This window comes from Rutidosis leptorrhynchoides, chromosome 11 (genome assembly GCF_046630445.1).
Source record: "Rutidosis leptorrhynchoides isolate AG116_Rl617_1_P2 chromosome 11, CSIRO_AGI_Rlap_v1, whole genome shotgun sequence".
In the NCBI taxonomy this organism is placed as follows: Eukaryota; Viridiplantae; Streptophyta; class Magnoliopsida; order Asterales; family Asteraceae; genus Rutidosis; species Rutidosis leptorrhynchoides.
This window is the reverse complement of record NC_092343.1, coordinates 111251951-111324039: the sequence shown is the minus strand read 5'-3', so window position 1 is coordinate 111324039 and position 72089 is coordinate 111251951. Positions and strand designations below refer to the sequence as shown.

The 72089-nt window shown below is 36.1% G+C and overlaps 5 protein-coding genes across 6 annotated transcripts; all 5 read right to left on the bottom strand.

Annotated features, from left to right (window-relative positions):
- Positions 1 to 11582: 11582 nt before the first annotated feature.
- On the bottom strand, positions 11583 to 14595 carry LOC139874865 (putative disease resistance RPP13-like protein 1). The gene is made up of 6 exons (XM_071862260.1): positions 14577 to 14595; positions 13680 to 13717; positions 13338 to 13559; positions 12864 to 13253; positions 12038 to 12775; positions 11583 to 11891 (listed from the first exon to the last, which is right to left on the bottom strand). The coding sequence occupies exons 1-6, from the start codon at positions 14593 to 14595 to the stop codon at positions 11583 to 11585; spliced, it is 1716 nt and encodes a 571-aa protein (XP_071718361.1).
- Positions 14596 to 18936: 4341 nt separating this feature from the next.
- Positions 18937 to 19749, bottom strand: LOC139874864 (uncharacterized). Its single transcript, XM_071862259.1, has 2 exons — positions 19356 to 19749; positions 18937 to 19163 (listed from the first exon to the last, which is right to left on the bottom strand). The coding sequence occupies exons 1-2, from the start codon at positions 19747 to 19749 to the stop codon at positions 18937 to 18939; spliced, it is 621 nt and encodes a 206-aa protein (XP_071718360.1).
- A 21639-nt stretch (positions 19750 to 41388) lies between these two features.
- Positions 41389 to 52911, bottom strand: LOC139876435 (putative disease resistance RPP13-like protein 1). Of its 2 annotated transcripts, XM_071863744.1 has the most exons (3): positions 52150 to 52911; positions 50995 to 52104; positions 41389 to 42223 (listed from the first exon to the last, which is right to left on the bottom strand). In XM_071863744.1, the coding sequence occupies exons 1-3, from the start codon at positions 52909 to 52911 to the stop codon at positions 42068 to 42070; spliced, it is 2028 nt and encodes a 675-aa protein (XP_071719845.1). In that variant the 3' UTR covers positions 41389 to 42067. The 2 variants fall into 2 exon arrangements, with proteins under 2 accessions (XP_071719845.1, XP_071719844.1); XM_071863743.1 differs by having other exon boundaries at positions 50995 to 52911.
- Positions 52912 to 52944: 33 nt separating this feature from the next.
- On the bottom strand, positions 52945 to 54198 carry LOC139874863 (putative disease resistance protein RGA4). Its single transcript, XM_071862258.1, has 2 exons — positions 53492 to 54198; positions 52945 to 53407 (listed from the first exon to the last, which is right to left on the bottom strand). The coding sequence occupies exons 1-2, from the start codon at positions 54196 to 54198 to the stop codon at positions 52945 to 52947; spliced, it is 1170 nt and encodes a 389-aa protein (XP_071718359.1).
- A 4240-nt stretch (positions 54199 to 58438) lies between these two features.
- LOC139874862 (uncharacterized) lies at positions 58439 to 59974 on the bottom strand. Its single transcript, XM_071862257.1, has one exon. The coding sequence runs from the start codon at positions 59972 to 59974 to the stop codon at positions 58439 to 58441; it is 1536 nt and encodes a 511-aa protein (XP_071718358.1).
- Between the last annotated feature and the right edge of the window lie 12115 nt (positions 59975 to 72089).

Genomic DNA, 72089 nt, shown 5'->3' with positions numbered 1-72089 from the left:
TCATCTTCGAATGCTCCCGGACACAATAGGCACAATTCTGTGAATCGTCTTTCGTACGTGGTAATATCAAATCCTTGGGTTCGTAACCCTCTAAGTTCTGTCTTGAGCTTATTGACCTCGGTTCTGGGACGGTACTTCTCGTTCATCAAGTGCTTGAATGCTGACCACGGTAGTGCGTACGCATCATCTTGTCCCACTTGCTCTAGATAGGTATTCCACCATGTTAACGCAGAACCTGTGAAGGTATGCGTAGCGTACTTCACTTTGTCCTCTTCAGTACACTTACTTATGGCAAACACCGATTCAACCTTCTCGGTCCACCGTTTCAATCCGATCGGTCCTTCGGTTCCATCAAATTCCAAAGGTTTGCAGGCAGTGAATTCTTTGTAGGTGCATCCTACACGATTTCCTGTACTGCTAGATCCAAGGTTATTGTTGGTATGTAGCGCAGCCTGTACTGCGGCTATGTTTGAAGCTAGAAAAGTACGGAATTCCTCTTCATTCATATTCACGGTGTGTCGAGTAGTCGGTGCCATTTCCTTCAAAATAGTTAAATGGAACAAGTTAATCATACAGAATATTAAGAGTAGTTAATAGTATTTCGTAGCATAATATGAACTCATTTATAAAAGCTTTTTCTTCATATTAGCGTTTTATAAGTTTAAATTCGGGTAGTACCTACCCGTTAAGTTCATACTTAGTAGCTAATATACAATTCAACTACTACAATTCTATATGAAAAACTGATTATAATAATATTTCGCGTTCAAACTTTTATACAATATTTTACAAACTTACAATACCGCTTATTTTACATAAAGCATGAAATATAGCACACAATAACTTTGATACAAGATAGTTGTGAAGACAATTCTAGCTAGTACACAAGTCGTTCAGCAAAGGCAATAAAGACACGTAATTCATACGTCCAGAAACAAGTCATGCATTCTGGTTTTACTAGGACTACTTCCCATCCTTGGTCTTGTGCAACATAACCGTTATGGCCGTTGATAAGACAGCGTGTTGTAACGTCATCAAAGGGACGAGGGTTACGTAATGTCCAACAGTCCCGTAATAATCTAAAAACCTCATTTCTTACCCCAATTACAGACTCCGTCACTTGTGGAAACGTTTTGTTTAATAGTTGTAGCCCGATGTTCTTGTTCTCACTTTGGTGAGAAGCGAACATTACTAATCCGTAAGCATAACATGCTTCTTTATGTTGCATGTTAGCCGCTTTTTCTAAATCACGAAGTCCAATATTCGGATATATTGAGTCAAAATAATTTCTTAACCCGTTGCGTAAAATAGCATTTGGGTTCCCCGCAATATATGCGTCAAAGTAAACACATCGTAACTTATGGGTTTCCCAATGTGATATCCCCCATCTTTCAAACGAAAGTCTCTTATAAACCAAGACATTCTTGGAACGTTCTTCGAATGTCTTACAAACTGATCTCGCCTTAAATAGTTGTGCCGAAGAATTCTGGCCGACTCTAGACAAGATTTCATCAATCATGTCTCCGGGTAGGTCTCTTAAAATATTGGGTTGTCTATCCATTTTGTGTTTTTAAACTGTAAAATAGACAAGAGTTAGATTCATAAAAAAAATACTTATTAATACAAGCAATTTTTACATATATCATAAAGCATAAGAACACTATATTCCATATATTACACCACACGAATACAACTATCTTATTCCGACTCGCTCGTTTCTTCTTCTTCGGTTTTGGTTCGTTTTGCCAAGTTTCTAGGGATATATGATGTTCCCCTAATACGAGCCGTCGTTGTCCACATTGGTTTAGAAAAACCTGGTGGTTTAGAGGTTCCCGGGTCATTGTTACAACTTAAGGACTTCGGGGGTTGACGATACATATAAAGTTCATCGGGGTTGGAATTAGATTTCTCTATTTTTATGCCCTTTCCCTTATTATTTTCTTTTACCTTTTTAAATTCAGTTGGGGTAATTTCTATAACATCATCGGAATTCTCGTCGGAATCCGATTCATCGGAGAATTGGTAATCCTCCCAATATTTTGCTTCCTTGGCGGAAACACCATTGACCATAATTAACTTTGGTCGGTTGGTTGAGGATTTTCTTTTACTTAACCGTTTTATTATTTCCCCCACCGGTTCTATTTCTTCATCCGGTTCCGATTCTTCTTCCGGTTCCGATTCTTCTTCCGGTTCCGACTCTTCTTCCGGTTCCTCTTCGGGAACTTGTGAATCAGTCCACAAATCATTCCAATTTACATTTGACTCTTCATTATTATTAGGTGAGTCAATGGGACTTGTTCTAGAGGTAGACATCTATCACATAATATCAAACACGTTAAGAGATTAATATATCACATAATATTCATATGTTAAAAATATATAGTTTCCAACAAAAATGTTAAGCAATCATTTTTAAAGAAAACACGGTCGAAGTCCAGACTCACTAATGCATCCTAACAAACTCGATAAGACACACTAATGCAAATTTTCTGGTTCTCTAAGACCAACGCTCGGATACCAACTGAAATGTCCCGTTCTTATTGATTAAAAACGTTCCATATTAATTGATTTCGTTGCGAGGTTTTGACCTCTATATGAGACGTTTTTCAAAGACTGCATTCATTTTTAAAACAAACCATAACCTTTATTTCATAAATAAAGGTTTAAAAAGCTTTACGTAGATTATCAAATAATGATAATCTAAAATATCCTGTTTACACACGACCATTACATAATGGTTTACAATACAAATATGTTACATCGAAATCAGTTTCTTGAATGCAGTTTTTACACAATATCATACAAACATGGACTCCAAATCTTGTCCTTATTTTAGTATGCAACAGCGGAAGCTCTTAATATTCACCTGAGAATAAACATGCTTTAAACGTCAACAAAAATATTGGTGAGTTATAGGTTTAACCTATATATATCAAATCGTAACAATAGACCACAAGATTTCATATTTCAATACACATCCCATACATAGAGATAAAAATCATTCATATGGTGAACACCTGGTAACCGACAATAACAAGATGCATATATAAGAATATCCCCATCATTCCGGGACACCCTTCGGATATGATATAAATTTCGAAGTACTAAAGCATCCGGTACTTTGGATGGGGTTTGTTAGGCCCAATAGATCTATCTTTAGGATTCGCGTCAATTAGGGTGTCTGTTCCCTAATTCTTAGATTACCAGACTTAATAAAAAGGGGCATATTCGATTTCGATAATTCAACCATAGAATGTAGTTTCACGTACTTGTGTCTATTTTGTAAATCATTTATAAAACTTGCATGTATTCTCATCCCAAAAATATTAGATTTTAAAAGTGGGACTATAACTCACTTTCACAGACTTCGTCGGGAAGTAAGACTTGGCCACTGGTTGATTCACGAACCTATAACAATATATACATATATATCAAAGTATGTTCAAAAATATATTTACAACACTTTTAATATATTTTGATGTTTTAAGTTTATTAAGTCAGCTGTCCTCGTTAGTAACCTACAACTAGTTGTCCACAGTTAGATGTACAGAAATAAATCGATAAATATTATCTTGAATCAATCCACGACCCAGTGTATACGTATCTCAGTATTGATCACAACTCAAACTATATATATTTTGGAATCAACCTCAACCCTGTATAGCTAACTCCAACATTCACATATAGAGTGTCTATGGTTGTTCCGAAATATATATAGATGTGTCGACATGATAGGTCGAAACATTGTATACGTGTCTATGGTATCTCAAGATTACATAATATACAATACAAGTTGATTAAGTTATGGTTGGAATAGATTTGTTACCAATTTTCACGTAGCTAAAATGAGAAAAATTATCCAATCTTGTTTTACCCATAACTTCTTCATTTTAAATCCGTTTTGAGTGAATCAAATTGCTATGGTTTCATATTGAACTCTATTTTATGAATCTAAACAAAAAAAGTATAGGTTTCTAGTCGGAAAAATAAGTTACAAGTCGTTTTTGTAAAGGTAGTCATTTCAGTCGAAAGAACGACGTCTAGATGACCATTTTAGAAAACATACTTCCACTTTGAGTTTAACCATAATTTTTGGATATAGTTTCATGTTCATAATAAAAATCATTTTCTCAGAATAACAACTTTTAAATCAAAGTTTATCATAGTTTTTAATTAACTAACCCAAAACAGCCCGCGGTGTTACTACGACGGCGTAAATCCGGTTTTACGGTGTTTTTCGTGTTTCCAGGTTTTAAATCATTAAGTTAGCATATCATATAGATATAGAACATGTGTTTAGTTGATTTTAAAAGTCAAGTTAGAAGGATTAACTTTTGTTTGCGAACAAGTTTAGAATTAACTAAACTATGTTCTAGTGATTACAAGTTTAAACCTTCGAATAAGATAGCTTTATATGTATGAATCGAATGATGTTATGAACATCATTACTACCTTAAGTTCCTTGGATGAACCTACTGGAAAAGAGAAAAATGGATCTAGCTTCAATGGATCTTTGGATGGCTCAAAGTTCTTGAAGCAAAATCATGACACGAAAACAAGTTCAAGTAAGATCATCACTTGAAATAAGATTGTTATAGTTATAGAAATTGAACCAAAGTTTGAATATGATTATTACCTTGTATTAGAATGATAACCTACTGTGAGAAACAGAGATTTCTTGAGGTTGGATGATCACCTTACAAGATTGGAAGTGAGCTAGCAAACTTGAAAGTATTCTTGATTTTATGAAACTAGAACTTTTGGAATTTATGAAGAACACTTAGAACTTGAAGATAGAACTTGAGAGAGTTCAATTAGATGAAGAAAATTGAAGAATGAAAGTGTTTGTAGGTGTTTTTGGTCGTTGGTGTATGGATTAGATATAAAGGATATGTAATTTTGTTTTCATGTAAATAAGTCATGAATGATTACTCATATTTTTGTAATCTTATGAGATATTTCATGCTAGTTGCCAAATGATGGTTCCCACATGTGTTAGGTGACTCACATGGGCTGCTAAGAGCTGATCATTGGAGTGTATATACCAATAGTACATACATCTAAAAGCTGTGTATTGTACGAGTACGAATACGGGTGCATACGAGTAGAATTGTTGATGAAACTGAAAGAGAATGTAATTGTAAGCATTTTTGTTAAGTAGAAGTATTTTGATAAGTGTATTGAAGTCTTTCAAAAGTGTATAAATACATATTAAAACACTACATGTATATACATTTTAACTGAGTCGTTAAGTCATCGTTAGTCGTTACATGTAAGTGTTGTTTTGAAACCTTTAGGTTAACGATCTTGTTAAATGTTGTTAACCCAATGTTTATAATATCAAAAGAGATTTTAAATTATTATATTATCATGATATTATGATGTACGAATATCTCTTAATATGATATATATACATTAAATGTCGTTACAACGATAAACGTTACATATATGTCTCGTTTCAAAATCATTAAGTTAGTAGTCTTGTTTTTACATATGTAGTTCATTGTTAATATAATTAATGATATGTTTACTTATCATAATATCATGTTAACTATATATATAACCATATATATGTCATCATATAGTTTTTTACAAGTTTTAACGTTCGTGAATCACCGGTTAACTTGGGTGGTCAATTGTCTATATGAAACCTATTTCAATTAATCAAGTCTTAACAAGTTTGATTGCTTAACATGTTGGAAACATTTAATCATGTAAACATCAATCTCAATTAATATATATAAACATGGAAAAGTTCGGGTCACTACAGTCTTGACCTTCCAACACAATTGAGCTCAGTTCATCCTACCTTCCACGTATCAAACTTGAAGAAGTGTCTTGCTCCACCTGAACTGATCATACCATTGGAGGAACTTACTATTGACTACAAACTTCACTTTGTGGAAGAGCCTGTTGAAATTATGGAACGTGAAGTCAAGGAGTTGAAACACAATAGGATTCCGATTGTCCGAGTTCGATGGAATGCCAAACGAGGACCCGAGTTTACTTGGGAACGAGAGGACCGCATGATGCAAAAGTATCCTCACCTTTTCCCCGCTCCTCCATCACCTTCAGCTTAAAATTTCGGGACGAAATTTTCTTTAACAGGTGGGTAATGTAACGACCCTGGAATTTCCAACTTTTATTTATTAATAATTATTATTATTAATACTTGTGATTAAACGAATGTATGTTATTCCATTTACTTGTTGCCATGATTAACCGTACTTGATTCTTTAATGCCCGAAACGTCTTTGTGACATGCGTACATTACTCGAATAATATTTTAGAATATTATTTACATTCATGATTAATCTTATTAATCATTTTAATTAATTATGGCTACTAGTTAATTAATTGGGCTCTTGTTGGATTTGTTTGTTAAGTAATGGAACTTGGGCCTTATAAATGTTAGTAGACTAATGAGTCCACTCTACCTCCCATGATGGACTACTAGGAGCCCATGTTATGCTAATTGCTAGTAAATAATAAACATGGAATAATTAATTAGGTGGAAGACAATTTCTTACAAGCATGCTAGCAATATTCCCTCATGCACTTAGCTTTTCCCATTCCACACAAACACCACACTTCAATGCAAGAATAATGCATGTTGACCACCCCATGGATGGCCCCAAAAACCGTCCCCTTTGTATGGGGAGGGGGAAGATTCAATTTTTTTTTTTTTGATACTTATTACTTGCATTCATCTCACTTCTACACACACTTCACTTTGATACTTCTCTTTCTATCATTTTTCTCTCTACTTGGTAAGTAACAAGGCATATTTCCTCTCCTTTTTCTCTCCTAAAAACCACCATCATCATCACTCTTTTACTTGATTCTTTTTGTTGTTTAGTTACTTGTTCATTGTTGTTATTTTGTTACATGTTCTTAGTTAATGTTTACTTACTTGTTGCAAGAACCAAACTTCCTAGTTTGTTCTTCATATTACCTTGTTATTCAAGAACATACAAGGATCTAAATTCTCTAGTTTATGGTTCTACAATTAGTGTTTCAAAAATTTTAAGTTCATAAGTTCTAAAAATCATACATGCATTCATGTTAGTAAACTTAAAAGTTTACTTTCTAAAGATCAAGACCTAGGCTTGAATCTTTAAAAGTATGAAACTCATGAACTTGTTACTTGTTTATTTAGTTTATCACTTTCATTCTTGCACTCTAATTACACTTTACTAGTTGATAATCAAAGTTTTGTAACCTATGGTTTCACTAAAATAAAGATTCAAGGGATGGTAATTATGATTTAACTTAATGACTTTACTTAGACTTTCACTTGGGTTATGATGGTCAAGACTTGGTTAAAATGATGTAAACACATCCATGAGTTGTACACTTGAAGCTATATGCATCAAGGATGAGAACCATGATGAACATCAAGCACCAAAACCACCGGAACTCCCTTAAACTTACTGTTCTGTCCAAACTTTCTGATCAGCTGAATCCGTAACAGACCAATAGGTCTGGGCTGATCTAACCTTGATTTTTGGATAGAACTTTTCGAGTAGATAACTTTTCATATAAGACTCGTCTTCATACGAGTTACGGTTTAGAGTCTATGGCCCTCCGAGCGTCACTAAGTCCATTTACTTTTCTAGTTTTCTGTTTCTGTTTTCTGTTTACTGTTTTCTGAGTCAGACCTAAACACCTGGGCTACTGTAACTGTGATATTCAGTTAGCTCTGTTCGATTAAATAATTTTTCGTTTAGGACTCGTCTTAATACGAGTTACGGTTTAGGATTTATGGCCCTCCGATCGTCACTAGGTCCTCTAACGTTGTGCAGAAAATTCTGACCTACTCGCACTTAAACCGTCGCCACGGTCAAACTAAGACGAGTTTGCTTCTGAGATTTTTACCACGCTTAAGGGACTCATATACGGAGCCATGGCCACTGGTCTCACCTTATTTCAGTAGGTATAGAGACCGTGGTGACTGACCGAAGTCAGCCTTCGTTTTAAAACTTCCTTTATGAACAAAACATACTTATACCTTCCGTTTGATGATGACCCTTATGACCTTATTTACATACTTATAAACCTTTTAAGACAAGCTACTGACTTAGTACTTTTTGACTTAGGTTGAGGACTTTTGGACCGATTACTTGCACACTTTCCCGACTCTACATTACTACTATTTTACCGCTACTTATCATTGTGAGTTATAGCTTTCCCTTTTTACTTTAACTTATTTTGGGAACTGAGAATACATGCGCATTTTATGTTTTACATAATAGGCACGAGTACTTAAACTTTATATATGTGTGGGTTATATAATGGCAGAAACATTCCCTTTAGCTCGGTAACGTTTAGTCATTGGTTTTTGAACCGTGAACGCGAATCTTAGATATGGATCCATAGGGTGTGACATCCCCACTCGGGCTAGTCGCGCTAGCATTTAACGAGTGTTTAATACTTCGAGGTTATACGCACTTGCCAAGTGCACTTTCAGGGGGTACATAAACGTTAAGTTAGTTACCGGGTGCCCGCGGTTAAGCATATACTTTTACATACTTTTGAAACGCTCGTTGTAGCACCGAAATCTCGTGGCCTACTTACATTACTGTTATACTTAAACTATAGCTCACCAACCTTTGTGTTGACCTTTTTAAGCGTGTATTTCTCAGGTGCTTGAAGTCGCTTCCGCTATCATACTAGTCGTGCTGTAGAACCCGCTGCTTAGAGTTGTTATCGCATGACTACTTATCTTGCATTCAAACTTATATACTTTTGGAACTATGTTATGTAACGACCTTTGTGGTCACGTACACTTATTTAATGCTTCTACTTAGTGAAGCTTACTTTTGGATTGTAAAACATTCGACGTTTGTTATGACGTCACTTTTATTAATGAATGCAAACTCTGTTTTGAAAACGCATATAGTACTTAACCTTGTAATGATCCTGTTGATGATGGTCCGTACATGATGATTTAGTACGGGGCGTCACACATATAGTAGGTACCCACACTTCCCAGCGAGGCGACTACTAATTTAGAGGTGTAAACGAGCCGAGCCGATCCCGAGTTATTCGATCTCGGCTCGTTTGATTGACAGAAAGCTTGAGTTCGAATTTTTCGAGCTTTAATTTTCTAGCTCGAGCTCGGCTCGTGATATAAGTTAAAAGATCGAGCCCAAGCTCGGCTCGACTCTAGTTCTTATTTACTACTCGTTTCAAATACTCGTTCAATGCTGGTCAACAACGGGCAAGCACGCAGATTTACACTAGATCTGTTCTTATCCCTTGCAAAATTGATCAAAACAAAATCACAATTGTAAAAAGACCAATGGTCAACCACCGGTCAACGACGGTCAAAGTGTCGAAACTATTCGAAATATCACGCGGTAAACCACCAGTCATCGATGGTCAAAGTGTCTAAAGTATTCAAAATATCACCATATTAATCGAAGGTGTTAAGTACAGTGGATAATATTATTTATTATGAGAAATTGAAATGACATTATAAAAACCATAAAGCCAATTACAAAGATAAGCAACATAGCGCTTTTTGACAGTACATCTACTTAGACCATTGAACAAATCATCTATTATCTAATAATAATAATAACAGGACCAAACTTGAATTCATGACTAGGCAAATTAATAATAGAAGGGACATTACAACAACCAAACAAATGTAACCCGCATTAAAGGATTACAAGAACGGACATCACGCGAAATGAAAATTGGAAATCGTGACAACTACACATAATGGTGAAACCTTATTTAACTGATACAGTTGCGAATACTTTTTTTTTTTTTCTTTTGGCGGTTCATCAATCTACCACGTCTGCAACATTATTTATCCTTGCAGAAATTCTACACAAGATATGTAAAAAAGATCAGTTGGTAACGTAAGGCGTCACGTGTAGACACGTACATATACATAACATACAATAAATTTTGAGTAGATAGTGTGCAGATAGTATTGAGTTGAATAAATTTTTTGTTTACTTTCATTACTTTATCAAAACATAGTTTCTTGCATACTAACCTCAATATTAAAATTTTAGCAACATACTAGAGTTATACTATGAGAGCCAATAGACATGCCAGCTGACCTAAACAGGGATAAAATGTTTAATTACCCTGTAGTAATACCTTAAAACGACACATCATGATAATAAAATTTAAATAGATAGATAAGATTATGAAGTATCAACGAGCAGGTGGCATATCACATCAATTAGCCAACATTTAAAAAAAAAAATCTTAAAATCAACATGAGATGTGTGGAATCAATAAACCAGTCTATCAAGATTAGCAACTCAATGAACACAATTCAATAGACAAATAGAGAAAGATAATTCAGCGAGCTGAGAAATGACTGAGACGAGAGGCATACCTTAATGAATCATACATAAAGATCGGGGATTTCGGAAAGGATGCGGCGGTAATTTCCTTTTCTATCTTGACACTTTTCTTGCAGTTTTGGGCAAAAATGGATTTTCAAAGTATGGATTTAAGGAAGCAGTTTGTCTGGAAGATCAGTAAGCTTCCGGCATTCATAAATCACGAGTCGGTGAAGGTTGGTTAGGCGATCCAGGCCGGCTGAAACTGATTTCAGCCCCGTAAAACCGTTATTTCTAGAAATGTTAGAGATTCTGGAAGTTTAAACGATGAAAACGGAGCCTCTCCTGAATTTTTGCCATGCAGATACAAAGTAACAAGTGATGGTGGGAAATCTTGTAGGCCCCACTCGGACATGGGCTTTTTTAAGCCTCCTATTGTTAAGCTTTTCAATTTGGGAGGCCACGCCTCAAAAGGAAAACATTGGTCCATTTGTGGGCAATGACTTATCAACAGCTCTTTCATTGATTCAAGACTTTGCAAATGATGATGAGGAAAGGATTTCAGATTATAGCAATGAATGACTTCAAGATATTCAAGGGGAAGAGAAGCAAATCCATTATCAGGAATGGATTCAACGTTATTACAGCCTCTAATTTTTAATCTGGTGAGTTGAACAAAGGCTTTTTCAGGAAACGACTTCAAATTCTGCCAGCGAACCACATCGAGAGATTCAAGTGGTGACATGACCTTGTCACAAAGCCAATTTTGTTCGAGATTATCACATTGTCCAATTTTAAGAAGCTTAAGAGTGGACGTGAACTCAAGTGGTGTGTGGAATTTCAAGGATGAGAGTGAGGGACAATCCCAAATTACCAACCTTTCAATACTATTTGGACATTCATAATGAGTTAATATCTCAAAATCATGGATATTCACTTCTTTAACGGATTCCATGCTAACATCCTTATCTACAATTGTTACCAACATTTTACAAAATGACACTTCCAACTTTTGTAATCTCGGTAGAAAGTTGCACGTGTTTGGTTCTGATTTCCATAAATATATCATTTCATCACAACACTTGATGCTTAGATTTTCAACAGCCACAAGATTCTCTAAAACTTGTACAGGTAGTTGAGGCAACACTTGATGCTTAGATTTTCAACAGCCACAAGATTCTCTAAAACTTGTACAGGTAGTTGAGGCCCTTCAAATTTTTCCAGTGTCAGCATAGAAAATAATGATGATAGACCAACCATACTTCTTAACACTTATGTAGAGCATTCTTGTATATGTATAACCTCAAGTAACGGTATCAAGTGTTTTGATTCCACCTTAAGTTTAACACAATTTGATAATGAGATCTCATAGAGACAAGGATAAGATTTAGAGGACCTAGTCCCATCACTGTCGATTGACCATTTCTCCCAACCCTCCATATCTTTGAATTCCAAAACTTCAAGTTTTGGAAACACACAAAAAGTAGGAGATCCAAGTAACTCAGGACCTACAGTGGCAACATTTTTCATGCTTTCAACAAACAACTTCTTAAGTGCTTGAAGATGTCCAAGTGATGGTAGCTGCATACAACGTTCACAACCACGTAATGCGAGCTCTGTTAACTGCACAAATGACTGATCCCCGACCCAAATTGGAAATTTTGCTCCCCCATAGAACATAATCTTTAGGGTTTTCAACTAATTATGAGGGTTTAGCTTTTAAGCACTTGATATTCAGTTTTTTCATCCCTGGAATCGAAAACATCACTCCACTCCATCTCTAAATCATCAATATCTTTCTTTTGCCGTAAGCTGGCCTCATTTGCTTCTTCTACATTTGTCACCTTATGTAGACCTTCGAGGGAAACTCGACCTTGAAGTGTCGACAGGTTCTTAAGCTCGGATATTTTTAACCCATTCTTGCCTCCAATAATGACATTACTTAGGGATTGCAAATTCTTTAACTCACCAATCCCTAAGGGCAACAAACATGGAGTATCTCTAATGTCAAGATGTCGCAGGTTGATTAACTTAATTACACTATTTGGCAAGGTATGTAACTTTTCACAACCGCGAAGTAACAAGCTCTGTAAATAACAAAGGTCACCAACTTCTTCGGGTAAACAAGTGATGTCTGTATTAGAAAAGTTGAGGTACCGCATATGCACAAGGGTACCAATAGATTTTGGGACCTCTGTGATTGAATAATTGCTTAGGTTTAGCACCCTTAGGAATTGTAGATGGGGGATCAATTCTATAAGAACCTTAGGCGGTAATAAGAACTTTCGGGAACTATCAGGTTCAATTAGCGACAGACCCAAAAGAGTTCGCAAGTGTTTAATGCTGTGTAACACGTCAAACTTTTTGAACTCTCCAGAACTAAACGAAAGGTGGTGGACCTTGTTTAAAGTTTCCTTCATGGTTTCAAGATCAATCTCATTTCCCAATGTAGAAAAAAAATTCTCCTGCAACATCCACGGCCAATTCATGTACCATATTAGACATCGTGTATCGTGACTCATCCTTTGACTCCTCAAAAAAAGACCTTGACACCAGTAGGCGAAAACATTCACAACCAAAATTCTCCAAAGACATGGTTGGATGGCGATGGTACAAAAACCCTTCTGCCATCCATAGTAGCATTACTTCATCCATAACGAATATATAGGCTCTAAGGAATATGGAACAATACACAAACATCTGCTTTAGATGAGAAGGCAGATTATAATAGCTTAGTTTTAGTGCCGAAAGAATTTTATCTTGTGTCAGTACATTACATGAGTCACCATTCAACACCTCCTCCCATTCTTCAACATTTGTTTTTGTCCTGAAATGCCTCCCTAGCATTATCAAAGCTAAAGGCATTCCATCACATTTGTTGAGGATAGCATCAATAAAATTTTTTCGTTGTGGATGTGAAAACATGCTTTTATCAACCTGGGCCTGTTGAGCAAATAGGTATAGAGAAACTTGATATGACAAACCCTTCAAATGGTAAGGTTGTACAAAGTTCATGATATATGTGACCTTTGTTTTACGAGATGTCACGAGAATTTTACTTCCAGGTGCCCCCGTCAGAAAAGGATGTTCGAGGAGTTCCCATTGCTCGTAGTTTTCATTCCATACTTCATCTAGAACAATTAGAAACCTTTTATTTGAAATTTTTTTTCTAAAAGCCACTTGAAGAAAATCGAGACTAGGAAACGATTCATACTCGCCGCCCACAGATTGATAAATAGCTTTAATTTGCTAATATTGAACACATCAAAATCATCTGAAACAAAAACCCAAGCCCTTAGTTCAAAGTAAGCAATAACTTTCACGTCATTGTACAAAATCATCTGAACTTCAGAACAACTTCAAAGTAACTATCAGAAATGATATTTTGGTCCCCTCAACTGCAAAATCTGAAAAATAAGAATTCTAGAAAACACCACAAATTAGAACAAAAAATATAATGACTTATTCATTAAGCTTGAAGTCAAATATAGATTTAACAGCGTGACGGTCTGAAGACATGTTAATTCGATATTAATTACATGTTTCATCAAGCAAGGCGACTGTGTTTTTTTATTGTACAATATGCAGTAAAATACTTTGTATTAATTAACTATTGAGGGGTATGCAAGAACTGGTGAGGTGCATTAATGTGACACTATTTAATTTTAAGCAGTATGTCATTATTATAAACAAGTTGATGAGGTAAACGTGGCAGCGATGAAGTTTTTGCAATACTAATTTGGAACGGTTTATGGAGATGTATGTATTGTTTAATTATATACATTATATTAGATATTTGTACGAAATGGTGTGACGTGTTTTTTACATACATGACTGATCATTTTTGTACAAAACATAACCAATCATGTTGGCACAAAATGTTTGTTATTATTTTTTATGTCTAGTGTACAATAAACACCTTCATTAAATGTTTAATACAAATCCATATTTCATTTCAAAGAAGAAAATACAGGAGAAACAAACACAACCTGCTTTGCAGGCTAACGAAGCAATAGGAAATATTACAACACGGCTAGAAAAAAGGAAGACGAACACACGACTCAAATACAGTACAATCTAACCGGGATCATCTATTTCACTTGGAGATGAGATCCATCTCAGCCAATTAAAGGAAGACGTTTTAGATCGGTTTGCAATCCATTCAAAAGACTTTGCTTGAATATCTTAGAGAAACATTGGAGCTATTCGAGTTTTATTGTTGAAGACCTTTTCGTTTTAATTTTGCCATAACTTGTATGCACATACCCATACAGAAGCTTGCCATATTTTTAAGCTTGCGTTGTTATTTGAGAAGAAATTTCCACCTTGTAAGATAGTATTGACGTCGGTTCCGCTCGGGTATTTTAGATTCCACCATTTGAAAAATCTATCCCAAACATATTTAGCATACGAACAGTGGAGAAGAGTGTGATCGATTGAATCTAAAGCATCATCACATATTGGACACCTAACCGAGTCGAGATCTACTCCTTTTTTGTCAAATTCAAGTCTTACCGGTAATCGATTTCTTTGCGCTCTCCAAACAAATATACCTATCTTTTGAGGAAGTAGGTTATTGCTATACTTGGCAAACGGGTCGAGATGGGTCGGGTTAGGTCAAAGATCAAATGGTTTTGGGTCAAAACAGGTCATTGGTCGAAATGGTTCAGAATTAAAATGGGTTGAACGGGTTGGGTCGAGACCCAGGTCGGGTTGGGTCAAGACCCAGGTCAGTTGGGTCGGGCTAGTAAAAATTGTTCTTAATTTTCTTTTTTGATGTGTCTCTTCCGAACACGCGCCTTTTTAGGACCCCGTTTTTGATGTATTTTTTAGACCCCGTTATTGCAACGAAAAGAGGCGTCGAAAACGCGCCTCGAAAAAGGTCCATCAAAAACACACGTAAAGAACGGGCTTCGAAAAACGCGCGACGAAATCGCAGGCCGGAAACGCGCCTCGAGACCGGGCGTCGAAAACGCACGTCGAAAACGCGCGTCGTAACCGAGCGTCAAAAACCGAGTGTACAAAATGCGCGTCGAAAACGCTCCTCCAAAACGCGGTTCAAACCCAGCGAGCCGAAACCGAGCGTCGAAAATGGGCGGCGAAAAAGTGGTTCGAAACCGGAGCACCGAAATCGGGGGCCGAAACAGGCGCGCCAGACGGGCGCAAACTGGGCGACGAAAATGGGTTCCGAAACCGGGAGCTGAAAACGCGCGCTGAAAACAGGCGTCGAAAACGGGGCCTGAAACCGGGGGCCTGAAACTGCAAGCTGAAAATGGGCGCCGAAAACGAGCGCCGAAACAGGGTGTCGAAACCGGGGGCCTAAAACCAAAAACGCGCGCCGAAACCGGACGTCAAAAAATGGGGTCCAAAAACGGAGGCCGAAACCGGGCGTCGAAAACGGGGTCCAAAAACGGGGAGCCGAAACCAGGCGCCGAAAATGGCTCCAAAACCGGGCGCTAAAAACAGGCGCTGAAATGAGTGCTGAAACGGGGGCCGAAACCGGGGGCGGAAAACCGAGGGCCAAAAACGGGGTCCCAAAACTGGCGCCGAAAACGGGGGGCCGAAACCGGAGGCCGAAACCGGAGGCCGAAAATGCGCACCGAATACGGGCGCTGAAAACGCGCGCCGAAAATGAGGTGCCGAAATCGGGCGCCGAAAACGGGGGCCGAAACCGGGCGCCGAAAACGGGGTCTAAAAACGAAGGCCGAAACCGGGCGTCGAAAACGTGGTCAAAAAACGGGGACCGAAATCGGGCGCCGAAAACAGGTGCCGAAACAGGGTGCTGAAACGGGGTCCGAAACCAGGGACTGAAAACGGGGTCTCAAAACGGGCGCCGAAACCGGGCGCTGAAAACGCGCGCCGAAATTGGGGTGCCGAAATCGGGGACCGAAAACGGGCGTCGAAAACGGGCGCCGAAACCGGGTGCCGAAAACGGGGGCCGAAACCGGGCGTCGAAAACAGGGGCCGAAACCGGGCGCCTTAAACGGCCGCCGAAACCGAGGGCCGAAAACCAGGTGCTAAAAACGCGTGTCGAAAACGGGCCTCGAAATCGAGCGTCGAAAACGCGCGTCGAATAACGCGCCTCGAACTCGCGCTCTAAAATCGAATCTTTTGAATTAAACCCATTTGGACCCATTTGGGTCCTCAAGTAATTTTCTATAATGTGATTGGACCCATTTGGGTCTTGAAGTTAATTTTGATATTATGTGCTTGGACCCATTTGGGTCTTCAAGTAAACCCAATCAACCCATTTTTTAAGCTTTGGGTCTTGTTTGCCAGGTCTAGTTATTGCGCATGGTATTTTCTTGAGCTGCTGAGGATTGAAGAATTAGATCATCCAGAAGTTCCATGAGTGCATTTGTTGTGAAGACACCGTTTCCACTTAGGTTCCAAGACCATGTATCCTTCTGCCCATCTGCAAATTTAAAAGACGAAACCATAGCTTTCAACGCTTGCAATTCAGCTGCTGTTCTTCCTCTGACCATTGTGTTTACATCCCAGTTAAGGTGGCATGCTGAATCCTGTTGCACCACTTGATCCTTGATCCGAATGTCTTTGTTGTCTTATAAAATGAAAAGTCTTTTAAACATGAAACAAAGTGGTTGTTCCCCAATCCATTTATCCTTCCATAATCGGGTATCCATCCCATCACAAAAGATTTTTTCAAAAGAATTTTTCAAGTTGAAGTTAAACTTAAAAAGCTCCTTGTCAAGATTCTTAATGTCATTCCATATTGAACCATTCGATTTTTGATTACTTTCACAAGAACCAATCCCCCATCCCACCCGTGAATGCTTTTGATCACTTTTACCCAAAAACTTTCATTTTCTATTCTAAAACGCCACCACCATTTAGATAGTAGAGAAAAGTTTTTTGCTTTTAAAGAACCAATATTCAACCCCCCTTCCCATATGAATTTAGAATATGGTCCCATTTTACCCAAGCCATATTTGACTTATCACCCGACCCACCCCAAAATAAATTGCGTCTCAAACCTTCTAGCGAGTTGATGGTACTTGATGGAGCGCGGAATAGGGAGAAGGCATATAACGGAAGGCTACTAAGCACCGACTTAATGACAGTGATTCGACCACCAAAAGACATCAATTTCGCTTTCCAAATTGCCAATCTTTTCTTGAATTTTTGGTCCACAAACTCCCAATCTTTGTTTTTATTCATCTTGCAGCCGATTGGAACACCGAGGTAATTAAAGGGCATAGAACCGGATCCACATCCTATGTATGCTGCAAGGTCAGTTTGTTGCTCATTGGTTAGCCAACTCCATATAAACAACTTTTCGCGAAGTTAACTCTCAAACCCGAGATCTTTTCATAGCACTTTAAGAGTTTCATGGTATTTCGGGCATTGCTTTTACTCCATTCTCCAAAGAAGATTGTGTCGTTCGCGTATTGGAAATGGGAAACTATCACTTTATCATTGCCTACTTCGACTCCTTTGTAAAGTCCTACCTCAAGTGCTCTTTTGATTAAGAGATTTAAGCCCTCGGCCGCAATAATGAATAGGTAAGGGGATGATCTCCTTGACGAACGCCTTTCTCAAGATTACATTCCTTAGTCGGAGATCCATTGACTAGAATCGAGATTGAAGCGGATTTGAGACACTCTTTTATCCAAGCAATCCATTTTGATCCAAATCCCATAGCTTTCATTACCTCACAAAGAAAGTGTCGATTAATACTATCAAATGCTTTGGCAAAGTCGTCTTTAAAAACAAGACATTTGGCTTTTTTGGATTTTTGCTCTTCAATTGTTTCATTTGCAATGGGGATACCGTCTAGAATTTGTCGACCTTTGATGAAAGCACTTTGTTCATACCCGACAATTTTATGAATTATTTTACGGATTCGGTTTGAAAGAATCTTGGCTACTATTTTGTAGTAGCTTCCTAGAAGACTAATCGGGCGATAATCATTAAGACCGGATGGATCACTTTTTTCGGAATTAAAGTCATAAATGAAGCGTTGCATCCTTTCAAGATGGAGTTATTATTCCAAAACCAATCAATCGCCTTTTTAAGATCTTCTTTGATGAGCCACCAAAATAATTTGTAGAATTTCAAACTAAATTCGTCCGGCACGAGAGCTTTTGATTCTTCACAATTTTTTATTGCATCCCATATCTCATGTTCGACGATTGGAGATTCTAGACTTGAAGCTTCTGATGCACTATTTTTTTTTAAAATCAAGATTTTGAAGCCCATTTATTCTTGAAGGAGCATTCTGATGTTGCTCAAAGGATTTTTTGAAGTGGTTTAGGATTTCGTCTTTGATAATTTCCGGATGTTCTTGCCATACTCCGTCCACGTATAATCCTCTAATATTCGATTTGTTGTACCTCCTTTTTATGGCCATATGAAAAAGTCTCGAATTTTCATCTCCTTCTATCGCCCATTTAATTCTCGCCTTTTGTTTTAACATTTGAGTTTTTTCTTTTTCTTAGCCATATTCCTCTCGAGTTTATCCATTCTTCTTTTTCTTCATCATTTAGCTTATCTAATTCAGCCTTCTTTTCCAACTCAGTAGCTTTTTCTTTTGCCTTTTGCAACTCTGAGTCCAAGTTTCCGTATTGTGATTTGCTCCATGATCTAAGGGTATCTTTTACGTTTTTCATCTTGTTTCGAAAGATGCAGTCCCCTCTTGACCCCTTAACAGACTCCCCTTAACAGACTTGTTCCATGCTTCAATTATGACTTGTTCTACATCTTTGTTATCAAGCCATGTATCGAACACTTTGAATGGTTTCGGCCCAAAATTGATGTTTTTGTCACTAAGGAAAATTGGGCAATGATCAGATGTATTTCGGTCCAAAGTGACAACTGAAAGATCACCACAATCTTGCAAAAAAACATTCAGATACTAAAAAGCGGTCAAGCTTACTTAATTTCATCCCATTGTCACTTATTCTTGTAAATCTCTTTCCAATTAAAGGAATTTCAATTAAGCGTGTCTTTTCAATAAAATTGTTAAAGCGTTTTGCTCTTGATTCGATGAACGCACAATTTAATCTTTTCGATTCGACTACGCACAATTTAATCTTTTCGATACGACTCTAACTTCATTGAAATCGCCACATAAAACCCATTCCGCATTTTTGTATTCCATAAGCTTCTCAAGACTCTCCCACATTTCTTTTTTATCATTGCCATTATGCGGACCATAGATGTTTGTGATGATGGTGTCTTTGTCTCTTCCCATCCATTTTCCTTTGACTGCTAGAAAGAACTTGCCTTCTACTGCTTCATTTACCTCAAAAGAAGTCGTATCCCAGATTAGAAACATCCCTCCTGACTTTCCAACTTTTGGCTTTTGGATGAACTTGAAATCTGGATCACCCCATACGAACTCCATCCACGAATCTGTCACTTCATTGCACTTTGACTCTTGGATTGCCACGACATTAGGCTGCTCAGCAATTCTCATTCTTCTGAACCAGTTAATTTTACATTCTGACTAATCGTCTTTTTTTAAGCCTCGAATGTTAAAAGATAAGATCTTCATTTATACACTTTGACGTACGAGTTTAGGGTGTGATTTATTGAGGATTATCTCCCCAGCTCACCCCAAGTTTATCCCCAAACTCTTTTAACCCCACACTGCTTGTCGAGTTATCTGCTGAGTTTATTCCAGCAGCCTTTATTCTGCTTGCAGTCTTTGAACCTGTTTTCTTTGGAATCTGTCTTTGTAAATTTGTGTTTTTCCTTCTAGCAGTATTTTTCAGATTTAATATACGAGAAGACGTTTTCCACCCTAGAATCGAACTCCATTGTCTTTCATTGTTGCTTGTGGTGCCTTTTTTTTCTTTCCTATTATCGCTTTGAATCTTTTGGTTTTCCTCTACTCTTTTTTTAGAAGTCTTTTATTAATTCAAAATAAGTTAAGGGTAACATTTAAGTAGTTCATGTGAACAAATAAAAGTAAAATAGAAAATATACTTTATATAAATAAAAGAAGCTAAAGCTAGGTGCGGGTTGCTAGATAACACAACTAACTGACAAAAGAAAGTGGCTACTGCATTTCGTTGCCGACTTATGTTGGTAAGCTTTTATTTTTAACGACAATGACAGAAAACAAAAATCCTTTACCAATTTGATATGTAACTCTTATGATATATAACTAGTTATCGAACTCTCGCTTCGCGTCGGGGGTTCGATTTTCAATGTATTTTATTACTTTTAGTAAAATTATTTTGTGGCTAACGATGATGTCGTTGAAGCGCAACTCGAGTCGAACTAAAAGGTATAACCCGTGAGAGATTTAAATGTTATTTTAAATTAACAATATATGTGCATCTCCGCGTTTCGCTATGGAATTGTCGACTTTTAAAAATTTAACGCAAAATCAACGTGTATGAAAAGTACCCCAAATATTTAGCGTTTTTTAAAGGGCGTCCGTTTTGCGTATAGCTAGTGACATTGTGTTTCTAAAATTATTTCGAGTTTAACGATGGTGTCGAAAAAATTTAACTCGTTGCGAGCGAGAAGATATGACCCGTTGAATATTTGGGTGGAGTTTATTTAAGATTTTTTATGAAAATAGTTATTTGACACTTTACTCCCCTGTTTGGGGGGTTGATTTTAATTTTTCAAAAAAGTGTAGGGGCTTTGTTGGTAAAATGAAATTTAGCTAAAATTAAAAAAAAAGGTGAAAAGTCGAAAATGCCCCTGATTACTATTCATAATTTTTGTCTATTAGTTAATATGTAAATGTTTTATAAGCCTGTACAAAATCCTCACAGAAGCTCGCATGCTCTCTTTTTTCAGAGGGTGGGACTGTACTATTAGATTTTTTTTTGGTAAAAATGTCACCTTGTAAATTTAATAAATAATAAAGAGTGGAACAACAAAAAGTTCAAGGATTGCAGTAATCTAGAAACAGGGCACTATTAAAAAAGGAAGTTGATATTTTCACTTTGATTTTTAATAAATCCACTATTTTTACGCATTAGCTAGTTGTACTGTACAACTAGTTAATGCATAAATGTAGTGGATTTATCAAAAGTTAAAGTGAGTTTATCTCTACCCATTAAAAAGATCAACATCATTAGTAGGGATGAGCATTAGTACCCGAATTACCGATACCGTATTCGTACCATACCGTTACCGTACCGAACTGGTACCGTACTGCTACAATCGGTACGGTATTCGGTACTTAAATATTTGAAAATATTAAATACGGTACTTTCGGTATGGTACCGGTATTTACCGGTTTGGTACCGGTCCCAAGAGTGCAGCAAATGGTGAATTGTTAAAGGTGAAAGCAATACAATTGCGTAGTTAAAAATTATAGTTTCTTGTGTTGAGTACTCCGTATAATGTACATCTTTATGTTGCTTGTTATTTTTTTTTATTGAATGTGTTACGTTTTCGACACTCAAAATTTATAGTGCGTACCTTTTGTAGTAATTTTCATACTGTAGTACAGATTATAGTACTTTTATTAATTTCTATATTACTTTGTTAATATATAATTTTTTACATTGATTGTATACGTTCTAAATTATCAGTTTACGAGTAACTAATTTTGCCATCTTATTATTTTCCATTCGCTTTTGAGTTTTTAAGTTGTTAGTTTATGGCATAAGCAGATCCAAACTAAATTTAAACAGTATGTTTACAGTCTTTGTTATCACGTTTAATTACTATTACTATATGATTTTGATTATCCCATTTTCCATTATCATTTTCATAAGACCACAAGGCATGATCTCAACCTTTATTAGACATGAATTATTTATTATTTATGCTTTTCAAGTTTATTCCATTGTTTTTACATATTACATATGCATTGGAAAGCAACGAAATGACACTAAATACGAATTATAATAATTACCAACCATAACATGTAAATGCAAAACTTAAATCCTAAAATATAAATCGGTACTAAATGAGTATAGTACCTAATTTTACCGTACCGATACCGGAACCGTACCGGTACCGAACCGATTAAATCGGTACGGTATTCGGTGCTCACTCTAGAGTAAAAAAACATAGCGGTACCAATCGGTTCGGTACGGTTTGGTACCAGTATGGTACCACGTTCACCGCTAATCATTACCATGAATGGGACAAATTACCTTGGCCCATATTTTTTTACGGTGAAAAAGAAAATTTTATTAATAGATCCTTCATCAGAACGATGAAGAAGGACAATAAATTACATTGGAAGGGCCTTTTGAGCCTAAAAGAAATATCAAAAAAACTTGAAAGTACATCAAAAAAAAAAGCTTCTAATTGGATCCTAAATAAATAGACTTAAAAGCCCGTTTGAAACAGGCTCACAATGTAGTGACCCGAACTTTTCCATGTTTATATATATTAAATGAAATTTTTATTTACATGATTAAGTGTTTCCAACATGTTAAGCAATCAAATTTGTTAAGACTTGATTAATTGAAATAGGTTTCATATAGACAATTGACCATCCAAGTTGACCGGTAATTCACGAACGTTAAAACTTGTAAAAACTATATGATGACATATATATGGATATATATATATATATATAGTTAACATGATATTATGATAAGTAAACATATCATTAAGTATATTAACAATGAACTACATATGTAAAAACAAAACTACTAACTTAATGATTTTGAAACGAGACATATATGTAACGATTATCGTTGTAACGACATTTAATGTATATATATCATATTAAGAGATATTTATACATCATAATATCATGATAATATAATAATTTAAAATCTCATTTGATATTATAAACATTGGGTTAACAACACTTAACAAGATCGTTAACCTAAAGGTTTCAAAACAACACTTACATGTAACGACTAACGATGACTTAATGACTCAGTTAAAATGTATATACATGTAGTGTTTTAATATGTATTCATACACTTTTGAAAGACTTCAAGACACTTATCAAAATACTTCTACTTAACAAAAATGCTTACAATTACATCCTCGTTCAGTTTCATCAACAATTCTACTCGTATGCACCCGTATTCGTACTCGTACAATACACAGCTTTTAGATGTATGTACTATTGGTATATACACTCCAATGATCAGCTCTTAGCAGCCCATGTGAGTCACCTAACACATGTGGGAACCATCATTTGGCAACTAGCATGAAATATCTCATAAAATTACAAAAATATGAGTAATCATTCATGACTTATTTACATGAAAACAAAATTACATATCCTTTATATCTAATCCATACACCAACGACCAAAAATACCTACAAACACTTTCATTCTTCAATTTTCTTCATCTAATTGATCTCTCTCAAGTTCTACCTTCAAGTTCTAAGTGTTCTTCATAAATTCCAAAAGTTCTAGTTTCATAAAATCAAGAATACTTCCAAGATTGTAAGTTTACTTCCAAGTTTTCTAAATCCATTCCAAGTAATCATCCAAGATCAAGAAACCTTTGTTACTTACAATAGATTATCTTTCTAATACAAGATAATAATCATATTCAAACTTTAATTCAATTTCTATAACTATAACAATCTTATTTCAAGTAATGATCTTACTTGAACTTGTTTTCGTGTCATGATTCTGCTTCAAGAACTTCGAGCCATCCAAGGATCCGTTGAAGCTAGATCCATTTTTCTCTTTTCCAGTAGGTTTATCCAAGGAACTTAAGGTAGTAATGATGTTCATAACATCATTCGATTCATACATAAAAAGCTATCATATTCGAAGTGGTAAACTAGTAATCACTAGAACATAGTTTACTTAATTCTAAACTTGTTCGCAAATAAAGTTAATCCTTCTAACTACACTTTTAAAATCAACTATACACATGATCTATATCTATATCATATGCTAACTTAATGATTTAAAACCCGGAAACACGATAAACACCATAAAACCGGATTTACGCCGTCGTAGTTACAACCGGGGGCTGTTTTGGTTTGGATAATTAAAAACTATGAAAAACTTTGATTTAAAAGCTATACTTCTAGGAAAATGATTTTTATTATGAACATGAAACCATATCCAAAAATCATGGTTAAACTCAAAGTGAAAGTATGTTTTTCAAAACCGTCATCAAGATGTCGTTCTTTCGATGGAAATGACTACCTCTTTCAAAAACGACTTGTAACTTGTATTTCTGACTATAAACCTATAACTTTTCTGTTTACATTCATAAATTTAAGTTCAATACGAAACCGTGACCGCTTAAATCACTCAAAACGGATTAGAAACGAAGAAATGGCGAGCAAAACAAAATTGGTAAAAACTACTCATTTTAGCTACGTGAAAATTGGTAACAAATCTATTCCAACCATAACTTAATCAACTTGTATTGTATATTATGTAATCTTGAGATACCATAGACATGTATATAATGTTTCGACCTATCATGTCGACACATCTATATATATTTCGGAACAACCATAGACACTCTATATGTGAATGTTGGAGTTAGCTACACAGGGTTGAGGTTGATTCCAAAATATATATAGTTTGAGTTGTGATCAATACTGAGATATGTATACACTGGGTCGTGGATTGATTCAAGATAATATATATCGATTTATTTCTGTACATCTAACTGTGGACAACTAGTTGTAGGTTACTAACGAGGACAGCTGACTTAATAAACTTAAAACATCAAAATGTATTAAAAGTGTTGTAAATATATTTTGAACATATTTTGATATATATGTACATATTTGTTATAGGTTTGTGAATCGACCAGTGGCCAAGTCTTACTTCCCGACGAAGTAAAAAATCTGTGAAAGTGAGTTATAGTCCCACTTTTAAAATCTAATATTTTTGGGATGAGAATACATGCAGGTTTTATAAATGATTTACAAAATAGACACAAGTACGTGAAACTACATTCTATGGTTGAATTATCGAAATCGAATATGCCCCTTTTTATTAAGTCTGGTAATCTAAGAATTAGGGAACAGACACCCTAATTGACGTGAATCCTAAAGATAGATCTATTGGGCCTAACAAACCCCATCCAAAGTACCGGATGCTTTAGTACTTCGAAATTTATATAATATCCGAAGGGTGTCCCGAAATGATGGGGATATTCTTATATATGCATCTTATTAATGTCAGTTACCAGGTGTTCACCATATGAATGATTTTTATCTCTATGTATGGGATGCGTATTGAAATATGAAATCTTGTGGTCTATTGTTACGATTTGATATATATATATATATAGGTTAAACCTATAACTCACCAACATTTTTGTTGACGTTTAAAGCATGTTTATTCTCAGGTGAATACTAAGAGCTTCCGCTGTTGCATACTAAAATAAGGACAAGATTTGGAGTCCATGTTTGTATGATATTGTGTAAAAACTGCATTCAAGAAACTGATTTCGATGTAACATATTTGTGTTGTAAACCATTATGTAATGATCGTGTGTAAACAGGATATTTTAGATTATCATTATTTGATAATCTACGTAAAGCTTTTTAAACCTTTATTTATGAAATAAAGGTTATGGTTTGTTTTAAAAATGAATGCAGTCTTTGAAAAACGTCTCATATAGAGGTCAAAACCTCGCAACGAAATCAATTAATATGGAACGTTTTTAATCAATAAGAACGGGACATTTCACACAAGAAGCAGAATCACAGCCCATATCTTCAAAGTAGACCCAATGATATCGGTCCTCAGGAACCCAGCTAAAAAGAGGGAATTCGTGACAAACGACGAAGCAGAGGAAACATTAACCTCAAATTGAACCGAAATTAGCCTTAATAATAATCATGAGAAAATGCCACAATAGCGAGAAGATTCATCATTACCTTGGCCCATATAGACTCTCTAGAAAACACCACATGAATGCACTAATAACCTTGACCCACATAGACTCTCTAGAAAACGCCACATCCACTTAATGTTAAGAGCTAAATTAAATGCTCTTAACTTCCTATACCAAGCCCCCTTTAGCATGCGTAGACATATCGTAGGTACCCACACTTCCCAGCGAGGCGACTACCAATTTAGAGGTGTAAACGAGCCGAGCTGATCCCGAGTTGTTCGATCTCGGCTCGTTTGATTGACAGAAAGCTTGAGTTCGAATTTTTCGAGCTTTAATTTTCTAGGTCGAGCTCTGCTCGTGATATAAGTTAAAAGATTGAGCTCGAGCTCGGCTCGACTCTAGTTCTTATTTACTACTCGTTTCAAATACTCGTTCAATGCAGGTCAACAACGGGCAAGCACGCAGATTTACACTAGATCTGTTCTTATCCCTTGCAAAATTGATCAAAACAAAATCACAATTGAAAAGAGACCAATGGTCAACCACCGGTCAACGACAGTCAAAGTTTCGAAACTATTCGAAATATCACGCGGTAAACCACCAGTCATCGATGGTCAAAGTGTCTAAAGTATTCAAAATATCACCATATTAATCGAAGGTGTTAAGTACAGTGGGTAATATTATTTATTATGAGAAATTGAAATGACATTATAAAAACCATAAAGCCAATTACAAAGATAAGCAACATAGCACTTTTTGACAGTACATCTACTTAGACCATTGAACAAATCATCTATTATCTAATAATAATAATAACAGGACCAAACTGGAATTCATGACTAGGCAAATTAATAATAGAAGGGACATTACAACAACCAAACAAATGTAACCCGCATTAAAGGATTACAAGAACGGACATCACGCGAAATGAAAATTGGAAATCGTGACAACTACACATAATGGTGAAACCCTATTTAATGTAATCATTTGTATTATCAAGTCTAGGAGCACGATTGGCACTGCCTGATTCACTATCAGATAGTAAAATGTTTTGAACGCCGGAAGTAATTGCCATTGCCTGATCAGACATTTTAAATTTTGATTAAGGTTGAATCTGATCCTAAGTCGGTCGACTGTTGGTGACAGTCGGTCGATTAACAGATACAGTCGGTCGATGAACAACTACAGTCGGTCGACTGTCAATGATTACTTGGTCGAAGTTCTGTTTACATTTAGGCAAATGGTAGTACTTTTTCAATCGGTCGATGTTCCTTCAATCGGTCGGTTTAGTACTTAAGTCGGTTGGTTTACAACTTAAGTCGGTCGGTTTATCATATGTCGGTCGGTTTAAAGACAATCGGTCGAACTAATGACAATCGGTCGAAATACACGAAAATCGGTCGATTGTCTCCTAAGTCGGTCGACTGTACTTTCTTTCAGATCCAGAATCAAAACCGAAGGTTTAACGTAAAAGTATACAACATTCAATCCAAAACCAATTTTTTGACCCAAAAATATACCAAGAACTCGTTTAAAACAATTGATTCAGCAAGCCATCGCTCTGATACCACTTTGTAGACGCTGAGAGAGAGGATCTTAGAATCAACCTAACACGATCTAGAGGCGGAATAACAATAGAAAGAGCTTAAACGAATATCTATGGGTTTTCGGGTTCGTACAAGTCAAACCAAGACTAGATCTTGATAAACACGAAGCCTAGACTGACATTCTGTGGTATTTGGACATGAAGATTGAGAGAGAGACTCGACCCAGAAGAGTTTTTCGTGTGTGTGTAATGTGGTAAGTAGTTAGCCAAATTAATGAAGATTAATTAGGCTTAAATACCTCAGTTCCTATGTCGGTCAACAGTGAATGACAGTCGGTCGACTGACCATGTCAGTCGGCCGACTGTCGATTAATATTACGAAATATATTTAAACGTTTACAAAAATAAAGTAACACATCGACAATCAACGTTTAACAATATTACAACATGATCGAATAAAACGTTCAAGTTCATGGAACTAGGGATTACAAAATATGCACTAACAAACTCCCCCTAAGACCTAGTTCCTCATAAGTCTTCGATCTGCTTCAATCTCTGTACGGATCTGTAACCATATTGTTCAAATAGCAAACCTTTGCAACACGAATGTACTGTTGTGCTTGAACTCTATTTTCTGGCCTGTACAGCATCCGATTGTAGTACAATGTGAAGATGTCAGCTTCACAGCAATTTCTCAACCAAACGGGATCTAAAACCCGTATTGAGTCTGTCTCATCTTCCTTCAATTTGTCCAAAACGATGACTGCCTCCTCTGAGCGTTCATCGTAGTACCACCAGCGAAAACGTGGGCTAAAGTTCTGCGGCATTTTCATCACAGGAACCTTTTTCATATAATTTACTGGCTTGTATTTGACAATCTTTCTTCGTTCGCCCGTTTTCTTGTTTGTTTGATAAGTGATCGTGGGAAATTGAGGGCCGAATCCCTCAAAGTTCTTTGACAAGTACGAGTGTCTTATCTTCTTGCAGACAATATTAGGAATTCCGTCATAATCCCTATATAACATTTTGAGCCTAGCCACCTGCATAAATTCAAAGTACGGTAGAGACGTGAACTCGTATCCATGTTTGATGTAATCCACTCCGTACTCCTTCTTTATTGCGTATATATTCAACTCTTTAATGTAGGCCCACGCAATTATTTTTCCTTTAGCCAAAAGATTCGCCGGTCTATTAATGTAATTCATCCATTCAGGTTCCGGTGCTGGCTTCTCACAATATTTTCTGATCCTCAACAGGATCTTCCACTCAGCTTCTAGAACTTCTATCTTTTCTTTATTTATCTTGACCGGTAAAAACCCTGGAGGCAAATCTTCGGTCTTTTCTTTTTCTTCGCATTTACGGTTTAGAAGCACTTCATTCATTTTGAAGTAGTCTTGAAATGTAGGTAGATCTTTATCGTTATTACATTCGTACTCTGGAAAATCACCTATTGGTTCATCTTCAATAATTACTTCATCAAAATCTTTGTCGTTTTCATTACTTACGACAATTTCCTCAAAATCATCACTAGAATCGTAACGATTCTCAAAAGATGAGCTAGCAGTTGCGTCAGCTGAAGTACTTGCTTGTTGCTCTTGACGCACTAGCTCGGCCTGCTCCTCAGTGCTTAGATCCGGCGGGATCTCCCCTTCTTCTAAATCATCAAATACAACTGAGTGAGTCAGACGATCCTGCTTTGCCAAAAAATCACGTAAAGAATAATCAATATTTAGAGGAATTACTGACAGTGGGTTCTCGCTTGTGCCTTTAGCAATATCCAAACCTAGCTCATCCTCGCCTTGATCGTTAAAATTACCAAAGTCTATATCCTCCTCGAGATCAACAGCCTCAATATCGAAATTATTTTCCCACTCAAGCACCTTCGAAAGTGCCTTGTTCGCTGTAGTCTCAGCCTTTACAATCAGCAAATTCTGAGCATCAAACTTAGTTTGTAACTTCTTCAATTCAACCTGTTGATCTTCAACCTGCTTGGTCAGTTTGGCAATCTCAGCATCCTTTCTTCTCTCTCGTTCATCAGCTTTTTCTTTAAACTTTTCAAATTCAGAAGCCATATTGACAACCTTCTCACTTAATATAGAAACCGCAGCATCTTGTGTAATAGCAGTCGTGGATGCAGCGGCATGAACTCCTGTATCAGTTTCAGCACGTGTTTCTTGAGTAGCAGCAGCTGAAGGTTGTCGTTGTGGTTGTGATTGCTGTGATTGTCGCTGTTCAGTAGTGGAGGACGACTCAGTCCTTTTTGCCTTCTTAATGAATCTTATGCGCCTCTGTTTCGGCTTTGTTGTAACCGAAGGACCCTCAGATTGTTTTCGCTTTCTCAGCTCGAATTGATCAGGGTCAAGGTCATCTCCTTCATCGTCTTCATCAACCAGTATCTGTTCAATTGGAACAACTGGCGGTGGCTGATTAACCTCTTGATCGTCTTCACCAACTGCGACGATATCATCTTCATTACCAGACGTACTGTTCTCATGACGACAGGCAGCACCTGGTGGACATACATAGTTTTCATTTGCGAGGTGACCAACCAATCTCTTGAATGGTTCATCCGGACCTCTCTTTTGCTTGACTCGATTGAAAGTCAAATCGTTCAGATGATTCAGCTTAATCTCATCCTCCCAAACCTTATTCAAACCTTGCACTTGCTTTTCAATCATCACCTGCAAGAACCTAGGAAACATTAAGTGGCTCTTCTTTTTCACGTTCACCAACATGCTTCTGAAAATTACTTCGGAGAAGTTGAAGTCCGCATGAAGAACTAGTGCTGCAAACATTGAGCTATAAGTCTCATTCAGCTCATCAAAACCGCCTACCATTGGACTCATGCATCTTAACAACACCAAAGTTAGGTATTTGTATTGATGACAGAATCGAGTTCTCTTAACAGCTCCTTTCATTGGATCACCAGAGTATCCACATCTTACTAGACACCTTCGGACCTTAGTTCTATTCAGTGTGACTGGCATAGAATCATTATCTGGAAAACCTAAGTCTTCACGAACTGTCTGTGCCGAGATCTTTACAATTGTACCACCAACGCTGCTTCGTATTACCTTTCTTCCTTGTTCAGTGACGATAGAAGCATTGTTCCAGAATTCTCGTTGGTGTGAGTAGTATGCTTTGCATTCTAGAGTTATTGCAGTATGAATCCTGGACCTTTTCAAGAATTTGATAATATCAACGAAGCCTTCCTTTGCTTCAGGTCCTTCCTCGTTTAGACATGCCTCTAGATTGGCATTTTCGCTTGCCGTCAGGCCTGGAAGATTCTTGGACAGAATCACCTCTTCCTCATGTACATCTTCGTTCACTGGACTACCTAGTTGAGCCATTTATTCTGCTATACAAACATATATACAATAATCGAAAAGCGTTAAATCGAAAAATTTAAAAAAAAAATACAGGAAACAACAGTCGGTCGACATACTATGTAATTCGGTCGATTTTCAAGGACAGTCGACCGACATTTCGTACAAATCGATCGACTTATAAAGTCGTCCGACATAGGGTAAATCGGTCGACTTAGGAAGTCAATCGGTCGATTTAGGAAGTCAATCGGTCGATTTATCTAACGAAGAAAAAACGCAGATCCAAACTCAAATCCACCGATTTTATGGTGTTTTGTTTCAATCAAAGACTAATAAAGATCCAGAGAAAGCCGATATACATGATCTAGTATTCAACTAACTCTAATAGATCCTAATTCGTACTAATTTAATCGAAAATGAAAAATAAATAAGAAAACTTCAATAACTTTCGATTGAAAAAGAATTACCTTGATTGGTTAACGGCGCTGGAATCACAATTCAAAGATGTATACGAAAAACACGATCAAAAACTCTTTGTCGTAAAATTCGAATTTTTGGTAAATCAACACAATCGCACGAGATAAAGAAAATCGGCCGTCTGAGGCCTTTTTATACTCAGCTCGACAATCGGTCGACTTTGGTGTTATGTCGACCGACATATGTGACAATCGGTCGATACTCGTGACCAACGATCGACATATGTAACAAACGTCCGACATATGTAACAAGCAAGTAAGTCGGTCGATTTTTGTTCAATGTCGACCGACTTATAGTACAAATCGGTCGACTGTCTCCTCCTAATTAAAAAAAATATTTTTCGATACATAACCCCTGATAATTCCCTCTATTCACATCCACTGGCTGATTTTACACGCAAAATATTTTCGTTTTGAAGACTTTAACAAGTTTATGATTTGAGATGTGTAGTTCATTTCTTTTTGACGTCGAGACACTATTTGTAACTTCAAGGAAATATATACATATTCACATAAGCAAACAAATAAAATGTTTTTGTATTTTTCAAAATAAATATCAACACACTGAAAAATCTTTTTGTAGTTTTTAGGATTTTAAAACATTTCACAATAACAATGCAAATGAAGTACAATTCATGTAAGAAAGTCAATGATCAAGGTTAAGAAAGATCCAAGATTGTATGGCATAAAACATGTTATTTACAGGAAGCAGTTTCTGTAAGTCATAAACCTAAGGAAGCTAAATTATCAAAAAGTATACATGAATCTCACAAGTAAAAGCAAATAAAACCAGAGAAATTGATCTTAACATGGTATCTATCTTCATTAACCTTTTACAGACTTTCCTCTTAGACATTTTGATGATCAAGTTAATTAATTACATTAACATATTGCTATGTTAGATTCAATCATTGACTTAGACATCATTTGAGATCGCACGATTTATTAGGTAGTCAATTGAGCACAAGTCTATTGACGCTTTCCGTTACCACAAGCACATACGATAGGTCTAATTGAACAGGAAGATTCTCATAGTAATTTTGGAATATCCCTGTCAGCCATTAGCTTCTATCGTAACGTATACTTTTCAATTCATATGATTCTGATGGATCTCATAGTATATTCAATATTCTATCAATCGTGCAATCAACCAACTGCTATCAATCTCATTCCTTCTTTATTATTAAAGTTATTGGAGGAAACGGAATGAAAGACGTATCTTTCTTAATAAGTGAGTATTCAGAATATCTCTCTGAAGACATCTTTCGCTGTCTAGGCCTTAATGGGTACAGTCCCATATCACAGACAATGATAATAAGTCCAATAGAATGGTTTTGTTGAAGTATGAATGATTTAAGTTCTTCTTGGTAATCTTCACACTCATTTGTATTCTTGCAAAGACTTCTCTTCTCGATTTCATCATTATCTTGACCTTGATATTTTCGTCTTCCATGATTTCACTTCTGTTTTCATGATATAATAACTTGATATGCAATGTGCCATTTTTTTTTTTTTTAAACAACACATTGCAGTCTTGACTTTGATTTAGTTCTCGAATTGACTTCCTTGCGATGAAGATCTCTTTTCTTCATGGTATCTATTAACTTAAATCATTCATTCATGGACTGTCTGTAATATAGAACCACACTTTTCAACTCGTTCACAGGAAAGACACTCTTATTGAGATAAACTTACTATTTTGGAGTTTAGTTACGATTCAAGAATTAAAGTTTGATAGAAGTCGGTATGCATAGTCAAATAGAACATTTTCAACTCTTATTGATCGCTTGAATATCCCAATTAGTCGTGAGACTCAATGGTGCAGCAATTTGGAATTTGCTTGGGGATATTCTACATCATGTGTTTCTAGATTATACGTCATGATAGGGGATACCCTCACCTTTTGTTGATTTCCTCAACAATTTTCTTTAAAGTATGTACCTGTGGTAATTAAGTGACTACCCTCAACCGCTGTAAACCTTTCCATGAGTTCCTTATCAAGATATTTACATGATTGTGATTATGATCATCTCATTCTATGATTAAGTCCGTATCCCATTTTTATATAGATCAAACTCGTTTTTTTTTTTTTTTATTTTCTGAATATCTGATGTTGCATTCATTACTCCCCCTAAAATACTAAAAATCTAAAATCTTTTTGGTTTTTGGATTTTAAACACACAGAAACAATCAGAAAGAAAAGAAATATAACCACACAGTATATACAGCTATGCAAGCAGAACACATAAAATGAAGTTACTCGTTGGTCTCTTCGTCAGAAATGACATCTGACAATATTTTGACACTTAACTCAGTTAACAAGAAATCAAAACGCGGTTTATCAAAAGCTTTTGTGAAAAGATCAGCTCTTTGCGTAGTTGTGCCAATTTGTAAAACATCAATTAGCCTTTTCTCATAACAGTCTCGAATAAAATGATATTTAATCCCTATGTGTTTGGTCTTAGAGTGATTCACAGGATTTTTCGTAACAGCTATGGCAGCAGTATTATCAACAAAAATAGGAGTGTTAGAAATATGCAAACCGTAGTCACGAAGCTGCTGTTGTATCCACACAACCTGAGATGCACAGCTTGCTGCAGCAATGTATTCAGCTTCACAAGTGGACAAAGCCACTGCTGTCTGCTTCTTGCACTGCCATGTAACTAGTCTGATTCCAAGGAATTGACAACCTCCTGATGTTGACTTAAAATCTTTCTTGCATCCACCATAGTCGGAATCACTATAAGCCGTCAGTACAAAATCATTATCACAGGGATACCATAGGCCCAAATTCGGAGTTTGCTTTAAATAACGCATAATCTTTTTCACCACAAGCAAATGATGTACATTCGGATTTGCTTGATAGCGAGCACATAAACAAACTGCGAACATGATATCAGGGCGAGACGCTGTTAGATACATCAACGAACCAATGATGGCTCTATATAAGGTTTGATCAACCTTATCACCTTCCTTATCCGGTGTAATCCCGTGATTCACCGATAGCGGCGTCCTTGCAGGACGCTCATCTTCCATTTTGAATCTTTTCAGAATATCTGATACATATTTTGTCTGATGTAAAAAGATACCCTGATTTGTTTGTACAACCTGAATACCAAGGAAGAATTTGATAGTTCCCATTGAACTCATCTTGAACCGTTTCTGCATTACCTCCTCAAAATCATCCACCATCGTCTTATCTGTAGATCCAAAGATAATATCATCCACGTACACATGTACTAGCATTATATGCTTGCCCTTTTCTTTGATGAAAAGTGTCTGATCGATGACACCTCTTCTGAAACCATTATCAATCATATAGTTGGACAACGTACCATACCATGCTCTTGGAGCTTGATGAAGCCCATACAGTGCTTTTTCTAGACGATATACCTTTTCTGGAGAGTGTGGATCTGTAAAACCTGGTGGTTGTTTAACAAACACGGTCTCATTGAGAGTCCCGTACAAGAAGGCGCTTTTGACATCCATTTGATAGACCTTGAAGCCTTTAAAAGATGCGAATGCCAAAAATATTCGAATTGCCTCAAGTCTAGCCACTGGTGCAAATACTTCATCATAATCTATATCAGGGATCTGCTGATATCCCTTCACAACCAATCTAGCTTTATTTCGAATTACAATACCTTGCTCGTCCTTTTTATTCTTCCATACCCATCTAAGCCCATAAGGTTTGCAACCATGCGGCGGAGTCACTAGTTTCCATACTCCTAAATGCTTGAATTGCAAAAGCTCTTCTTGCATGGCATTTACCCAATCATCATAAAGAAGAGCTTCCTCAACAGAATTTGGTTCAATTTGACTCACAAAGCATGAATATGCATGTAAGAAGAGTTTGCCTGACCTATTTAGTGAAGAATAGAAAGCTTGCATAACATTCTCAGTTGAAGCTTTCTGATTTTCAGACGTTGAGGCATCATTTGATGGTGCTCCAGAAACTCCTTTCGAATCAACAATAAAATCATCTAAGTGTCGAGGTAGGACAACTGTTCGTGATGATCTACGAACACCTTCAGGTCCTGGTTGTTCTTCCTGAACTTCTACATTTTGTGGCAGATTATGAACACTTTCGCCACTGTCTATAGGTTGTGACTCCTCTTCAGAATCAGATCCATCATAAGATGGATCATCTTGATAATCACCGGATTCTTCATCATCTTGAACAAGTTGTTGTTGCGGCACTGGGTGATGTTGTGGTGCCGTTTGAGATTTCGGAACCATTTGTGATGGAGACGTCTGCATTTCATTCAGTAATCTTGCAATAACTTCATCATCAGTAGCAACAGACGGAAGACCAAAAGAATCAAACAAATTTTCATAATCAAACTGCCATGAAAAACCTTTCCCAGCAGGAATAGCAGCATTTCTTTGAACATCTACTTCAAAATGTTCTTCAACACGTTTAGATACAGTGTTGAAAACTCTTTTGTTTGGATTCCCATAACCAAGAAATATACCAGGAACAGCCTTAGGATTAAATTTTCCTCCAGTATCTCGTATCATGATTGAACACGGTGCACCAAAGGGTTCGAAATGTTTAATGTTAGGCTTCCTTTTATGTAGCAATTCATAGCAAGTCTTTCCATGTCTCTTGACTACTAACAATCGGTTCATTGTATAACATGCTGTAGCCACAGCTTCACTCCAGAAGTTAACCGGTAAACTTGAGTCGGCTAACATAGTTCTCGCAGTTTCAATTAACGTTCTGTTACGTCTTTCAGCAACACCATTTGATTGCGGAGTATAAGTTGGACTGAACTGTTGTTGAATGCCTTTCTCATTGCAGAAACTCTCCATCTGCTGATTCTTGAATTCAGTACCATTATCTGTTCGAGTCTTCCTAACCTTTAACTTGTACAAAGATTCCAGCTTCAAAAACAACAACTTTATATTGTCAAACGTGTCAGACTTCCTTTTTAACATCACTACCCAAGAGTATCGTGAGTATTCATCAGTCACTACCAAACAATATGAATCTCCAGAGATGCTTGTTCGATTAATCGGACCAAAGAGATCCATATGTAACAACTCCAGAGGAACAACAATTGAATGATGTTTCTTTGTTGCATGTGACTTTTTAGTCTGTTTCCCTTTCTTACACGGAAGACATCCTTCAGGAATTTGAAAACTCTTAACATTTACTCCCTCAATCATATTATTATGAACAAGATTGTTCATCTTTCTCAAACTCAAATGACCCATACGCTTGTGCCATGAAATTGATTCTTGTTCTGTAGCTTTGGATATGAAAGCTTGATGACCTGTTGCAGCTTTAACATGGGCTGTTGACATATCCAAAATATACAAATCTTTATTTCTGGGAGCTGTCATAAGAATCATCTCTTCCGGTATTACATACTCTTTCTTCAAAATGTTGCATCTTTGATCATCAAAGGCAACCTTATGCTTTTTATCTGCTACTTGCGAAACTGACAGCAGATTATTTGACATCTGCTTCACAAAATTCACTTTATCAAAACTAACATTAGCATTAGCAATCACACCCTGAGCTGTAATAAAACCTCCTTCATCTCCTGCAAAAGAAACAGATCCTCCATTTACTGATTTGACATTAGAAAGTAAGGACATATTTCCTGTCATGTGCCGGGACGCCCCACTATCAACAATCCATGTATTTCTACTCGGATCGTAGGCGACCTGCACAACAAGAAAAGAAGTTAGTTTGAGATGGACACCCATGCCCGAATGGCAGTGGGTTTCCCATCGACACCAATAACTTGCACATCCATCCATTGACCCTTTGATCCCGATGGATCATTGGACTTGTCAACAACCTTTGTCTCGGTTTTAGGCTTCCAAACGGTACGTTTACCAACAGATTTCTCATAATAGTCATTCGTTTGAAAAATTTTATTCACACCTGACTGTACCCTTGTGGATGAATTAGCAATAGAATTTGACTTTGGTTTATAAAAACCTTTTGAACTATTACTTGAAGTACCTATGGAACTGGAACTAGAAGCATAGTGTGTAGTTTTCTTTTCAGTGTCAGATTTTCTTTTTGGTGTTTTCCAACGCTGTTGACAGTTAACAGCACAGTGACCCTTTTTCCCACATTTATTACAGTTTTGAGTTTCTTTTGTATGCTTATTGGGAAAAGACTGTTTCATGGGTGGCATAGGCTTCTCAACATGATGTTTCAAGCCTGGTCGACGGTTAGGATGCACATATTTAGGCACATTGTTAGTATTAGGGCTCCTTTTATTAAATAGTTCTTCAGGTGCTTGTGTAAGAACATATTCTTTATCTAGGTTGAGTCCCTGCTGATACTTGACAGGTGTCTGAAATATTTTCTTTCCATTAGCGTTCCTAGAGTTTACTTGTTTTCTAGGTGTGGGTTGTCCGCTTTCACTAGCCTTACTAGCATTCAATGGATTTTTCAGGATAGTAATTGGTTTGGATTTTGGTGTCACAAACTCTAAAACTTTTTCATACACTGAATCAGATTTACTGTCCTCAGCTAAGTAGTCAACAATCGGCTTAGTGCTGTCTGATTTTTCATTCTCTACAGGCTTAACACTTAGGATTTCACTAAGGCAAGAATCAGAAGGTTTATTAATGTACTCATTCCTAAGAGGAGGAGGACACTCTTTATAACCTAAACCCTTTTTACCATCATTCTTGTTATAGACAGTATAGTCAATGACATATGACATTCACTGCCAAGTGTCATTTCTAGCCTTTTCTGACTCATACTTAATCTTAAACTCTTCCTTTTCTCTCTTAGCGCATTCAAGTTGATTTAAGTACATCATTATGGCCTTTTGGTCACCTGAAATTGTAGCTCTTAAATCATGAACTTGATTTTCTAGAGTTTTGATTGTCTCCCTGAATTCCTTTTTATTGTTAAACTGAGTTAAATTAGTCTCGTATAGGCCTTTTACCTCAAGATAAGCTGCTTTAATAATCCTAAGTTCCTGTTTTACTTCGGGACAATATATACATCCTAAGGGAATATCATTCAGTTTAGAAACTATGGATTCAAGTTTAGCAATTTCTAACTTATGATCAGCACAATCGTTACATACCAAAGGAAATTCAGTTTGTACCTTAGAGTCACTTGATGTGTTTGCCATGAACGCATACTGCTTTTCTTCAGTCTCTGATTCAGGTTCAGATTCTGAACTAGAACTGGAACAGTCAGAATTATTCAACTCAACTGAAATCTTGACATCATCTATTACAATAGTTTCTCCATCTGATGAAGACGAACTACTGTAATCCGTCCATACATCGCCATCATTATGCATTGCGTATTTGAACTTCTCATACACTCTCTTGTTAAGAACACCTCTTCTAACATATCTGATCATTGCATAAGTTCGCTCAATTCTTGCTTCCATCTTGCAGATGTAACACATGCATTCTTTCGCAGTACCAACACAACCAGCTTTCTCTCTTTCTTGTTTCTCACTTTCAGTTTCTCCTTCGGTCTTAGGCATTCTAACAACGTTAGCATGATTTTCATCATCAGCAAATACTGTCCAATCACAACCTTCATCTGAATATGTTGCAATTAAGCCTTTTGCTCTATCATTTCTGATAGTATCACCGCTCGTTGTTTCAACTGGCACATTAACCGTTGTCTTATTATACTGATTGTGAAATGGGTTGTGAAAACCAGTTTTCTGTGGCCTGGTACATGTTCTTTTGAAGTGTCCTAACTCATTGCAATTAAAACATCTCACTTTTGACATATCAAAACCTAACTTAGTATCTCTAGTAACACCTAAGCTCTGTTGACCTGTCCTTTTCAGAAATTTCTTCGCTCGTCTAATCACACTACCCATAGCCCAGAGGATATCCATCTTTTCAAGTTCATCCTCATCAATCTGCTCATAATCTTCTGCTTCTAAATGAGCATTACCAATTTGACCACCAACCATTTCATTATAAGAATTAACTACCAAAGCAACTAAAGCCATATCTTCCTCTACAACTGAAAGGGGCCTAGTTCTTAAATTCTCAGTGTTGAGAACTACAGTTTTTGGCTCCTGTCTAATGGTGGACTGATTTGTATTACTAGGCTTATTTACTTGGGTTGGAAACATCACATTTTGAGCAGGTTGTGATCTATTTACAGCACTCTCATTAGAAACAAACGCTGTTTGTAGGGGAGCATGAACATTGCTCAATCCAGAAGTACCAGCTTTGTAAATTATAGGACTATGTTGACCCTCAAGACGTTTCTTCTTGGTTTCCATATCCAAGTCCTTTACCATCAATTTTGATGTGAATTTATCTAGGGTCAGTGATTCACCAGCAGACGAAGCTCTGTCTTCTATCTGTTCAATAAACGCATCCCACTTGTGTGGTAAACCATCTGTTAATTGTTTGATAGCTTTCTGTTCTGTAACCTCTACACCTAAGTTACCCAATTCAGAGACAAGATGACGATAGCGAATGATTGTCTCTTCTAACGTTTCATGACTTAGAGCAGCAAACCTTTTCCATTCACTTTTGATTACTTTAGCTTTCTTTTCACGATACGCCTTATTTCCTTCGACACCTATCTTAATAGCATTCCAAAGAGAATATGAAGTTAAGTGCATTTGATATTGATGATAAATATCACCGTCTAAACCCTGGGTCAATTGAGCATAACATCTACATTCTAAGGCATATGTTTCTTTTTCTGTCACGCTATAATCTTCATACTTTTTACTATTACCATCAGTACCTAAAGGCTCTTTATATTCATGTTGTATCAAATCCCACATTCTAGGATCAAGGCCTCTAATGTAATTCATGAACCTAGCCCTCCATCTAATGTAATCATTTGTATTATCAAGTCTAGGAGCACGATTGGCACTGCCTGATTCACTATCAGATAGTAAAATGTTTTGAACGCCGGAAGTAATTGCCATTGCCTGATCAGACATTTTAAATTTTGATTAAGGTTGAATCTGATCCTAAGTCGGTCGACTGTTGGTGACAGTCGGTCGATTAACAGATACAGTCGGTCGATGAACAACTACAGTCGGTCGACTGTCAATGATTACTTGGTCGAAGTTCTGTTTACATTTAGGCAAATGGTAGTACTTTTTCAATCGGTCGATGTTCCTTCAATCGGTCGGTTTAGTACTTAAGTCGGTCGGTTTACAACTTAAGTCGGTCGGTTTATCATATGTCGGTCGGTTTAAAGACAATCGGTCGAACTAATGACAATCGGTCGAAATACACGAAAATCGGTCGATTGTCTCCTAAGTCGGTCGACTGTACTTTCTTTCAGATCCAGAATCAAAACCGAAGGTTTAACGTAAAAGTATACAACATTCAATCCAAAACCAATTTTTTGACCCAAAAATATACCAAGAACTCGTTTAAAACAATTGATTCAGCAAGCCATCGCTCTGATACCACTTTGTAGACGCTGAGAGAGAGGATCTTAGAATTAACCTAACACGATCTAGAGGCGGAATAACAATAGAAAGAGCTTAAACGAATATCTATGGGTTTTCGGGTTCGTACAAGTCAAACCAAGACTAGATCTTGATAAACACGAAGCCTAGACTGACATTCTGTGGTATTTGGACATGAAGATTGAGAGAGAGACTCGACCCAGAAGAGTTTTTCGTGTGTGTGTAATGTGGTAAGTAGTTAGCCAAATTAATGAAGATTAATTAGGCTTAAATACCTCAGTTCCTATGTCGGTCGACAGTGAATGACAGTCGGTCGACTGACCATGTCAGTCGGCCGACTGTCGATTAATATTACGAAATATATTTAAACGTTTACAAAAATAAAGTAACACATCGACAATCAACGTTTAACAATATTACAACATGATCGAATAAAACGTTCAAGTTCATGGAACTAGGGATTACAAAATATGCACTAACACAGCTGACCTAAACAGGGATAAAATGTTTAATTACCCTGTAGTAATATCTTAAAACGACACATCATGATAATAAAATTTAAATAGATAGATAAGCTTATGAAGTATCAACGAGCAGGTGGCATAGCACATCAATTAGCCAACATTTAAAAAAAAATCTTAAAATCAACATGAGATGTGTGGAATCAATAAACCAGTCTACCAAGATTAGCAACTCAATGAACACAATTCAATAGACAAATAGAGAAAGATAATTCAGCGAGCTGAGAAATGACTGAGACGATAGGCATACCTTAATGAATCATACATAAAGATCGGGGATTTCGGAAAGGATGCGGCGGTATTTTCCTTTTCTATCGTGACACTTTTCTTGCAGTTTTGGGCAAAAATGGATTTTCAAAGTATGGATTTTAGGAAGCAGTTTTTCTGGAAGATCAGTAAGCTTCCGGCGTTCATAAATCACGAGTTGGTGAAGGTTGGTTAGGCGATCCAGGCTGGCTGAAACTGATTTTAGCCCCGTAAAACCATTTATTTCTAGAAATGTTAGAGATTCTGGAAGTTTAAACGATGAAAACGGAGCCTCTCCTGAATTTTCGCCATGCAGGTACAAAGTAATAAGTGATGGTGGGAAATCTTGTAGGCCCCACTCGGACATGGGCTTTTTTAAGCCTCCTATTGTTAAGCTTTTCAATTTGGGAGGCCACACCTCACAAGGAAAACATTGGTCCATTTGTGGGCAATGACTTATCAACAGCTCTTTCATTGATTCAAGACTTTGCAAATGATGATGAGGAAAGGATTTCAGATTATAGCAATGAATGACTTCAAGATATTCAAGGGAAGAGAAGCAAATCTATTATCAGGAATGGATTCAACGTTATTACAGCCTCTAATTGTTAATCTGGTGTGTTGAACAAAGGCTTTTTCAGGAAACGACTTCAAATTCGGCCAGTGAACCTGATGATGTAGCGTGAGGGTACGAAATAGTATTATTTTTAATACAAAATACTACAAAATATGACACAAGTTTTATTAATTTACGGATGGGATATACCTAAACCTTGCTACAACACTATAGGCAGTGTACCTAATCGTAGAGTAGTGTAGTTTTTAGTAAGTCCGGTTCGTTCCACAGGGAGCTGGTGAAGTTAACGCTATATTATTAAGTTTATTTGTAAAAATATATATATAAATAAGTAGTAGTATTATTATAAAATGGGGGTTTTACCGTTTAATGACCGGTTTGTCGATTTTAAGCGTAAAAATAAATGACAAAAATTAAAGTGCGTAAAATAAATTGCGATAAATAAAATGACAGAAAATAAAATTGCGAGTAATAAAATGACAGTAAATAAAGATACGATGAGAAATATAATAAAAGAATTATGCTTATTTAAACTTCCGTAATCATGATGTTTGACGTGTTGATTTTAATTTATTACCATGGGTTAATTGTCCTTTGTCCTGGTTTATTTGATACATCTATCTGGTTTTTTGTCCATAATAGTCCATCGGTCATAAATATAAAGTGCGAGTATCCTCGTCAAATTACCCTTATACCCGAAGTCAAATATTCCAACTGATTAAGGATTTAAACTGTGACGCAGTTATCACTTCTGTCAACAATTACACCAGTTATCACTGTATGTAATCCACCCCTGTTTTAATTAGTTTATGAATATTAATTCATCCACTTGATCAGAATGAATAATCAATTACCCAACCCAATTGATTAATTAAATGATTATAACAGATTCCATATGAACATCACTAAATAGGACAACCATAATCATTATTAATTATTAGGTTAATTAATTTGAAGATAGGTTCGACAGACTCCAATGAGTTGTCACTCAATTAGACAATACCCCCCATCTATTAATAGTCAATAGTTCAATTTCCACAAGCGTCGGTCTTTTGCCCAAACCTTAATTATGGTACAAAGCCCAATTACCCAATTTTAGTAATTAGCCCAACATCATGATTACTTCGTTTTAAATAAGCATAATAATAACTTAGCTACGAGACATTAATGTAAAAAGGTTGAACATAACTTACAATGATTAAAAATAGCGTAGCGTTACACGGACAGAATTTCGACTTACACACTCAAACGATCTCTATCATAAATCTTATTATTATCATAATTTAAAATTAAAATTAAGATTATTGTTATATCTGATTACATTAACATTATGATAGAGAATTATAGATATAAATTATAGATATTGATATTGATAGATAGAAAAATAAGAAAAAGATAGAAAAAATATCGAAAAGGGTCTCCCTACTTTGATCGTAAATCATCGATCTTATAGGCGAAATTAGAATTGAAATTTTCATTTACGACCCCTGAACTATGCTCAATTAACAACTTTTTATTATTTAATATTATTCTTATTATGAATTATTTAAATATTATATTTTATTCTTGTGCATAGTTGACTCGTAATTTTTACACCGTTGCGTCGAGCGTTGAGAGTTGGTTCATGTCCTGGTTTCGGATTTTCGAACGTCCTTTCGTACAATTTAATATCTTGTACTTTGCGTTTTGTAACTTGTACTCTTGTCATTTTTAGACGTTCTTCATCAATAATTTGAACCTTTTTAATTGTATCTTGTACTTTTGAGCTTTTTGGACCTTTTTGTCTTCAATTTGTCGAATCTGCCTTTTGTCTTCGCACTTATTTAATATAAACGAATATCACTTGAAAATGGAACAATTGCAACTAAAATCTTGTCTTTCTTGGGGGATAATGCTATGAAATATATGTTCCTTTTTAGCCTTATCAATATCCCCACACTTGAGCGTTGCTTGTCCTCAAGCAATATAGTCTTGAAATACTAGAATCACTTCTTTATTCTTCACACTTTGTACATCAGTGATTATGATATGGCGGTATGAACAATGGTAGTAACGATATGGTTTACAGTCCCACATGACTATAAAAATTTAGATCCATTAAGGAAATTGGATCTTTATGAAAACATTTGATCTTTTGAAAATTCATTCTAGCTTTTACCCTAGATAAATTTTCTGATTTGATCCATCATCGGTGTTGCAAAATATATTTGTGGATCAATATTTTGGCTAAAACTTTTAGGTTCGTGTAATCCACTGCTATCCCGGTATCGGAAAGCACACATCCAGTTTACTTGTTCCGTATATTACCTTTCGGTAAACTACCGTCCGGTTGTAAAGGAAAGCGATGAACAAGAAACTGTTAAGGCAATGTCCCGTGACATGCAGATGATTATGGTCTTATTAACGTGTCGGATGCTAGAACTATCCTTGGTAGGAGCGATAGTAAAGATCATCCTATGATTTTTCGGTCTGGCACAAGGTCCTGTCTCCGACCATGCTATGCAACCACCGTTCTTACGGTTGACACCCGATTTAGTTCAGGTGACCTAATGAATTCCAGGTGAATTCCTAGGATTTTACGTTCAATTGTAATGAACGCATTGAAAATGGATTTTCAGAAAACAAATCGGTTTGCAATTTTGATCAAAATATTTTCTCGTTCAAGCTCGAGTTTAGATATCATTGAATTCCATGAGTTTGAATTCTCAATCTTTAAGGTCAATCTCTAGGATTGAGTATCATCAGTCTTAAAAGCTGATTTTTAATCTTTAAGGAGATTATCCTTTTCTGGGGATCTGATTCATTAGTCTTATCAAGCTAATTTGCACGGTGCCTCCCCATTGTACGAGATAAATCCTTCTCATGGTTAGGATAAATCTGACCACTTGGCGACCCTGTTTGATGCTGAGGTCCGTGGATTTCCTGCTGATTTTAGAGATGACTTTTCTAGATTTTTCGTCAACCTACAGCTGGTCTGGACGACAACTTCATGACCTAAATCAAGAAGCGCGTGTCTTTTTCGGAAGACTTTACTTCCTTTTAATGATGGAATTGATTCATCGTGTAGATCCATCTTTCTTTCAAAAGTATTATAGTAAATCGGGTAAAACTGATTAGTATCATCCAAAACAAAAGTACCTGCAATAATCTTGTACAAAAATATGTGATAGATAGTTTTTAATTGAATAACTTGGTACATTCTCCCCACACTTAGTTTCTTTCTTTGCCTTTTTATTCTCCTTTATTCCATTTTAAATGAATTCAAGCATTTTAGGTTGTTTCTCAATTTATGTCTTTTTCGAGGTAACGATAATTTCGGTATTATCACCTAGTTTTCACCGTTCATAAATATATATAAACATGATTTTAAATTCATTTAGTTGAAAATTTTTTCAAATTTTCACAAAATTTGGCAAATAGACTAAGTGCAAACCCGAGAGAATTTATAACCCTTCCCCACACTTGAGATCATGCAATGCCCTCATTTGCATGAAATCAGACTATAATTATAAATTCATGAGGGTGATTAGTGTAGAAAAGTGATTAAAAATACCCAGTTTGTAAGCATATTATTTTACATCACATTTGATATTTTGCTTCTTGTCGTCAAAATCAGTAGCTATTGCTGAACTTAATGTTAGTCTTTGAAAGTGTGTTGTTCTACCCTGTTTTGTACATAATATAAAATACAAACATATATATACATATTTTTGAAGTTGGGTATATAACCCCACGTTCAAAAATTTATAAAACATAGTATTTTTTTTTGGCATACTTTAAATCAATAAAATTAAAAATAATGATAACAAAATTTTTCGTCCCGCCCTCGGGTAAAGCAATTTCGGTTCAACTACCTAATCTTCAACTCACGACGAATTTTAGAAATCATTTTTTTACTTAATGAAATAAAGTAAATTTTGTTTTTAAATTCACACAAAACTTAAATTTAAAAAGCATATTAATTTCATTTAAAACCTACAAAATAAAAAAAAAAATCAGAATGGGGGGAGAAAACTAGTTCTTTAGTGTCTGCTAGCGGAAAAGACCAATCGAATTCCATTCTCGGAACTACACGAGAACAGAACAAATAACTTTAGACAGCATTATCTTTTTAGAACATTCGAATCTCCCCACACTTAGGTAGCTGTGGTGTTGAAATTGTGATTAACTTCATCGTCAATTTCTCTTGGTCCATAATCAACTTGCATATCCGTGACTTTTTCTTTAAGCCATTGTTCGGATTCCTGTGTAATATCCACAATTTCAACTAGTTTCTCCTTTTCTTTAGGTGATAGATTGGATACTAACCGGTTACATAACTTAAAGTTCCCCTTGGTTTTAGCATCGCGAATCCGTTTAATAAGTTTCTTCATTGAACTATTAATTACGGGATCATTTAATTTCGTATCAACAACGGGGTTCTTTGTTATCATGTCATCATTAGGTGTTACTTCATTTTCCCCACACTTAGGCGTTTCATTATTGCTAAGTATTACCGTTGGAGTTGGTAAAACAACATGGTTCTTACCAATCGTTTTTGCTGGTTCAATGGTTTTGGTTGGTGGAGATTTAGTCTTTCGAATCATAGAGGTGATCGATTTGTCACCACTACTAAGTGTCATTCTTCCATTTCCTACATCAAATAACGCCCCGGTGGACGCAAAGAATGGTCGACCTAAAATTAGAGGAATGTTTGGGTCCTCTTCTATGTCAATGACAATGAATTCGACTAGAAAGGTTAAATTGCCTACTTGAACGGGTAGGTTGTCAGCAATTCCAACTGGGTGCTTAATGGTTTGATCAAAGAGTCGAACACTCATATCCGTTGGACTTAACTTACCTACACCTAATCTCTTATATAAGGAAAGAGGCATAACACTTACACTTGCACCTAAATCTGCTAGTGCATCATACATGACACAATCACTAAGTAGACAAGGAACAATAAATTCACCCGGATCACCTACCCTAGGTGGAGGTTTTGGTGGAACTGTCTTCACCGGGTTTATATTTACGGCTTTTGTTTCTTGCACTTTCTTATTCTTTTTCTTCTTCTTCTTTCCAGAGGTATCACAATCTTTATTACCTATCACTTGCTCATACTCAACTCCTTTTCTTGGAAACGGGATGGGTGGTTTGTATGGTGCCACCACTGGCTTTACATACTCGGGTGGTGGTGGTGTAACTTCTTCATTGTTACTCTCATCTAAAACCTTCCCATCTTCTGGTGCTGGTTTTTCAGAATTCGTTGAAACCATATTAACATTCTCATTCCGAGGATTTACTTCAGTATTACTCGGTAGCTTTCCTTGTTCCCTCTCACTCATCATGCTAGCAAGAGTACCTACGTGTTTTTCTAGATTCAAAATGGAAGCTTGTTGAGTTCTTAATGACTGATCAAACCTCTCGTTCGTTTGGGTTTGAGTTTCAATAAATTGTGTTTGAGATTCAACTAGCTTGAATACCACGTCTTCCATATTTGACTTTTTCTCTTCAGTTTGTTGTTGTGGTTTATATAAGCCAGGTCTTTGTTGATTGAAAGTGTTGTTTTGAGTTGGTTGGTTATTTGGACCTTGTTGGTTATACCAGTTATTTTCGGGTCCTTTTGGATTGTAAAGAATGTTTTGATTTCGATTGAAGTTTAGCTTTGGCGGTTGATAATTATTTTGATAATTATTTCCAGGCCTTTGGTTCATATAGGAAACATTCTCTCGTTGTTCCAATGTTGGTTCAATGTGACAATCTTTCAATAAGTGTGGTCCACCGCATAGCTCACAACTGATTCGTATTGCGTGAATATCTTTATTCATCTTTTCCATTCGTCTTTCGAAAGCATCTATTTTTGCGGAAACGGAATCAAAGTCATAGCTAGAATCGGCTCTAGCCACTTTAGATGAACGAAAAATATCTTTTTCTTGGTGCCACTCATGCGAGTGGGAGGCTGTGTTATCAATAATTTTGTAAGCTTCAGTTGCGGTTTTCTTCATAATGGAACCACCGGCTGTTATGTCGATGTCTTTTCGTGTAGCAACGTTGACACCTTGGTAGAATATTTGTACTATTTGGTAAGTGTCTAAACCGTGTTGAGGACATCCTCTCAACATCCTTCCGAATCTTGTCCACGCCTCATATAATGTTTCATTTGGATTTTGCGCGAACGTAACAATTTCTCCTTGAAGTCTCACGGCTTTGGATGCCGGAAAGAATCGTTTAAGAAATTTTTCAACTAAAACATCCCATGTGTCAATCGCCCCTTCAGGTAACGATTCTAACCAATCTTTGGCTTCTCCCTTTAAAGTCCAGGGAAACAACATGAGATAGATCTGCTCATCTTCCACTTCTCGGATTTTGAATAGTGTACAAATTCTTTTAAACGTACGAAGGTGTTCGTTAGGATCTTCATTCGGTGCACCACTGAATTGGCATTGGTTAGTTACCATGTGTAGGATTTGTCCTTTAATTTCATAATCTGGAGCATTAACTTCTGGTTTAATAATGGCATGACCTTGGCCCGTGCGTGTAGCTCTCATTCGGTCTTCCATACTTAGAGGTTCTAGATTTTTCATGATTGGAAGTGTTGTATCTGAATCACTAGAGGTTTCTGATTTAATGGTTTCTTCCTCAACAATCTCTGTTTGAATGATTGGTGGTTCCGGAGGAATAATTAATGGATCAGGGTCTCGGAATTGTCCCTGAGTATTCTCCGGATTCTCAATTGTGATATTGGTTTCAAAAACTGGATTATCGGAAATTTGAGTTGAAGTACTCGGTCGACTTGATGACGAGTCTAAAGAAAAATCAACGGCAGCTATATTTGTTAAACGATGTCTTGATCGAGTTACAGGTGGTGAACGTACAAAAGGTGGTGAACGTCTTGCTCGGTGCATTCACTGAATATCCTATTAGTTTTAAAAAGGAAAGAAAAATTATAATAAGTTATCCAACCAATAGACTTTTCTGATTTTGCCCACGTTTCGAATAGCCAAAAGATGCAGCAGAGGGGCAGGATTCGTTTGGTCTCAATATAATTGAGGACTGTTTGGCTCCAATAACCCGGTCCACGTACAAATCCAACTATTACTACGAACCAGAAAATTTTGATGTCTATCAATTTAACCACTTAAAATAAATTTTCGTAATTTTAAGAAATTTAGAGAAGAAGTAGAAAAAATTCTAAGTCCTAAAAACTAGAATGGCGAGAAATAAGAGAGAAATAGATTGCGCGCCGAAAAATGTCGAAAAATAAAAGGTCGAAAAATAGGCGTCGAAAAATAAAAATAAGAAAGTAGTGCGAAATACGGCGTCGTAAAATTCTAAAGCACCTAAAACTTAGTGTAAGGAATAAGCACTTAAGGGATTTTACGGCAAAGCCTAAAAATTCTAGAAGTAAAAATAACTATGGCAAAACTAAACTTAATACTAAAAGTTGCGACTATAGTCTAAAAATCTAAAGGTAATAAAACTAATAAAAAAAAAAAACATTTTTTTTTATAGACAAAATTTTAAAAATATATATATATTTTTTTAATAATAATTTTTTTTTTTTTTTTTTTTTACGTTTTTTTTTTTTTTTTTTTTTTTTTTTTTTTCGTTTTTTTTTTTTTTTTTTAAATTTTTTTAAAAAAAAACGATTTTTTTTTTTTTTTTACAAATTTTTTTTTTTTTTTTTTTTTTTTTTTTTTTTTTTTTTAAAAAAAACGATTTTTTTTTTTTTACACAAAATTTTTTTTTTTTTTTTTTCTGTGATTCAAAATTTTACAAATTCATTCCCGGTGGCGCACATTCAACTTGATATATAATATTAGTTTGGACACTTTTTGAAGACTTTTATTCGTATTCAAGCTAAATTGATGGTTTGGGTTCAAGAAATAGTTTCTGGTTATTATGAGTGATTTTAACAAAGATTTCAGCTCAAAGGTACGTTAAAGTGAGATGTTGGTTATTGCCTTTGACCCTACACGTGTTTCAGCTAAAAAAAACAAATAGAAGATGGATGAATTTTTAATTTAGTTAATTTGAGATACTATCACATATTATGACTCCTGTACGATCAAGTGGACATGAGGTGAGGCCCACGAGTGTTCTTTGGGTCGATGCATGCATACAAAGAGAAAAGGAAGGGTGACTAATATGACTTGGCTACATGATGATATCTATCCCATCTCATAATTAACTGGAAAAAGGAGACAAAAAATTTTTTTTTAGACTAGCTTTATTATTATCTTTTCTTTCTTTGTTATAGATATAAATTATAGATATAAATTATAGATAAATTAGACTAGAGAATTATAGATATAAATTATAGATATTGATAATTGATATTGATAGATAGAAAAATAAGAAAAAGATAGAAAAAATATCGAAAAGGGTCTCCCTACTTTGATCGTAAATCATGAATTGAAATTTTCATTTACGACCCCTGAACTATGCTCAATTAACAACTTTTTATTATTTAATATTATTCTTATTATGAATTATTTAAATATTATATTTTATTCTTGTGCATAGTTGACTCGTAATTTTTACACCGTTGCGTCGAGCGTTGAGAGTTGGTTCATGTCCTGGTTTCGGATTTTCGAACGTCCTTTCGTACAATTTAATATCTTGTACTTTGCGTTTTGTAACTTGTACTCTTGTCATTTTTAGACGTTCTTCATCAATAATTTGAACCTTTTTAATTGTATCTTGTACTTTTGAGCTTTTTGGACCTTTTTGTCTTCAATTTGTCGAATCTGCCTTTTGTCTTCGCACTTATTTAATATAAACGAATATCACTTGAAAATGGAACAATTGCAACTAAAATCTTGTCTTTCTTGGGGGATAATGCTATGAAATATATGTTCCTTTTTAGCCTTATCAGAACCACATCGAGAGATTCAAGTGGTGACATGACCTTGTCATAAACCCAATTTTGTTCGAGATTATCACATCGTCCAATTTTAAGAAGCTTAAGAGTGGACGTGAACTCAAGTGGTGTGTGGAATTTCAAGGATGAGAGTGAGGGACAATCCCAAATTACCAACCTTTCAATACTATTTGGACATTCATAATGAGTTAATATCTCACAGTCATGGATATTCACTTCTTTAACGGATTCCATGCTAACATCCTTATCTACAATTGTTACCAACATTTTACAAAATGACACTTCCAACTTTTGTAATCTCGGTAGAAAGTTGCACGTGTTTGGTTCTGATATCCATAAATATACCATTTCATTACAACACTTGATGCTTAGATTTTCAACAGCCACAAGATTCTCTAAAACTTGTACAGGTAGTTGAGGCCCTTCAAATTTTTCCAGTGTCAGCATAACAATTGATGACGATAGACCAACCATACTTCTTAACACTTCTGTAGAGCATTCTTGTATACGTATAACCTCAAGTGACGGTATCAAGTGTTTTGATTCTACATTAAGTTTAACACAATTTGATAATGAGATCTCATGGAGACAATGATAAGATTTAGAGGACCGAGTCCCATCACCCTCGATTGACCATTTCTCCCAACCCTCCATATCTTTGAATTCCAAAACATCAAGTTTTGGAAACGCACAAAAAGTAGGAGATCCAAGTAACTCAGGACCTACAGTGGCAACATTTTTCATGCTTTCAACAAATAACTTCTTAAGTGCTTGAAGATGTCCAAGTGATGGTAGCTGCGTACAACGTTTACAACCACGTAATGTGAGCTCTGTTAACTGAACAAATGACTGATCCCCGACCCAACTTAGAAATTTTTCTCCCCCATAGAACATAATCTTTAGGGTTTTCAACTCATTATGAGGGTTTAGCTTTTCAAGCACTTGATATTCAGTTTTTTCATCCCTGGAATCGAAAACATCACTCCACTCCATCTCTAAATCATCAATATCTTTCTTTTGCCATAAGCTAGCCTCATTTGCTTCTTCTACATTTGTCACCTTATGTAGCCCCTCGAGGGAAACTCGACCTTGAAGTGTCGACAGGTTCTTAAGCTCGGATATTTTTAACCCATTCTTGCCTCCAATAATGACATTACTTAGGGATTGCAAATTCTTTAACTCACCAATCCCTAAGGGCAACAAACATGGAGTATCTCTAATGTCAAGATGTCGCAGATTGATTAACTTAATTACACTATCTGGAAATGTATGTAGCTTTTCACAATCGTGAAGCAACAAGCTCTGTAGATTGTGAAGGTCACCAATTTCTTCGGGTAAACGTATGATGTCAGTTCTAGAAAAGTTGAGGTATCGCAAATGGATAAGGGCGCCAACAGATTTTGGGACCTCTGTGATTGAATAATTGCTTAAGTTTAGCACCCTTAGGAATTGTAGCTGGGGTATTAATTCCCTAAGAACCTTAGGTGGTAAGAAGAACCTTTGGGAACTATCAAGCTCCATTAGCGACAGACCCAAAAGAGTTCGCAAGTGTTTAATGCTTTGTAACACGTCAAACTTTTTGAACTCTCCAGAACTAAACGAAAGGTGGTGGACCTTCTTTAAAGTTTCCTTCATGGTATCAAGATCAATCTCATTTCCCAATGTACAACAAAATTCTCCTGTAACATCCACGGCCAATTCATGTACCATATTAGTCATCGTGTATCGTGACTCATCCTTTGACTCCTCAAAAAGCGACCTTGACACGAGTTCCTCAAAACATTCATGCCCAAATTTCTCCATAGGCATGGTTAAATTTGACAGGTACAAAAATTGTTCTGCCATCCACAGTAGGATTACTTCATCCACATCGAAGATATAGGCTCTAGGGAATATTGAACAATATGCAAACATCTGCTTTAAATGAGGAGGCAGATCACAGTACCTTCATTTTAGATCTACAAGAATGTTACTTTGTGTCAGTACATTCCAGGAGTCACCATTCAACTCCTCCTCCCATTCTTCAACATTTGTTTTTGTCTTGAAATGCCTCCCTAGCATTACCAAAGCTAAAGGCATTCCATCACATTTGTTGAGGATGCCCTCAATAACTTTTTTCCGATGCGGATGTGAAAAGATGTTTTCATCAACTTGAGCCTGTTGAGCAAATAAGGATAGAGATTCTTGATATGACAAACTCTTCAAATGGTAAGGTTGTATAGAGTTCATGATGTATGCAACCTCTGTTGTACGGGATGTCACGAGAATTTTAGTTCCAGGTGCCCCCTTCAGAAAAGGACTTTTGAGGAGTGCCCATTGGTTGTGGTCTTCATTCCACACATCATCTAGCATAACTAGAAACCTTTTATTTGAAAGTTTTTCTCTAAGAGCCACTTGAAGCAAATCTAGACTAAGAAACAATTCATACTCAAACAATTCATACTCACCACTGACAGATTGCTAAATAGCTTTGTTAATATTGAATATATCAAACTCCTCCAAAACACAAACCCATGCCCTCAGTTCAAAGTGATCAGTAACTTTCACGTCATTGTACAGAACTTTGGCAAGAGTTGTTTTGCCTATCCCACTCATACCAACTACGGACACAACAGTTACATTCTGATTAGATGCTTCATTCCCCAACAACTTCTCAAACAATTCTTCTTTATCTCTATCCCGACCCAAAAGTTTGGATTCGTCAAGCAGTGAAGTTTCTATTAACCTTCTATTTGCTCTATAACCAACTTCAAAATTGACATTCAGACCAAGAATACCTATCCCCTCAGAAACTTCAGTATTAAATCTATTTAAAAGATCATCTAGCTTAGACCTTATATTATAATCATTCTTCATGTTAATCGGATTGAAATTAGTACAAGAAGTTGGGATGATCTTCAATACCTTCCCTGTGATGGAGCTGTCACGTGCTTCCCTTCTCATAATTACGGTAACCATTTCCAATTCATAAAATAAGTCGTCTACGTCATAAGCCAGGTGATGTAAATTTTCTACCCACATTTTAATAGCACTATCTGTTATCTGTTTCTCACATGCATCATCAAGCACACTTATGGTATTGAGCAAGATATCATCAAACGTCCGAAGCTTTTCACTGATTGTAAAGGTAAAAGAACTCAAATCAAGAGAGGCTAGTTTCTCCCTCAGCACAGTTATGAAAACAGTAACCAATTCAGCCATTAAAATTACTGAAAATGGTCCGAAAGTTATTTGTTTTAAGGGAGGGAAAATATTAAAACTCACAACATGAAGTAAACAACAGTGTAGTAAACAATGTGAAAAGGGTCATAGTTGGATCTTCCGGCCAACCATCTTTTTTTTTTCTTCAGCAGGCTACTGTTCTCCTGGCCGGAAATACTCCAACCTGCTACAGGTTAGACTTAGCTAAGATATGGATTTGAGATTAGGGTTTTGCGAATGTAGTTTGAGTGATTCTATGGCCGGGATTGTTTTGTAGTTTGCGATTGAAGTCGTTGTTAGGTTTCAACACTTTTGCTCTCTACTCTGGAGTACTCTCTCTCGTGGGTAGATACAGAATTTAAAGAAACTACTTATCCTTTATTTTAGAGTAGAGAAAGAATTATCTTTTTTTTTTTTGGCGAAAAACATATATATAAAAATAAATAAAAGAAAGATCTGACGATCTTGTGGTGTTACAATTATCTATATCTCACATTTTCTATACATCATTTTAAAGTCAAGTCAGTAAAAGTCTAAATCAAATCCCATCAACAACTTATAATGAATTAAATTTACTCTTATTCATTTTAGTTATAAATAAATCAATAAATGACTTTACTTAATCGATATATAATGATCAAGCATATTTTCACGAGGTCAAGGTGAACTTTACGCTTGAGTGCATAGTAGGGTTTAAGGACTAACAACATTTGGACCTCCGACACTTAGTCGTGGATAACCCACATCGGTATCGTTTCGATTTTGATAGGGTGGCCTATTTGAGAGTCCACCAACAACCTAGCATATGAGGTTGATTGGCCCAAAGACATGAAGATTTTATAGTTTGAGACATACCTTAAAGTCTTAAAGATCGTATGAAGTTTTGTTTGTACGACGAAGATTTGTATGCTGTGGTTTACGTATGAGTAAACGAATGAATGTGTATTAGGGTTTATGAGCTATGTATTTATAGGCTCATGAATTAGGGTTTTGGTAGAATCTCTTCCCTAATTAAATATAATCTTATCCCAACTAACTTTCATTATTTAAGGAAAAGAATCCGAATTGATTATACCGTACATTCTTCTAGAATGTACTGAACTCTTATGCAAGTATACGAAACTCACATCAGATGGTATAGGCACATAGAGTATGGCTATACCCGTGCCATATCTCTGACATGGCAATTTACGTGCGGTTTAGGGCTTTGGATGCGTAATCCGCATAGTCTTGCGGATATGCGTATCATTAAGTCCCCCCAGTTCGATGTTATATACAATGAAAATTAGTGTATGACGTCGAACTAGTAAGAAAAATGTACACTTAATGAACCACAACAACACCTTTAATCCAAATTAGCATGCTTAATGACTTTGCTAAAAAATCCTAGTTAGATTCCAAATATAACCGGACAATGCATAAGATTATTTAAGTATATATGCATAACCGGATACTGTATAAGCATTAAATGCAATGTATGCGTGCAGTCACCAACCTGTCTTTTTGGCTGCATTTCCTGCACCCGAGGTGACAACCGTCACTGTTTTCTAAAAAGGTAATGATTATAATTATGCAACCGCCTGTTGATGCTAACGTGCACCGGACATCTTAGCAAAGCGTTTTAGCTTAAGATTGATACACGTGTACGGCTACCATTATACACTTGTTACTTTTTGATTCCCGTATTTTCTCTATAAATAGTCTTTTGGCTTTTTCTAATCTCACAATCTTTTCCCTTTTAAATCATTCAACCCTTTTCATCTTCTCTGCAAAGACCTATTCTTGACCAAAAAAGGTATATTTCATACTCTCATATTTTGCATTACGCTATGTAACCCTAGTTACATTTTTTATGTATCATTCATGTGTTGTTCTGATTCTGACACTGTAGATGAATTTGGAATCTTATGCACCCAATCCGGCCACCGATTCTGGTAACCATTCCAGTTCACCGGTCAGTCATTCAGACACAATACCTTCACTATACCAAACTCCCGGTACTAGAGGGCTAGGTAACCACAAAAGGCTACATGACGAAAGTACTAATTTCAACCGACGGACTTTCATTTAATATCGACTTTAAGTTTTTATACGCCATGCTTATCGTATTTTCAGGTCCAAGTGGTGTAGCTCATCATTCCAAACGTGCATGCTCGAATCCAGATGATTTGTCTTTACTGATTCTGAATGCCAATGAGTTCATGAAGGTTCCTCTTCCAGTATTTGCACAACAATTTTCTTTTTTGCAATCCTGTACCCCTCAGCAATTGATGCAAAAGTTTTCTGCACTTTCACCTTCAGAAGAACTTTACATGGATACGCAATCGACGCTATTCAACTTTGCCAAGGACCTGAATCGTTTGCAACTCAAATATGTTGCGCTCGCTCATCCTCCACCACCATCGTTAACAGAAACATCCAAGATAAATGCCTTACAAGAGGATAATGAAAAGCTAACTGCCCAACTCGTGGTTGCGGTAAATGCGCACGTGCAGGCAGAAGAGCGAATCAATGCTCTGATGTTTAAAAGGTAGCAGGAGGAGGATCAGCATGTTGCTGAAAAAAGGTTAATGGAGTCTGAGATTACATCGTTGTCTGCAAAGCTTAAAGAGTCAGAGAATCATGTCATCTTTTTAAACGAAAGCTTTAGTGACTGGATTGCGTCCCAGGAGTCATGGGGCGCGAAACATGATGCTATAAAGGCAGAGTATGACATTCTCCAAAAGGGTTTACCGAACCTTGTTCAGCACGCTCTCGACTGCAAAGCCGTCGAGTAGCAATTTGGTGCAGCCATGGTTGCCGCACGTGCGTATGAGCGAATCCTATTCTGGAATGTTATTCGCCAGGAGCTATATGTGCCCCCTGTGATTCCTCCAAATATTGCTGAACTTCTTTCTTATGGAACCAAAGAAAAATGTGAAGAAGCTTGTGCCCGACTTCAACAAATCCCGATCCCCATCTACAATATCTCATCAATGATCCTACCATCTCCGCTCAGGAGATAATCAATGACAAACTCAACTGAGTTTGTTAAGCTACCCAGGATGGATATTACTTATCCATCCTTGGGTAGTGTTTTTTGCTAGTGAGGGATACGCCTTGCAACCTTGGAGGTTTCGAATCCCTATATTATATTTTTATTATATGTTTAAAGCAGGGTATGCATATGATCGTTACGTGCGAGGATGGCATACTCTCCTTAGTGTAGGGCAATCGTTCCAGCCAATGCCACCCCCTTTTTTATTTTTTTATATTAGCGTATAGTAGGTCAAATTTTGGTACATGTCTCGCTTTTATGCTAAGCGGTTGACCTTATATCTTCTAACTGTAATTTGTTAGCTTTGGTTGAATATAATTTGATATCTCTTTTGGTTGAAGTGCATTTATTGAGTTTTTATGAAATCACTATGGCGGTTATAATGATTCGTTACAATTTTATGCATTCAATAACTCATATTTAGAATAAATGCCATGAATTCATAACGGGAGCGACCCTTCAATCATTTCACGATCATTTTATTCTTGCGCTGACAATCCAATGTTTTACGCAAAAGTAAGCAAACCAATACTTATAAGTTTATACTCAAGACTTTTATAAAAAAATTTATAAGTATGTACGCATATACAATCCAATGTAATTTACCCGTATTATAGACAAACCAATGTCTATCCTCAAGAGTTTTCCGACCACGCCAATGTCCGTGTTATTTAAACAAGTAAAATAAACTTGTGTTTTATAGTCTAGACTGTGCAAGTCTCCGTCTTGCGCGGTGCACGAGCGTTTGAAACAAACCAATATTTTACTACTGTCACCATTAAAAATAGTATTAGTAACCAAACTAAACTATGCCACTTGAGACTCGGAGTGTGTCCATGTGCAGCTTAAGGGGCATGCAATCAACAAATATAAGAATGCACAATTTATTGGCATAAATTGCATGATTCAATTTATTTCAAACATATCACCTGACCAACACTTAGTTGTCATGTTTACAATGGAAAAATAAAAACTTTACATAATAAAAACTTTAAATAGTTATTTGGGGTGATCAATCCCTCTGCATTTCTTTCATATGTAGCACCGTTTCAGTGTTTGCGCATGCCAGGTGCGTTTTATTGCTTTTCCATCTACACTTGCTAGTCGATACGCCCCTGTATCGCTTATGTCGATAACCTTGTATGGTCCTTCTCATTTAGGTCCGAGTATACCCGTGTCTTCTACTCTGCTTACTTCATTCTTTCACCATACCAAGTCATCCAATTGGAAAGATAATGGTTGTACGCGCTTATTATAGCAGCTTACGATTTTTTGTTTGTTGATTGCTTCTTTTATAGCCGCCATTTCCCTGCACTCTTCAACTAAGTTTATATTTTCACGCAGTTCTTCACTATTGCTACTTTCATCGAATGAAGCTATGCGCATAGTTGGCACATTTATTTTAGTGGGTATTACAGCCTCGGACCCGTACACCAACCTGAAAGGTGTTTCATTGGTCGCGCCTTTCGGAGTTGTGCGGTGTGGCCACAGTACATTCGGCAGTTCATCTATCCAACCCCTTCGGCACAATCCAAGCCTTGCTTTGATTCCTAACACGATATCCCAATTTGTGACCTCACATTGACCGTTAGCCTGGGGGTGTGCAACTGATGTGAATGTTTGCTTTATGTTCAGCTCTTGACACCAATCGCTGAATGGATTACCCTCAAACTGTATACCATTGTCACTTACTATTTCATTTGGTATTCTAAACAGACAGACGATGCTTTCCCATACGAAATTTCGGATTTGCTTGCCCAAAATTGTTTTCAGAGGTTTTGCTTCTACCCACTTTGTAAAATAATCAATGGCCACTACCAAAAACTTTACACCTCCTGGACCTGCGGGGAATGGCCCCACTATGTCAATTGCCCATTTGTTGAATGGCCATGGAGATGCGACCGGTATCATTGGATGTCGTGGAGCCTTGCTTACCGGCGCGTAAAGCTGACTCGACTGATATTTGCGTATCACTTCTGCAGCATCTTTGTATAATGATGGCCAATAGTACCCGAGCCGCATTATTTTGGACACAACTATTTTGTGTCCCGAGTGCAAAGCGCACATTCCCTCATGCACTTCCCGTATGATCGATTCTGCTTGAATTGGATTAAGATACCGCAAATGAGGTCCCAGAAAAGACTTTCTGTATAGAATTCCTTTGTCTAACAAATACATTGGTGCTTTCATCTTAATCTTTCTTGCTTCAATTGAATCTATTGACAATGTACCTTTGCTTAGATATTCTACTATTGGTGTCATCCAACTCTGCTCCTCTTCTTCAACTGCGACCGATACACCGTCTGTCTCAATAGATTTTACTCTAACTTCTTCAACCCAAATTTTTTTCTTAAAATGGCTGAATTTTAAGGTGGCTAACTCACTAAGAGCATCCGCCTTTTTATTCAACGTTCTTGAAACCTGAGTTATTTGGAACAAATCGAAGTCCACCGCCAGCTCTTGCACTAGTTTTAAATATTTTTGCATCGATTCATCATGTGCTTCAAATATTCTGTAGAATTGGTTTGCAACTAACTGTGAATCAACATATACTGACAGTTCTTTTACCTCCAGATATTTTGCTACCCGCATTCCAAATAACAATGCTCCATACTCGGCTTCATTGTATGTGATGGGGAAGCTAAATCGCAGCGCGAAGGTATATTCTTCTCCTTCTGGACTTTTTAGGACTATTCCTTCCCCTGCGCCTTCTGGACCACAAGCCCTATCGGTGTGCATTTCCCACAGCTGTTCGGGTGGAGGTGGTATTTTTTTTATTCATGCGAGACTTCGATATCTCCGGCTATTTCAGCCAGATAATCTGCTAGGACTTTCCCTTTTACCGCACTTCTTGGTGAGAAGCTTATCTCATGCTCACCCAATTCAATAGCCCATTTGGCCATGCGACCAGAATTTTTTGGTTTATATTGTTGCAATTCATCATATTAACAAGTTTCATATATGTACATGTCAAAACCAATTTCAACTTTTAAGCGGAAGCAATTTTCACAAACAAATTAATATGTTGTTTAATCCTTTTAAACATGAATCACAAAACCATATCAAGTCTAGAAATATACTTACAACTATAAAAGAGCTAGAAAAGGGATGTACCTACTCCAAGTTAGGAGGTTACAAGATGATGAAGATGATGATGAACAAGAGTGTAAAACCCAATCCTTTGATGCACCAACACCACCCTTTAAGTTAGTTAAGATTTAGGCACTTAACTAACTAATTAACCAAGCTCAAAACCCCTTTGATTACACTTGAAAAACTGGACAGCAGCTACTAGAAAGATGATGAGAATGCAAGCTTCAAAAGCATGAAACCTCAAGAGATAATACCCGAAACTAATAACCAACACCTAGTACTTTGGTTAGGATTTAATTAGGACACTTGATTAACAAGATTACTATGCAAAAACACTCCCTTCTTCCCTTTAAAAGGCCACGGCCAGCTGCTGTGTTTCAGCAGGAAAAAAGGCAGTTTTTATTAGTGTATTGCTTGTTTACCCTCTCACTTGAGTCAAGGAATCCCTTGGTTAAAGAGAGTCTTGCATGCCTTAAGGAATATATTGTTTTCAAGTAACCAAGGCAAGCATGGGATGTCACCTAGGAGTCCCAAAATCTGCATTCTTATATCATTTAAATAACAAGTATAATTTATATAAAACTTGTTACATTTTATATAAAACTTATTATTAAATTTCAAGTTATAAATATTGGTTACTTGTACTTTATAAACTAATTTATAAAGTATAATAAAACATAATTATTTATACATATAAATAATCAAATCCTTAATACATAAATTGTCCAAACAATTTATCTCAAGTGATAATATTTTAGAAACCCGATTTTCTAAAATCCAAGTGTCGCGTATTTGATTAATGATTCAACAGTTAAGATCAAATACGTTTAAGGTGTCGGTAAGCTTGTTATTGGGTATGACCCGACTTGGATCATAACACATTAGCCACATTAATTTAATATGTCTCTCGGGCATACGAAATACCTTCAATCTCCCACTTGCACGAGAAACATAAGAACTTAATGCAAGTGATGGATACCACCTAACGACCATCCATCACCCCCAATATGTTATGACTTTGTGCCATTCAATAACATCATCCCTTTCGAGTTCCCATCTCGAATATGAATAGGTGAATCTATTCATTATATCCTTTCATCCTAGATGTCATGTTAAATCCAAGAGACACAGAGTGATCACTCTCTTCTAGATTTAACTTTATCAGGCCTTAGACATCTGACTCTCAACGAATAAAAGGGACAAATTCCATCTTGACTACATACGTCCTAAATATATACCTTGCATTATACCTGAGCTCTTCCTTATGAACTACCATATTTCAGAATAGTGAAGGAAAGAATCAAGGCACAATACTTGGTAAATATTTGAACCCAATATGTATCTCAGGTCAGAGGATACAATGATATTCGCCTTTAATCAAGACTACATGTGATCAACCACAAAGGCTCCATTTAGTAAATCTTGATGGCGGGTCTTCCAATATTTGCATCCCACAAATATCTATGAACCTTGGTTGCAACCTTGCCCCACATTCATCCCGTGAATGTATACCAATCCAAGTTCATAATAGTCTAAACCTCACACTTGCTCCCACAAATGTGATCGACTACGGAATTTAGAATAATAACTTATTCATGGATAAAATATGCAAAATAGGAACATAACTCAAGATAAATTAATGCCATAATTGTATTAATGAGTTTGAACTACTTCGTTCCGTTACAATACATAAAACAGATCATGACCAATCACTAGAATATCGAAGCCCAAGTGCACAAACATGTCCAGTATATTTCGCTCCATGTGAGAGCTTCGTGAGAGGATCCGCTATATTAAGATCTGTGTGAACTTTGCGAATACATATCTTTTCCTTTTCAACTTCATCCCTTATGTAGTTGAATCTCCGCTCAATGTGACGGGTCTTTTGGTGAGCACGAGGTTCTTTGATTTGAGCAATCGCACGTTCGTTGTCACAAAAGATCTCAAGAGGGTCCTGAATGGAAGGGACTACTCATAAGTCATCGATAAATTTCTTCATCCATGCAGCTTCCTAAGCTGCCAATGAGGCGGCGATGTACTCCGACTCTATAGTGGATAAAGCAACAACATCCTGTTTTGAACTCTTCCAAGAGACCGCACCTCCATTTAATGTGAAGACATAACCGGACTGTGACCGAGAGTCATCTCGATCAGTTTGGAAACTCGCATCCACGTAACCTTTTACGGCGAGTTCCTCATCACCAGAACCATATATTAGAAACATATCCTTAGTCCTCCTAAGGTATTTCAATATACTTTTAACCGCAATCCAATGACTGTTTCCTAGGTTATTCTGGTATCTACTTGTCAAGCTAAGAGCGCATGACACATCCGGTCTAGTGCATATCATTGCATACATGATTGACCCAATGGCAGACTCATATGGGACTTTCTTCATTCTATCCTGTTCATCTTTCGTGGTGGGGCACTGAGATGAACTGAGAAGTGTTCCCTTTTGAATAGGTACCAAACCTTTCTTAGAGTTCTCCATCTTGAACCTTTTCAAGATCTTTTCAATGTATGCACTTTGATTCAAACCTATCAGTTTCTTGGATCTATCCCTGTAGATCCCAATCCCCAAAACGTATTGTGCTTCTCCAAGATCCTTAATGGAGAAGCATTTACTTAACCAAGTTTTAACACCTTGCATAGCCGGAATATCATTTCCAAATAACAATATATCATCCACATATAGTACGAGGAACATGATTGTGCTCCCACTAGCTTTCTTATATACACAAGCTTCATCACCATTTTTAATGAAGCCAAATTTCTTGGCCTCCTCATTAAAACGATGATTCCACATTCTAGATGCTTGTTTCAATCCGTAGATTGACTTCTTTAACTTGCATACCCTTTTAGGATATTTCGGATCAACAAAACCTTCAGGATGAACCATATAGACATCTTCCTCAAGATGTCCATTTAGGAAAGCGGTCTTGACATCCATTTGCCATATTTCATAATCATAATGAGCAGTAATGGCAAGTAATATCCTAATAGACTTTAGCATTGCCACTGGCGAAAAGGTTTCATCATAGTCAACCCCTTGAGTTTGAGTGAAACCTTTTGCTACAAGTTTAGCTTTATATGTATCCAAGTTTCCATGTATGTCGGTTTTCATTTTGAAAAGCCATTTACAATCAACTAGCCTAGAGCCAGGAGGTTGCGCAACAAGTTCCCAAACTTCGTTGTCATACATGGATTGCATCTCAGCGTTCATGGCTTCCTGCCATTTATCTTTATCAATCCTTGATAAAGCATCTTGGTAGTTAGTTGGTTCATCCAAATCAACCACATAGCATCCATCCATGAGAAACCCATATCTCTCGGGAGGATTACTAATCCTACTAGATCTACGAACATCCTGTGTACTTTGATCAACCACTTGATCATTCTCAACATTTTCGTGTTGAGTGCTAGTGTCAACCAATTGTGTATCATCTATTTGATCTTGAACCTCTTCAAAATCTATCTTCCTTTCACTATTACCTTCCATTAGGAACTTAGTTTCAAGGAATTCCACCTTTCGAGCAACAAATACATTTTGCTCGGTCGGATCATAGAAATAGTATCCCATATCATCCTTGGGATATCCTATGAAGATACACTTCGTGGATCAAGTATGAAAGAGAAGGAGGTTTTCCAAACCACATCTCGTGAGGAGTTCGTTCCACTTTCTTGGTTGGGACCATATTTAAAATACGAGCCGCGGAGCATAGACAATAACCCTAAAACGATAGAGATAACGAGCTTCTTGCCATCATAGATCGAACCATATCCATTAGGGTTCGGTTCCTCCTTTCGGAAACTCCATTAAGTTGGGGTGTTCCTGGTGGAGTAAGTTGTGAGATAATCCCACAACTCCTAAGATGATCTTGGAAAGCATCGCTTAGGTATTCACCTCCTCTATCGGTACGAAGTACCTTGATTGTCTTGTTGAGTTGATTTTGTACTTCGTTTTGATATTCTTTGAATGCTTCAAAAGTTTCATCCTTATGTCTTAACAAGTAGACATATCCGAAACGACTGAAGTCATCGATGAATGTAACAAAGTATCTTTCACCATTCCTAGTCATGGGCTTAAAGGGTCCACATATATCCGAATGTATTAATCCCAATAAGTCTTTAGCCCTTTCATAGGTCCCTTTGAAAGGTGCTTTAGTCATTTTGCCTTGCAAACAGGATTCACATACATCAAATGAGTCCATCTCATTTGATTTCAAAAGTCCATTCTTTTGAAGTGTATGTATTCGGTTCTTGTTTATGTGACCAAGGCGGCAATGCCATAAGTAGAAATCACGCAAATCCCTTTTGAGTTTCTTGGTGCTTGTATGGTATATTGAGCTACTAGATGATGTGTCATCATGAACCAATTCATAAATTCCATTTGAAGGCGTAGCCTTAAAATATAATACATTATCTAAACAAACGTGGATATCATCATTAACAAAATTAAGATTAAAATCACATTGTTTCAAACGGGAAACTGAAATAATGTTTCAACATAAATCCGGTGCATACAAAACATTGTTCAAAATAAGTTCCAAACTACTTGGAAGCTTTAACACAAAGTCTCCTTGAGCCTTCACTTGCACTTTGGCTCCATTACCCATGAAGAGACTTGACGTTCCCGTTTGCTTGCTACTTCTTTTGAACCCCTGCAAAGAATTGCAAATGTGAGTTCCACATCCATTGTCTAATACCCATGTATTAGAAGAAGTAATACTAAGCTCTATATATACCATATATATGTTACCTGAGGATTTCCCCGCATCCCTCTTTTCCTTCAACTCCTTAAGGTAGACCGGGAAGTTGCGTTTCCAGTGACCCATTTCACCGCAACCGAAGCACGGGTCTTCCTTGGGGTTTGCTTGTCCGGCAACCTTTTGCTTCTTGTTTTTGTTTTTGGTTGGGGTAACCATCTTCCCCTTTCCCTTGCCTTGATGAGCGGGTCCTTTCCTCTTAGCCGCCTTAGGCTTAGAGGTGCTATTACCTTTGGACCCACCATCATTGATCATTAGCACGGGTGAAGCCCTCTTACCCATGCTAGTTTCCGCCGTCCTAAGCATGCCATGAAGTTCTCCAATGGTCTTATCCATCACATTCATATTGTAATTAATTACAAATTGGTTAAACCTCTTTGACAAGGAGTTTAGGATAAGATCCGTGGCTAGCTCATTAGATATGTTGAGATTAAGACGATTTGCGCGATCAATAAGGCTTTTCATTTTGAGGACATAAGATGAAACGGATTGGGTGTCATCCATACGACATGCATGTAGCGCTCGAACCGTTTCGAAGCGCTCGACACGAGCTTGTTGAAGGAACATCTCCTTCAATTGAGTGATCATGTCATATGTACTATGATGCTCGAAATCCTTTTGGAGTTCGGGTATCATAGTCCCAAGCATTAGGCAAGCGACTTGCACCGAATCGGCGCAATACTTATCCCAATAAGCAATGCCCTCTATATCTTCCTCGTCCGGTTGGTCGGGAATAGGGTCCTCCAACACATACGCTTTATCCTCAAGTTTGAGGACAATTCTAAGATTACGGAACCAATCCATAAAGTTTGTATGGTTGAGTTTGTCTTTCTCGAGGAGAGACCTTAACGATAGGTTGTTTAAGTTAAGTGGTGCATTTTGCATGTTGTTGTTGTTGTTGGTGGCTATCTACAAAATTTAACAAAGTTCCTTTAAGTATCGATTTTAAATCTAATAAACAATACCCTTTTATATTTTAATTGTTTTATTAAATCTTAGAATCCAACGGTAAATCAAATTTCGGTTAGGTGACCTTTATCCCGTCATTTGATTTAGCTAGGTAGTCATTTATCTGACAATTGCAATCCTTTTGCAACTTCTAAGTTATGGGATCATGCAATCCTTTTGCATGGCATATTTATCCCATCAACGCCTATTTGTTCCTCATGCTTCGGTGATCCTAAGTTCATGATTCCCAAATCAAGTCGTCCTACTTGTGTAAACATGTAAAATTAACATGCAAGTGGTTAGGTGACCTTTATCCCACAAGCATGCAAATTTTATCTTTAACATATTAGTTTGCTCATAACGGTTAGGTGACCTTTATCCCATTATGAGTTCCCTACTATGTTTAAGTGTCCCACAAAAGGATGGCGTTAAACTTGTTTTCCTTGTTTTAGTATTAAAGGGATTTTTAAGTTTTCTTTATTCTAGTATAAGAAAACACAATTTCCATACACTAACATGTATTTAGTGTGTGGTCCATTTGAAATCCATTTTTCATGTCAAGTTTTATATCCAATAAACTTGTATAAACCATTTTATATGTTATCCTTTTGTTGTTCATAATAACCATTTATTAAGTCCTTATGTTGTTTCTAATATAACCAATTATAATGTCATTTTGCAAGTTGTTAATATGTGATTTTACTTGTATCATCCAAACATACAAACACAATAATCATACAAGCATGCATAACAACAATGTTCACAATCAAGCCAAGGTGGTGGACACTTGTTTAGCCGAAAACAAGTGTCACCTAAAGGGTTAGATCACAAAGTAAGAGATTTTTCAAAATCTCCCACTCAATCTTGCATCCATATGCTCCATCTTGTGTTCTTCCTTCAACATCTTGAATCTTCATTTCTTTTTACAAAAAAATATACAACCTAATACATTTTTTTCTAGGAAAAAGAAATTACAACCTAATCTATTTTACATACCAAAATAAAATAAATTACATTGCCAAATTACAAGATTATTACAAACCAAATGAATGAATAAATATTACAAACCATAAGAATGAATAAATCAACCAAATCATACACACATTCAACCACAAGGTCAAGGCTTGATTGTGAACAACAACTAACAACAAAACATGACCAAATTTGAAGCTCCAAACCCTTTTGGAAGCCCTATAAATTCGGCCATTTTAACATCCCACCCAAAACCCAAAATTTTTTTCATTCTAGTTTCATGCATGTTACTAGATTGTAACCTAAATGGGTTTTCAAGCCAAATACAAGAAGCATATTTCTATGACCTCGGCTCTAGATACCATTGTTACAATTCATCATATTAACAAGTTTCATATATGTACATGTCAAAACCAATTTCAACTTTTAAGCGGAAACAATTTTCACAAACAAATTAATATGTTGTTTAATCCTTTTAAACATGAATCCCAAAACCATATCAAGTCTAGAAATATACTTACAACTATAAAAGAGCTAGAAAAGGGATGTACCTACTCCAAGTTAGGAGGTTACAAGATGATGAAGATGGTGATGAACAAGAGTGTAAAACCCAATCCTTTGATGCACCAACACCACCCTTTAAGTTAGTTAAGATTTAGGCACTTAACTAACTAATTAACCAAGCTCAAAACCCCTTTTATTACACTTGAAAAACTGGACAGCAGCTACTAGAAAGATGATGAGAATGCAAGCTTCAAAAGCATGAAACCTCAAGAGATAATACCCGAAACTAATAACCAACACCTAGTACTTTGGTTAGGATTTAATTAGGACACTTGATTAACAAGATTACTATGCAAAAACACTCCCTTCTTCCCTCTAAAAGGCCACGGCCAGCTGCTGTGTTTTAGCAGGAAAAAAGGCAGTTTTTATTAGTGTATTGCTTGTTTACCCTCTCACTTGAGTTAAGGAATCCCTTGGTTAAAGAGAGTCTTCCATGCCTTAAGGAATATATTGTTTTCAAGTAACCAAGGCAAGCATGGGATGTCACCTAGGAGTCCCAAAATCTGCATTCTTATATCATTTAAATAACAAGTATAATTTATATAAAACTTGTTACATTTTATATAAAACTTGTTATTAAATTTTAAGTTATAAATATAGGTTACTTGTACTTTATAAACTAATTTATAAAGTATAACAAAACATAATTATTTATACATATAAATAATCAAATCCTTAATATATAAATTGTCCAAACAATTTATCTCAAGTGATAATATTTTAGAAACCCGATTTTCTAAAATCCAAGTGTTGCGTATTTGATTAATGATCCAACAGTTAAGATCAAATACATTTAAGGTGTCGGTAAGCTTGTTATTGGGTATGACCCGACTTGGATCATAACACATTAGCCACATTAATTTAATATGTCTCTCGTACATACGAAATACCTTCATATATAGCACCTGCTCAACAAGTGTCAGCGAATGTAAACTTGCTTGAATTTATCAAGCAATTTTAAGTTTTTTGACAATACGTTGTTTTTTGCCATACCTGCTTTATTGGCTGGTCTGTTAGGACCATTATTGGATGCGCTTGGAAATATCTCCTTAAGCGTCTAGCCGTATGTACGAGCACATAAACCAGTTTTTCAATTGCAGGGTAGTTTAATTCGCTTCCTGATAAAGCTTTGATAACAAAATATACATGCATTTGTACCTGCCCGCACAGCATAATATATATATGATAAATGACTATTGAATAAGAAACAACTAGATTTTGATTTGAAGCGCGTACATGTCCCCTCTTTGCTATCAATACTAAACTTATTGCTTCTTTTGATGCTGCTAAGTATAGTATCAATGTTTCTCCCGCAATCGGCGCAGTCATTGTCGGCAACTCTTTTAACAGCTTTTTCATTTCCTGAAATGCCGCTTCTGCTTCCTCTGTCCATTTGAAGTCCGTTTTCTTTAAGCAATTTTTTAATGTCTCGAAAAAGAGGAGCGATCGCTCTGCGGATTTTGATAAGAACCTTGTTAATGCCGCCAATTTACCCGTTAAACTTTGTACTTCTTTTTTATTTCTGGGTGACGGCATATTTTTGATTGCCTCTATTTTCTTTGGATTTGCGCGTATCCCGCGCTCAGTTATTATATGACCAAGAAATTTTCCTTCCTCTTCTCCAAAACTGCACTTCGATGGGTTGAGCTTCATATTTATTTTTCTCAATGATGCAAACATTTCTAATATATCTTCCAACAAACCTTGTTCTGTTGTGCTTTTTATCACCAAATCATCAACATACGCTTCCAAATTTCTGCCAAACTGACCTTTGAAAGCCTTATCTATTACGCGCTGGTATGTTGCTCCCGCATTCTTTAAACCAAATGGCATCTTGGTATAGCAGTATATTTCCTGGCTTGTGTGAAAGGCAGTTTTATCCTCATCATCTGCTACCATCTGTATCTGATGGTATCCTTTGTACGCATCCAGAAAACATTTATATCGGAAGCCTGCCAGTGACTCGACTTTCCAGTCTATTTCGGGTAGAGGATAATTGTCTTTGGGACAGGCTTTGTTAATGTCCGTGAAGTCGACACACATACGCCACGACCCATCAGGCTTCTTTACCAGTACCGGGTTTGCTACCCACGTTTGGTACCTTACCTCTCGTAATATATTTGCTTTGACCAACTTGTCAACTTCCAACCATTCGCTTCTTTCTGGTGCCATGCCACGTTTCTTTTGTCGTACTGGCGTCAGACTTGGATTTGCATTAAGTTTATGCTCAGCAATTTCTCTTGGTACGCCAGTCATGTCTGCTTCTTTCCATGCAAAGACATCCTTATTAGAAGCTAATATGTTACGAAGCTTAAACTTTGTCTCATCGGATTATCCTCCACCGATTTTGATTTTTTGCTCTGGATATCGCGGGTTTGCGATAATCATGCAGCTTCGAAGTTGTCCTGCCTTGCTTGGCTGTTTTTCTGCTTGTTCTGCGGCTGCAACATTTGCATCGTGTTTTTCTGACCTTATCGTTGGAATTCCTAACGGTGTTGGGAACTTGATAAGGCCATGCACTGTGGAAGGGATAGCTCCCAACTTTTGCAAAGTTGTGCGTCCTAAAAGCGCATTATATTTTGAGTAAGACCTTACAACAGCAAATTCTACTGTTGTACTTCTTACTAACTCCTTATTATCATCATCTACCAGCTTTAGTTCTAATTCAATGATCCCGATTGGCCATGTGGACTCCTCAGAAAATCCTGATAATGTGACGACCTGGAAATTTCTGACCAAATTTAAACTTAATCTTTATATGTTTTCGGCACGATAAGCAAAGTCTGTAATGTTGAGTCTCAAAATTTTGAGCTATTTTAATAGGATCATTTGACCTTTGACTATTTTCGACGATTCACGAACATTGGTGTGTAAATAAATAAGTAAATACATATGAATTCTATACATAAGTAATAATATATATATATATATATATATATATATATATATATATATATATATATATATATATATATATATATATATATATATATATATATATATATATATATATATATATATATATATATATATAATTAATAAATATTAAAGATTCAGTAAATTATATAATTGGTAGATATTATATAATAAATGGTAATATATTAAAATTAATTACAAGTTTAAATATAATTGTTGTATTAATGTTATTATGATTACTAGTATTATTATTAAGCAATATTATTAATAATATTATTAAATAGATTGATATTATTATTAGTAGTATACACATTGTGATGTATAAATATTAAACATTAATTGTATGTTTACATAATATTAAAAGTAATTACAAGTTAAGACATAAACAATGTTATAATTACTTTCGTTATAACTATTAATATTAACATTAATAATTGTACTATTAGTTTTGATATAAAATATATATAAATATATGAAATTTGATAAGTATAAGTAATATTAATATTACCATAGAAACATGTAACTTAGTATATTTTCAGTATTATTACTAATTTTAAAATCATTAAAATTATTAAAATTATCATTTAAATTATCAAGAATCATTATTATCATATACTAATATAATTATTATTATTAACATAAAAATAATACAACTTATTAATATTATTATTAATAATATCATTATGAACATTTTTATAACTATTAGGGTTATTATTCTTAAAAATTGTTATTATTAGGATAATTATTATTAATAGATTTATTATTATGTATTAGTACTAATAAAATTCAGTATTTTTATCATATATTTATAATTATTATTTTTTATTATTAAATAGATGTAAAAAAAAGGATCTCTTTAATATCAAGATCAGACTTTATCAGTTTGTTTTCACTCCCAAAAACTGTTACCAGTCGAATTATCCATATATATCATTCCAAAAATCTGATTCAAATCGTTTCCAGCTGTAGGTGATTGATGTCGTTCGTACAAATCAGGATTTAAACTCCAATACCAGTCCAAAATCAGTTAACAATCCAAATCACTTTTTATATATTTTTTTATTTTATGTCTGTACGATTATTCCATTTTGGCGATTTGTTTCTGTTATATAATCGATTAAGTCATGATAGTGGGTAAGAGTGATTCAGTCTTTCATTATGATTATCAATTAAAAGCCTTACAACCTCAATCTGCATAAATTTAAACGAATATTTTTTAAAAAGAACCCAGTCGATACTCTGTACGTGTTCAATCTTTTTAAAGGCTCGAATTCGAATCAAATTTAAAAATCTGTAAGTGTAGTGTTGTTAGAAACCTTTTGTTTAAACTATATGTAAAATACCAGATTTCAATTTCTCTGTATCATTCCGAATTTTCGAGTCAAACTCTAAAATTAAAAAGTCAAAGTATTTGTTCATCGCAAAATTTGAATAAGTTTTGATGTTTCAAGTCAAATTGATTGTTCATAAAGTTTATTGGAATGAAATTCAATCTTTTTCATGTTATAATCGAGGTCTAAAACGTCCTTAATGTTAAAAATCGAATTTGAGTTCGAATATGTTCGTAAGGGGCTGTACAGTTTCTTTTAATTTTT

Excerpts from the sequence above, each read along its gene's own strand:
- LOC139874865 (XM_071862260.1), bottom strand. Across the intron at positions 13,560-13,679 it reads CCAAAATATCATTTCTGATA|CAAATTAAAGCTATTTATCA; the intron begins GTTACTTTGAAG and ends GTTCAATATTAG. Across the intron at positions 11,892-12,037 it reads ATGAAAAAACTGAATATCAA|CTACCATCACTTGGACATCT; the intron begins GTGCTTAAAAGC and ends CGTTGTATGCAG.
- LOC139874864 (XM_071862259.1), bottom strand. The coding sequence starts at position 19,749 with ATGAGAATTGCTGAGCAGCCTAATGTCGTGGCAATCCAAGAGTCAAAG. Across the intron at positions 19,164-19,355 it reads CGTATCGAAAAGATTAAATT|ATTGTGGTGATCTTTCAGTT; the intron begins GTGCGTAGTCGA and ends TTTTTTTGCAAG.
- LOC139876435 (XM_071863743.1), bottom strand. The coding sequence starts at position 52,911 with ATGTTTGCATATTGTTCAATATTCCCTAGAGCCTATATCTTCGATGTG. Across the intron at positions 42,224-50,994 it reads CACTTGAATCTCTCGATGTG|GTTCACTGGCCGAATTTGAA; the intron begins GTTCTGATAAGG and ends CTACATCATCAG.
- LOC139874863 (XM_071862258.1), bottom strand. The coding sequence starts at position 54,198 with ATGGCTGAATTGGTTACTGTTTTCATAACTGTGCTGAGGGAGAAACTA. Across the intron at positions 53,408-53,491 it reads TGGGTTTGTGTTTTGGAGGA|TCTAGATTTGCTTCAAGTGG; the intron begins GTTTGATATATT and ends ATTGTTTCTTAG.
- LOC139874862 (XM_071862257.1), bottom strand. The coding sequence starts at position 59,974 with ATGCACACCGATAGGGCTTGTGGTCCAGAAGGCGCAGGGGAAGGAATA.